Source organism: Lygodium microphyllum, chromosome 1 (genome assembly GCF_053477565.2).
Source record: "Lygodium microphyllum isolate KBCC chromosome 1, Lygodium_microphyllum_v1.1.10, whole genome shotgun sequence".
Taxonomy (NCBI): Eukaryota; Viridiplantae; Streptophyta; class Polypodiopsida; order Schizaeales; family Lygodiaceae; genus Lygodium; species Lygodium microphyllum.
Window position 1 is genome coordinate 62047059 of NC_141135.1, and position 72089 is coordinate 62119147.

A 72089-nucleotide genomic window follows, 5' to 3' on the forward strand; every position below is an offset into this window, starting at 1 on the left:
CATATGAGAATTTCATAAGGTTTATATTCTAAATGAAAGTAGAATCTGTAATCAATCATGTACCTTGAAAATTATAGGCACTTTTATTAGAAAAGCAAGAAAAAACAAAAACAAAGCAAGAGAGAACAATGCACTCATCGCAAAGGCCTGAGGATGGATTCGACGGCTCCTCTTTGCCCTTCGTACACTTCCTCCTCTTCTTCGCAAATGGCAATGGCGGCGGTGAGAAGCTTTCCTTCTCCTTCTTTCTCACTGTCTCTCCCTCTCCCTCTCAAATGCAAGATAGAGTTCGCTCTCTCTTTCATTCGTTCGCGCAAAATAACGCACTCAAGTTTTGGCCGTCGTTTTTTCATTTGAGTACCGTCGCTATTTGCAACTGCGACGCAAATAGCAACGCCACTAATTTGCATCAGAAAGCACCGTCACTATGCCTCCGTATCCTTGTAGTGCCATAGCTACAACTTATTATCAAATCACTACATTAAAGCCGTCACTAGGTTCAACAACATCGCCAGGCAAAGTTGGACAGATTCAATACTTGCATGTGCAAAGTCAGAGCTATGGGTTGATGACTTGGGCAAACTAAGGTGCAATATAGGGCTTGCAAAATACAAGTTGACGCAAAGCAAGGCGAAGCTAGCGAATTGCTTAGGTGCTAGCGAGGTGCTGATGGACTGCCAATTCGACTTATGCAGTATTAGTGATAGTTAATTAGATAGACTTATGTAATATTACTAGTATTTATACTAGTTAATAGTTAATTAGTAGTTGCAATATTAGAGTTCGACTTATCTAGTATTAGTAATAGATAATTAGACATGCTTATGTAGTATTTGCACTAGTTAATGCTTAATTGGTAGTTGTAGTATTAGTAATTAGTCTTATTAGTAATATTAGTATAGTACTTAGTTTGTTAGACTTATTAGTAATATTAATAGTTGTAGTATAATTAGTGAATTAGTTACACTTTTGTAATATTAGTAGTATTTGCAAGGTGAAGCTAGCGAATCGCTTGGATGCTAGCGAGGTGTTGACGGATTGCTAGCGAGGTGTTGACGGATTGCTAGTTCGACTTATGTAATATTAGTAATAGTTAATTAGATAGACATATGTAGTATTAGTAGTATTTGTACTAGTTAATAGTTAATTAGTATTTTTAGTATAAGTAATTAAACTTATTAGTAATATTAGTAGTACTTAATTAGTTAGACTTATTAGTAATTTTAATAGTTCTATTGTAATTAGTAAATTAGATACACTTTTGTAATATCAATAGTATTTGTAATAGTTAGTATGTAATTAATAGTTGTAGTATAAGTAGATAGATATATGCTAGTTAATAGTTAAATAGTAGTGAAACAAAATTTTTTTAAAAAAAAACTTTTGAACGTATGGTGAAAACGAAAGCGTAATAAACTTTTGAATGTACTAAAAAAACAAAAACGTAAAAAATCAACAAATCGGATATTTTGAACGGATGGAAAAATGACACATACTCCCATAATTATTTTAATTACGAAGAGATTTGTGCCAACTCTTCAACATGCTATATAGCATGTTTTCTCATTTCATTTAGTTTTTTAAAAAAAACTTTTTGAAGTACTGTTATTGTTAACGATCTTTTGAACATATGGTGAAAACGAAAGCGTAATGAAATTTTGAATGTATTGAAAAAAATGAAAGCATAAAAGTTCAACAAACCGGATATAATTTTAAATGGATAGCAAATGACACATTCTCCCATAATTCTTTAATTACGAGGAGATTTATGCCATGCTATATAGCATGTTTTCTCATTTCATTTAGTTTTTTTTAAGTTTTTAAAGTATTGTTATTATTTATTGCTTTTAATTTTTCATTAGAATTACTAGCAATAAGGAAAAAATCATCATCCTTGCATGTCAAAAAAATAAACTATCCTTAAAATTTTTTAACAAAGTATAGCATGTTTTTCCATGAACAAGTATACTGCAGTTTATGATAAAAACATATTGTTCTCATCAGCATCAAAGGATGTTATGAAGAAACAAAGTCACAAGGCATCCTCCTTCAGGACTTCTAAAAAAAGGAAAGTTATGGCTTTTAGAAAAACATCACTAAAAGTGTTTGTTGAAGTCACAATGCAACATCATGCTATTAACTCACAAAATAATGATCCATCTACAAAAGAAATACAAGTTACAACAGCTTTGTCAAGCACTATTCTCATCCTTGTATGCCAACAATATGGAGTCAACATGATGATAACTAGATGTTGACCATGTCTTGCGAAGAAAGAGAGAAACAACTACATGGTGTCACTCTTACTAGACTACATAAAATAAATTCTCAATTCAAAGTCGTTACAACTTCAACTATTGAACATCATTGACACATCCATCTCAGTTTGCAAAATAACAAGAGTGATTGCAAACGGAACCTTGGACCGTCAATCTATTCTCAATAACCCTCTAGTCTCTAAGAATGATGTATTGCTTTTGCAGCCATCTACTAGAATTGACTTGACTATATCCAATATTGTGGATGTGTTTGCTTTCAACATGCTACATAATCCACTGATCTAGAAGTACATGGCTATATCAATAGCACATCCACATCTAAGGACAAGGCTTTGCATCCGAAAGGATTATAGAGATCCATTGTGAAAGCTCTCCATTCAAGCCAATGCTTCAAGCAGATCATGAGAATGAAATATGTTATAGTTTGCTCGAAAATGTAGTCGAGCCAAGCCGACGACAGGCATTCCAAAGAGTTGATTAGCATGAGTTCGGATGCATCATATTATGGGATAATATCCATCTCGTTGAAAGAACATTGACATTCAGGACAGATGGCTTGCTTGCAAGAACCTCACCCTGCCTAAATATCACCTTGGAAAATGCAGTGTTTCTGTTCTTATTTCCACTTGGCCATGGCGTCTACGACCAAAAGAAATGTAAACGTTCAAAATCACGATCAATGACTTGAGCTACATATGCATACATATTCTCCTTTCGACATCCTCTATGTATTTAAACAATGCAAAAACTTATCTATGAACATGCTTCTGTTCGAAATACGATGCATGTCTAAACACCATCAATAAAACTGCTATATAGCAAACATGCAAGAACTACATATAAAACTTCATACTCCTTTACTGAACTGCACTTGTCAACCTAGTTTCAAAAAACTTGGGCATGAAAAGACATTACGAAAAATAGTAAATATTTACATCATCCCATAGGGTAAGCAAATTAAAAGATAAGATTGGCTAAAAGACATGCTGTGCACTATCTCATGTTGTTTGGGTATATAATACGATTTTTAAGACTCTTTCAATCCCGAGAGGAGAATCCTATAATTCACCTACTGGGGAACCCATGAATGTCACTCGATAGGCCCCATTTCCAAATTCAGGAGAGCATAGAAAGCGCGATAGAAGGCTCCAACGAGAGAGAGAGAGAGAGAGAGAGATGAGCCTAGCTCTAGTCCAAGACTACTCGTCGTCGGAGGAAGAGCCCCGGAGATTTGTCGACAGTGACTCTGCTTCTGAGATTTCAGGGGATGCAGAGCCTCCCGTGGTCGTTAACCGCGCCATTCAGGAGCCGCGTCATGATGATGGCCCGTTCCCTGACGCCACCGTATCAGCCTTACCTTCGGCCTCATCGATCTTCTCTGAGGTTTCTCCCTTCGTCACATTTTTCATAATTTCTTTTTGAAAGAATAGTAAATTAACGCGCGCGCGCGTGTGTGCGTGTCATAATTGCATTTCTCATGACGATACTATGCAAAATGGCAGTGAGAGAGAGAGAGGGTGTGTGTGTGTGCGAGCACCAAACGGGTGTAGCTCAGTTGGTCGAGTCGAACGAGTGGTGACGAAAAGGGGTCTTGAGTCTAACTCCCGTATTCTGGGTTCATCTCACAAGAGAGATTTGAACCATGTCTGACCTGGGTTAATAAAAGAAGTGACTCACCACTGGGTTCATCCCCTCGGTCATTCAGTACAGGCAAAAAAAAAAGAGAGATTTGAACCCAGGTCTGACTAGAGTTAATAAAATAAGTGACTTACCACTAGGGTTGGAGAGAGAGAGAGAGAGAGAGAGAGAGAGAGAGAGAGAGAGAGAGAGAGAGCTAGCTAGCTTACTACTATTATAGCGAGTTGATTGATAAAGAAAAGGAATGAGATGAGATGATTGCAAAAGGCCATAATGATCTATGAGACCATGAGCTGTAAATCCTTTGGAAAGTGATACACTCTTTGGAAAATAAATGGTTCATAAAAGCCAAATTGCTAAAAGCTAAAAGAAAATTTTTGGTTGAGATCTAAGATGGGGTGGGGGGTTGAGAGAGAGAGAGAGAGAGAGAGAGAGAGAGATTACTACTATAGCTAGTTCATTAGATAAAAAGAGACGAGATGAGATGATTGCAAAAGGCCAAAATGGTCTATGAGACCATGAGTTGTAATCCTTTGGAAAATGATACACTCTTTGGAAAATAAATAGTTGATAAAAGCCAAATTGCTAAAAGCTAAAAACTAAAAGAAAATTTTAGGTGCATGGGTTGACATTTATTTAGCCTTATCTTTTTGTGCAGGTTTTTCACTTTATTGTGCAAATTTCAGCCATCAGCCATCTACCATCTGTTGTCTAGCCATTACCAATTGTAGCCCATCATTATGCAGCCCTAGGCGGCATGTTTTTAGCTGTCGCCCTGCTATTTGGAGGTCTCTATGTGCTGCATCATCATAACACCTGATCAGCTTGCGTTTTCAGCATCTGGTACTAGGCGACAGGCTATTGTCATCTCTCCCACTGGGTGATTGTTGTAGTTCTTGCGTTTTTGTTGTTGAGTGAGCTATCTACATCAGCAAACACCTCTCTTGTTGTTGCTTGACAGTTCTCTGGCTCGGCACTCTCTCATCTACAACTAGTCGCTATTGCACTTGTTATCCATCTCCGGTGGACATCACTCTCCGACACTCCATTGCTCTGCCCTTGGGCGTTCTGTACACTCTTACATTCATTTATAACATCCATTCACTTTAGAGTTTTTTCTCTCTATATTTGTCTATGTTTGAGTTTTGAGTTTTTGTGTTTTGCATTTTGCATGTAGGGTTTGAGTTTTGCGTGTCTTTGTCTAAGTCATTGTGTTTCAGTCTCTTGGTCATACATGCTGTGTTTCCTTAGGTCAAACCCTACTATATCTTCACAGGGTGGGTAGACTTGGGCGGTGTTCTTATGATCAGGTGGCAATTTTAGATTGGTTTGACTTGCATGAAGTGGAGATCGGGTAGCATTAGGTTGGCCATCTTTTTAGCTCTCGGCTATTAATTCAGCCTTCACTCCATTGTAATTTGTCTTTAGTCAGGTCATTATTGCTAGCCCTCCTCATCTTTTTTGTTGACATTCCTTGCCTTTATTTGTCCGTGTCATTGATGCTCCATGCTACATGTAGGGGCTGATAGAGTCCAGCCTTGCACCTTTGGTTTTTGTTAGTATTAATCCTTTGATTCCACTATGTTTTTCTTGTCTCATCTCCTATTCTCACTTCATGTTCTTATTGTTTTATGCCATGCATTCTCACATGATATCATTCACCAAGGTGGGAGTTGAAAGTGATCGAAGTGGAGCATTTTGTTTGTTGCTCTCTAGTGTTGGGCGATATCCTCTCAATGGTGCGATGTTGCTTTTGTAGTCTGAAGGGTCTTCTTTTGTTGTGTTTTGATTAAGCCTAGCCTTGATAGGTTATGTTGTCTGTCCCATTATGCTTCTCTTTTTGTAGATTGTAGCTAGCACTCATCCAAATGTTGCATTGATTAGTTTGCCCATTCCTAGTTTGTGTTTCATATGTTAAAGTCATAATTGAAAGTCGTATAGAAGCCAAATGGACCTTCATACTCGGTTAGCATCATTCCTAGCAAGTTATCCACATTAATAGTTTATTTTTAATATGCTTTTGTAGATATATTTGAAGGGCATTGATGGCGGACCAATATGATTGGCAGGTGTGAATCGAGAGTGCAAGAACCATTGTAGTGATAATTGAGACCGAGAAGACCGATGTATTGATGTTGGTGACCATGGCAATTGTTGCGACTGTCGAGATTGTATTAGAGATTGTATCGCAGATCGACAGGTAGGCCAACTTTTGAGCACCTTTATATCATTCTATCCATTATTTCCTCTTTCATGGTTACAAGTCCATGATTGGCTTCATGGGACCACTTTCTTAGGTGTTGTCCTCCCCTCTCTCATAGTTTTGTTAGTCATGTGTATCTTATGCAGTCATCTTCTACGTGTGAGCCTCAATATGAGTTAGATGAGAACATTAGGATCTCTAACATTGTATTTGTTTGCCATTTTATGCGTTTTAGACACTTTAGATGGAGGGCACATTAGTGTATTTCTTTTTGGGCACTTTTAGCCATTTTTAGGGTTTTGACCTTATTTAGGGGCGCTCCTCAGCTTCTCATCCCCTTGCTACCGTATGGAGCCCACACTGACGTGTAGAGTTGCATATTGGGGCTGATTGTTGCAGCCTTGTATCTCCGGCCATTACAATCGCATTGTTCCTTTTCTCTCTTGTGTTCTCTCTTTGTCACCTTTTCTCTCCGTGTTCACTTTCTTCTTTTTGCTGCATACTCTTACATGGTATTAGAGCCAGGCGTGGGAATTGAAGATTTCGAAGAGGAGCATACTGTCGACGACAAAAACTTGCCAAGCGTCATATCCACACGCTATTGACCTTGCATTTGAAGTCAAATAGGGCAGGGCAGCCTATTTGCAGTCCTTTTAGGATGTGTTTTCTTGGGCAAATTTGCGTTTTGCTCTTTGGCAGCTTCTACTAGGTTGGGCGACACCATTATTGCACCCAAGCAGCATCAAACAAGTTGGGTGGCCACTCTATTGGTTGGGTGGTATCAAAGAGACCTGAGTTTTTTGTAGGCAGCCCTTGATACACTTGTTGCAGCTTGTGTTTTTATAGCAGGTCACCCTCCTTCAACTGGGTGGTTGTAACTAGCCTTTCTCCTTGGATAGGGTGGTAAATAACTTGATTAAGCACTATTTACAACAATTAACAAATTCACCAAAGTGAGATGTACACTTTACCATATAATCTTGGATATTGAACACCTTGTTGGCCTCAAATCTGGTGTCCTTTTCGGTATTTATTTAATTTAATTGCAGAAGAAGTTGATTTGCAATGGGATTCTCCCAATCCCTTTCGGTATTCCAACTTCCCTTATTGTCTAAAATGACCAGCAAGTCTTCAATTTGATTTGCCCCTTGATTCGGGTACCAGTTGGCCTTCACCCGCTTTGATGGAGATGGAAAATGCCCCAAATTCAATGATTTGCTGGTCCTTCCACTTAAATAGGCTAAAAACAACTTCAGCCCTGTTGAATCCAAGTCTTGGAGCTTCTAATTTTTGGCACGCTTCTCGAGGTTGCTGTTAAACCCTAATTTCTTTTTGTAGATTAGGGTTTATAGTTGTGGTCTGAAACATAGCACCTCAAAAGATCTAATATTGTGGAATTTGCTTCCTCAAACTGACCATTTGTCTGCGGATGGAAGGATGGTGAAAATTTCAACGTGTTACCTATATTTCCAAACAACCCCTTTCAAAATAAATTCGCCATCCGGGAGTCTCGATCACTAATGATCGACTTTGGCATACCATGATACTTAAAGATGTGCGGCAAAAATAATCGTGCTATATGATCAACCTTTATTTTCTTTCTCATTGAAATGAAATGGGCTTGTTTACTTAACTTGCAAATGATAGTCTATATCCTATCATTCCTTATAGGTATCTTAAGAAGCTAAAAAATAAAGTCAATTTTAATGCTCTGCGAAGGCCTATTTGGAATAGGGAAGGGCTGCAACAAACTTGACATCTTTTGCCTATCATGCTTTACCTTTTGCCATACAACGCATGTCTTAATAAACTGTTTTACATCATGCCTCAAAGTTGGCAAATAAAAGAAATGCTTCACTGCCTTGATCGTGGCATCAATATCTCTGTGTCCTGCATATGGAGGAGCACGACTTTCAGTGATAATTCTAGGCCTTAACTGCTTTGTGACTCAATTGTCTATGCATCATTAAAAATCCATCTCTTAGCACAAAGTGTTCATGCCATTGGCCATTGCAAAGTTGATCATAAACATTAGCAAAGTCCAAATCAGCAACACATTGCTCTTTCATGGCATCCAACTTAGTGTGATAAACCATGCTGACGGCTGAAATTTGTGGCTTATGTGATAGTGCATTAGCCACAAGATTCTTTTTACTATCATCGATATGTACAATTTGAAAATGAAACATATTGAGAAAAATTGACCATCTCATATGCTTCTTTGACAACTTTGTCTGCGTCAAAAAGTACCTCAAAGTTTGATGGTCTATCTATATTGTAAAATCAGCCCCCAACAAATAACATTTCCATATAGACAGTGCATGAATTACAGGCAAGAGCTCTTTCTCATAGACCTGCAAATTCTTTTTTACACCATGGCGAATTTGGCTCTCATAAGCCACAACTCGGCCGTCCTGCATAAGAATAGCCCCAATGTTGTTACCACATGCATCACATTGAACTATAAATGACTTCCTTAGATCGGGCAATACAAGCACAGGATTTGAAGTCATCTTTTTCTTCAAATTTTCAAATGCTGAAATTTCCACTGCTGTCCATCTAAATGGCACATCCTTCTTCTGCAAGGCATGCATGGAGATGCAATTTCAGCAAACCCGCATACATGCCTCTTGTAGTAAGAACATAAACCTGCATATTCCTTTATCTCCCCGTTTTTTTGATTTTTCAACTTGCTGTCTATTGGGACAGTCCCTTGCAATGTGACCCTCATGTTCACAAATAAAACATTTATTTGCAATGATCAATTCCCTACATTGTGCCAATGTTTTCGAGCCCTTTTGAATCTTCGAGGATTCCGTGAAGTTCCCCCTTGAATAGGCTGCATAAAATTGCTAAATGAAAGTCAAAGCTTTCGGCCTATCTTGTACACCATTGAAGGACTTAAACTTCATTGCTTTTTTCATCCTCATCAAAGTCTTTTGTTGCCCCTTTGGGTGTCATCTCATAAAATCAACCATTCAGCTCTCAAAAACAACAAAAATCAGCCAAAAAACAAGTCATTTCAACACTCAATATATCCCCACACTTAATAAGGAAGCGTCCTCGCGACCCAGGAAAAAGGGAATACAAGTTCATTTAAAAGCTCAACTTTGATCTTCAATATGTCTTCAAAAACAATCCATCCAACCACGACCCCAACTTATAACCTATGTCTGAGATAAAAATACAACGAAAGGAAAACCCTTTATACATTAACACTGCTTATCAAACTAGAAAATCACAACAAACTTGTAAAGGATATAAGAGTTTTCTGCTTCTTCTTCTGCATCTTGGTGGCAAACTGTTTGGGAACAAACTGAAGAGCATACACCGACTGTTGCAAAAAGGGCGCATTTGCTGAATTTACATCAAAACCAATGTCAAACGGAGCATTTTTATGACCAACATTCATTCGTTGAGCTCCATAAGCATTGGAAGGTGCAGATGTAGTATCAAACATGCTACTTTGTGCCCTAGGCATCAAGCCAATGCTACCATACATAGGGTTTTGCATATTTCCAGCCATACCTGAATGCATTGGGCCTTGCACACTATGCATTGGTTGCTGCATACCATAGGGATTTGTGCCATACATTCATATATGTGGTCCTTGTCTAACCATAGCATGAAAAATCTTGCTTCCACTAAAATATCTGGTTGCTCCATCATAGCATGCATGCCCGACTGTCCAAAATCCATTGGATTGGCACTTCCGTGATGGCCTTGCATTTGCATTTCTTGCCCCGTAGGTACCAAATGAAGGGTTTGGCATTATCTTTGGTGCTTTCATTCTTTGGGAGCTTCAAATGAAGGGTTTGGTATTATCTTCAGTGCATCTTGCTGTCCTGAAGGTGTAGAAGATGTCTTCTTCTTCTTGCCTTTGCTGTCATTCTTTGGAGCATTCAAAAATTGGGTAAATTGAGGATCCTTTGGCAATTCGGTAAAGAGATTGGCTACTGCTCTCATTCAATTCTTGAACTGGTCATAAAATTTCTCTTCACTTGCTAGTGATTAGCCTCCTTATGCCCTAAAGATTGTGTATCTTGCCCAACAACAACATTTTCAGCTTGTTGTCCATGGATTGAGTGAGCCTTGTCCGAGGTTAGGCATTGCATTTTTTTCATTCCCATGTGAATGTTCATACTGAGAGGCATCATCACTACTTGAGTCCATCTCACTAAATGAAGACATATTGCTGTAATTTCTGAGCTGAGAGTAAAAATCAACACTAGCACAAAGCTTTGGCTTGCAATCAGGTGCCTTGGGCCCACCAAATCAAGGGATTGAGTGTTAATGCCGGGGATGGAACCATGTAACTAGTCTTTCTCCTCGGATAGGGTGGTAAATAACTTGATTAAGCACTATTTATAGCAATTAACAAATTCATAAAGGTGAGATGTACACTTTACCATATAATCTTGGACATTGGACACCTTGTTGGCCTCAAAACTGGTGCCCTTTTGGGTATTTATTTAACTTAATTGCAGAAGAAGTTGATTTACAATGGGATTCTCCCAATCCCTTTCAGTATTCCAACTCCCCTTACTGTCCAAAATGACCAACAAGTCTTCAGTTTGATTTGCCCCTTGATTCGGGCAACCAATTGGTCTTCATCCGCTTTGATGGAGATGGAAAATGCCCCAAATTCAATGATTTGCTGGTCCCTCCACTTGAATAGGCTAAAAACAACTTTAGCCCTGTTGAATGCAAGTCTTGGAGCTTCCAATTTTTGGCACGCTTCTCGAGGTTGCTGCTAAATCCTAATTTCTTTATGTACATTAGGGTTTATAGTAGAGGAATCTGAAATTTCTTAGCCTTTGGCGATCTCAATGTTGTGATCTTCAAAGCAAGGTTGTAGAAAGGCTGGGATATGAGAGAGAATGCGAGAAGAGAGAAAATTTAGACTTTCTTCGCGAAGAATTGAAGAAAATTTGTCATTTACTGTTATTGCCCTGTCTCAACAGCTTGTAGATGCAAAGAACTGAAGAAAATCAGCCATTTACTGCTACTGCCTTGTCTCAACAGCCTGTAGATGCTGTCACTTGCTGTTGATTGGTCTTCTCTTGCCCTTGGCTGTCTTAGAAGGTCCTCCAATGGTTGCAAATCAGACTAGTAGCATCTTCTCTCTCTCTTTTGTAGGCCGAGTACACAAAAAATGCCTCTCCAATCTCTAAAAGACGTTTTTCAATCTTGCGTGAGCATTTTTGACAAGTGACAGCCTTTTCAAATGGTTTTTTCAGCATTATCCATAATTAAATATTAAATTTCAGTCTTTAAATATTAAAAATTAATCTAATAATTATTTCGAGGCCCTAAAAAATAATGACTGGTCAATAATCAAATTGATTAGGCAACTTCCATTCCCGAGTGTTTGTGTGTTATCTTTGACTATTAGACTGGCGTTAGGGATCATTAAATAACATTTCCTTAGTATCACCGACTAACACTTATGGCTAAATGAATGACCTATGCCAACAATTGGCACTAGATATCGTGAAGTACATGTGTGGCATAACTTGTAGCAACTTTTGCCTTTGATATCCCGTGATTTCCTCGAGTCTTGGGCTCGTAAATTTACTCCAATTCTAGTTATACCTCACATGTGCAACATTTACTTAACCATGTGATTAAATATTAATCCACATATTAAGTGAGGTTTCAAAAATACATGTGCTCGTGACAATGGCACATTTGGAAGCTGGGCGGTACCCATGCTTTGTTGAGCGGCCTGTTCATAGGTAGAGAGAATTGTTACTCTGTTGTGTTACATAGTGGTTGGCCTTTTTTTGACTAGGGTATGTTGGAGCTTAGCTGTAGGAGTGAGCAGTAACTTCATGAGTGAGCAGACAAGTAAGAGTGACAGAGAGAGAGAGAGTGAAAGTATGATTTGATTTTGGGTGTACCAACAATGTGTTGGTACACAAAGAATAAAATGTATTTATACTTAGAGCACGTAAGGGTGCATTCACATGTACAACTAAATAATACATGTGTACTATACAAGGAGGTGAATAAAGGGCCTTTATCCTGACAACCTCCCACCTAAAGGTCCAAAGTGAATCTCTAACCAACTCCCACTAGTCGTATGCAATGCTTATGTTGAGCTTTGCTTAGACTTTTAGTGAGAACATTTGCAGGGTTGTCTTGTGTTTTGATCTTGGTCAATGTGATTAGACCATCTTCCGGAACTTGTCTGATAAAGTGATATCGCACATCTATATGCTTTGTGCGTGAATGATACATGGCATTCTTAGCTAGATACACAACACTCTGGCGATCACATCCCAACATTGCAGTAGCCATAGACATGCCGAGATCCTCTGCAAGTCTGCTCAGCCATATAACTTCCTTAGAAGCTTCAGTAGCTGATATGTATTGAGCTTCAGTAGTACTCAGTGCTACGATGATCTGCAACCTGGAACACCAAGAAACGGCCCCACCAGCAACTGTAAAGACATACCCGCTAGTGGATCTATAAGTGTCTAAGTCACCTGCCATGTCTGCATCACAATAACCCTGTAGACTAAGTGCACCCTGCCCATAGCAAATACACTTTCTTTGTGTATCCTTTAGGTATTGAAGAAAACACTTGACAGCCTCCCAATGTGTTTTGCCAAGATTTGACACAAACCTACTAACAACTCCCATTGCATGAGCAATGTTTGGACGAGTATAGCATACATAAGAGAGTCGCAAGGTGATGCATAAGGGTCTCCCTTCATAGCATTGGCTTCCACGTCATCTTTTGGGCTATTGGCTTTACTAAGTCTAAGATATGGAGGTAAGGGTAGCCCAAAGCCCCTCTTTTCTAGAGCTTTCTTGATAAGTTTCTTCAAGCTCCTTAAGGCTTTCTTATTGAGTCTGATGGCTAACATAGAGAGGCTTGCATAACTCTATGGTATTTTTTACGAAAAGATTTATGAAGAACTCCATAGTCATGTTAGATATGGTCCTCAAGGCTTTAATGCTTTGTAAAGCTCCTTTTTGGAGATGTTTTCTGAAGCCTAATACCTCCTTCTGTTGCTTGTGAAGAGCTTTTGAAGTTGTTGACCAAAAGCTCTTTTTATTGGTTTGGGGAAGGGATCTATGGTTGTTACCATGTTTTAAACCTATTGTAGATTCAAATGCTTTGCAATTTGTATAAGAGTCTTGAAATCACTATAGAATGCCCAAATTCTCATAGCTTATAGACTAAGTGCTTAGCTTCAGCCGTGTTAAATCTGTTCAGTACCTTTTTAATGTACTTTTCTTGAGATACTATCCTTGCAAATCCTCATGCCCAATATATGCTCTACATTCCCCAAATCTTTCATGGAGAAAGTTGATTTCAGCTGATCTTTGAGAGCATCCTAGCTAGTCTTTCTTTTCCTAGCTAGCAACATATCATCCACGTTCAAAACAAGTATGATGGGGCTGCCATCTGTATCATTTTTCATGTACAAACAATGATTTGCATGGCTGCGTGTAAACCCATGAGAGAGCATAAAAGTGCCAAACTTTTTGTACCACTGCAGTGGTGCTTGCTTCAGCCCGTACAAGCTGTTTTTAGTTTACACACCATCTGCTCTTTTCCAGGAACTACAAAGCCCTTGGGTTGTTTCATGTAGATTTCCTCATCAATGTCACCATGCAAGAAAGTTGTTTTATATCCATTTGGTACAACTCTAAGTCCAATACAGTAGTGAGAGCAAAAAGCACACGTAGAGTGGTCATCTTCACAACAGGTGAGAAGACCTCTTGAAAATCAATCCCTTCCTTCTGTGCATACCCTTTGGCAACAGTGTCTGCATCTTTGCTTTGTTGTTTGTCATCCAAGAGGATATCAACCCTCCTGTATTTCATCTCTTGAGTTACCTCAATGGCTGTCATAGTCTCACTAAATTTTGCTTCTCTTAGCAAATTGTTCAGAAGAATAACTTTCTTGTTGTCGTCATCAAAATGGCTAGTTAGTGCAATTAATTGTTGAAAAAGGAGACCTAGATGATTCAGATGTTGTTAGGATACCCCTCTCTGAAGCTACATAAGCCTCGCCTCCATAATGTGCCGGAAGCCGCCCCTGTAATCTCAAGGATCTCTCATGCTCAAGAAGCATCGAGGTCATATGTGTAAAACTGACAGGAGTCGATGATGTCTGCGCCCGCAAAGCATTGGCCACTCCATCAAACTCCGGGGGGAGCTTGTAGAGGACCGTCCCATCGAGATGCACCTCGGGAAGAGCAGATTGCATGTGCCGAAGCTGGTCCTGTACTTGCGTAACACGAAGAAGAAAAGACTGAATAGTATCTTTCGGCTCAAACTTCATTTGCTGGAGCTGGCCATAAAGTGTGACTGCCCGCATAATGGAAGGTGCCTCGTACATCTGTTGTAACTTCTGCCATACTTCAGGAGATGTCCTACAGGAGGTAACCGCCGGTAAGACCGCTTTAGAAATACCTTGAAGCAACGCCGAGTAAGCACGGGCATCGTTCGAGTCCCATGTGAGCACTGCTTCCTCATGGTTGTCCTCATCAAAGTCTTCAGGAAGAGGAAAAGGACGAAGAGGGCGAGGAAGAGCTCCACAGACGATGTACCATAACTGCTTCTGCACAAACCAAGCTTTCATGACAGCACTCCATGTGAGATAATCAGGTCCATGTAACTTATCATCAGTGGAAGTGCACGAAGGAGCCATATGGAGAGGAGAATAAGAGAAGTAGAGAAGAGATGGAATTTAGAGAGGAAACACAGCCAAAACACAAGCACAGACGGCAGAAAATGAGAGTTCACATGCAATATAACCCAAAATCTGATCAATAGAAGACAAAATCTGCTGCAGAAAGTCAAAAAGCCAGTCAAAAATTGCCAAAAACAGCAAAAACGGCCTGAAGTAACAGTCACCCAGCCATGAGAGACGCTGAATCAGCAAAACGCAGACTGTAAACTGGAGAAAAACAGGTAGAAAACTGTCGCCAGCAACTGCAGATGAAAAACGCAGGCAGTAGAGGGTGCGTAGATAGCAGGCGATGGCAAAACTGCAAAAAACGCAGGCTGAAAACAGCCCCAAAACAGGTCGCCTGGCTGCTACAGCAATCGCCTGATCAGCAGGGGTACAAAACAGTCCTGAAATCAGCAAGAAAACACAGCAAAAACACACATCCTGAAAACTGATACCATGTCAGAAGTGGAGCAGCGGTGGAAGCATAAACATGTACTGAAATAAACTGCTGAAATACAAGACAAAAAGAGAAAAGAAAAGAACACGATACAAATGAGAACTCAGATGTATGCACGGGAAATGGAATCCATATATCTGAACACGAGATAGTCGCATACAACAGTGAGTCACTGGCTGCGTGGACACTGGCACTGGCTTTGGCTCCTCTCTCCACAGAGTCTGCAGATGGTGAAGATGATGATGATGACTGAGGAGGAGCACTGAGTATAAATAGGCTGAAAAAGTGGGGAGTAATAATGCTGGTCGGACAGCATTAATGCTGGTCGACTGGTGCATAAAAATGCTCCACTGGCATAAAATGCCACACCAGAAAATACCTAAAGTACCTAATAAAAATGCCCAGCCCAGATCACGCTCAGACTCACACATGAGCTGATAAATACTCTGCTAACAGATGCTTGGGGCGTGCGCAAAGTAACATGTTTGGTAATGCATTTGCACCCCTGAATGCTTATGGGGCTTAGGGAATGAGCGTTGGTCATGCAAATGCTCCATTTGGTGTCAGTCTTCATGTAAATTTAGCAAATGCACCCTTTTTGCAGCAGACTGAAGTGAGAAGCCCAAGTGGAAGCACGAGCAAGCGGAAGTAAGAGAGGTGTGAGCTATGGCGGATGGAGCAAGAGAGAGACTTAAGATGTGGGAACTCCAACAGTCACAATGTGTTACTGGCCTTCTCTTTATTCGAATATCACTGAAAGAAAAAGAATGAAGTGATAGTGATGGGTGCTCGCCGCCTGCAGTGTGCAAGTGTAGGTATTGTCAATGTAGTAATACACGGGTGGCAATGTATAGGTGCCTTTATCCCAACAACCTCCCACTTAAAGGCGAATGTGTCTCAAGCGAAGAGGGAACAAGAAAAATGTGACAAAGTACAATGTGTACATAGAGTACAATAGGATGAGGAATAGAGGTCATCTCATCCAAGGCCCATGAACTTCCTAAGGAAGGCAAAACGGTTTGCTGAGATACTTTTCGTGAGTAGATCTGCAAGATTTTGGTCAGTTGAGATCTTGATAAGGTCAACAAGCTTGTCTTTAACAACCTCTTTGATAAAGTGGTACCGCACCTCAATGTGCTTCGTTTTTGCATGGAAGATTGGATTCTTGGCTAACTAGATAGCATAGAATCTAAATGCAGTGTAGGGAGCACGCTAGTCATACCACGGTCTGCCATCAAACCGCCTAACCAAAGAGCCTCCTTGTAAGCCTTAGTGGCTACAACATACTCGGACTCTGTAGTAGAGAGGGATGTGCATTTCTGTACCCTGGACATCCAAGAAACAACATCCCAAGCAAAGGTAAACACATAGCTAGAGGTGGATTTTCTATTGTTTACATGTCTTGCATTATTAGAGTCAGTGTATCCTACGACTCCTGTATCCTGACTACCATAACGTATGCACATATCTGCTGTACCCTTCAGGTATCTCATGATACCCTTGACTGTACGCCAATGCCACTTATTAGGTGTAGCCATATAGCGTGCCACAACTTCCACTACAAAAGCTATGTCAAGATGAGTGGCTACCATGGCATACATCTAATTACCCATTGCGGATGCATGGGGGATTTTGGCCATCTTGGCCTTTTACTCATCAAACTACAGACAATCGGCTTGGCTCACCTTCACAGAGAAGGATAGCCAATATGCTTAACATCTTATATATGAAACCGCTCAAGGACCTTTTGGATATACTCCTTTTGTGACATGTAAAGGAGCCCTTGAGAGCGGTTACGTGTAATGCGCATCCTAAGAATATGTGAGGCTTGTTCCATGTCTTTCATTTCAAAGCTCTTCTTGAGCTAACTTTTTAGAGCATCCAGCTCATCAAGAGCTCTCCCAGCAATCAACATGTCATCCACATAGAGTGCCAAAATCAAAAGGTCGCCATTACGAGCCTTCTTTGTATATAAACATGGATCCATATCATTGCATATATAGCCTTGTGAATGTCTTCTTTGTGTATAAACACAGATCCATATCATTGCGTATATAGCCTTGTGAATGCATAAAAGCATCAAACTTGTGGTATCATTCCCTAGGTGCTTGCTTAAGGCCATGAAGGCTCTTTCTCAATTTGCACACTAGGTGTTCCCTGCCTTTTTTCTCAAAGCCCTTAGGCTATTGCATATAAATCTTCTCATGTAAGTCCCCATGTAAGAAAGCCGTCTTAACATTCATCTGATTAAGGTCCAGATCTAATTGAGCAACCAATGCTAGTATTGGGTATAGAGTAGTCATCTTTATTACATGAGAAAAGACTTCTTCGAAGTTAACACCATGCTCCTGTTTAAAACCTTTAGCAATCAATTTGGCCTTATAGGCAGGCTTGGGGTGTCCAGGGGTGCTCTTCAACTTGTACATCCACTTGCATGGCAATGTATGCTTTCCACCAAGCAAAGGAACCAACTCACACGTATGATTTTTTTGTAAGGAGTCAAACTCTGATTGCATGGCCCTCTCCCAAGAGTGACTATCACCACGGTGCATGGCCTCATCATAAGTGAGAGACTCACTTGCATCTGTCACCATCACATAATCGACGTAGGGCTCAAGTTGCTCAGCTGGCTTTAGCAGAGCGTCTCAAAGGTGGCTGAGGAGCCTGCGCATTCTGTCTTACATCATGGTCATGGGCCATTGGAGCATCAGCTGTTGTTGCAGGCTGTACAGGAGCAAGAGGCTTCTCCTGAAATATAACCTTATGTATCTTGACTATCCGTTGAGGTTGCTTATGCATCTTTTTCTCATGGAAAACTATATCATGGTTGCAGATGACTTGCCGAGCATGTGGATCCCATAGGCGATAGCCCATCTCACTTCCATCCCCATAATCAAGAAAGATGCACTTTTCAGGCTTAGGATCCAACTTTGTGCGCTTGTCCTTGGTTACATGGCAGAAAGCCTCACAACCAAAGACATACAAATGAGCATACGAGGAAGGCTTTCGAGAGGACACCTCCTTTGCAACTTGAAAGTTAATAGTATTGCAAGGAGATCGATTGATCAAGTGTACGGCAGTAGTCACTGCTCAACCTAAAACTGCTATGGTAAGCTTGCTTGGCTAAGTATACTACAGACCCTTTCCTGTATTGTCGTGTTCATACACTCAGCCATACCATTTTGGGGTGGGTTATAGGGGGCGGTCAATTGACACCTAATACCCCTCTCGTCCCAAGAATGCTCAAAGGCTTTCAAGATATACTCACCCCTTATTATTTGACTGTAGGCATTTCAGCCTATACGCAAATTGGTTCTTAACCAATGCAAACCAATGCTGAAAGGTAGCCAAAACATTAAATTTCAGCTTAATGGGATATGCCCAGACCTTATGTGAGTAACCATCAATGAATGTGGTAAAGTACTTCGTGCCTCCTAACGACCGACAGGGCATAGGTCCACAAACATTAAAATGAACAAGAGTCAAAGGCTCACCCATGTAGAGAGTGCTAGACTTCTTATGCGTACTACGTGTCTGCTTGCTATATAAACAATGATCACATGACTCAAAACACTTATAGTCAAGGTGTGGAAGATACTGCAAACAAGTAAGCATTTTCATTCCCTTTATAAGGACATGTGCCCATGGTGATGATGCCAAAGAGATACATATGGAATTGCAGCCACAGATAAAACACGATCTACGGATCTAGAGACAACCTAGGGATGTAAAGTGTTAGACTTGGCACCACGTGCCAGAACAATGTTCTCACGGTGATCTTCCAAGAAGAATCCCCAAAGGAAACAAAGTAACCCTCATCATCCAGTGTGCCAATAGAGATAAGACTCTTCGTGAGAGCTAGTACATGTCGAACATACTGTTTGAACCAAGATGTTGCCGGATATCACCAATACCAACTATGTGCAATGCCAAGTCATTCCCTAAGCAGACAGATCTAGTCATACTGTGATAGGAGTGGAACCACTCTCTATGAGGGGTCACATGAAAGGAAGCCCCTGAATCCATTAACCAACTGTGAGTAAAACCAAGCAAGGCATCAATCAGCTATGACTCATCCAAAGAAGAAGTTGCAAGTATGTAATCATCATCAGAGTCTTGCTGTTGCACTACATTGATTTCTTCGATCTTAACACTGGACTTAGCAGGGATAATGTTGTGATCATTAGACTTGTGCGCTTTTCCTTTGTCCTTTTCCTTGTGCTTGTCAGTGCGCATTTTATGGCACTACGGCTTGACGTGTCTTGCTTTCTCACAATAATGGCATGTGAAATCGGACTTACGTCCACGAGACTTACCGCGAGATTGTCCATGGACTTGGAACGAGACTTGTGCGAGTCTCTCTACGGGAGCCATTCCCACTCTTGCCATCATGGCAACCTCGAACAGTCAAGGCATAAGAAGTACGAGAATCATCCACATTCTTCCTATTTATCTCCTTTGTTAGGAGTGCACCCTCTACATCACACAATTTCAGCCCATTCTCGGGTATATTTGCACACATAGTAGTAGAGAATGTGTCCCAAGACTCGGGCAATGTGACCAACAAGAACCAAGGTGGAAGATTGTCCTTAAAGTCAATATCGTGTGATGACAGCTAGCCAATGATAGCATGAAACTCGCTCAAATGTTGAGAAACATTGGTATCTTACCTCATGCAAAGGTCCATAAGCTGCTTTAGCCAATACATTTGAGAAGTAGGGCTCTGCTTATCATAGAGATTATCGATTTTCTCCCAAAGATCCTAGGCAGACTCCCATTTGTGACAACATTATAATAAACCTGCTTTGTTGAGGAACAAGGTAATCGTGGACTTGCAAAGCTCATCTAAGTCATCCCATACATCTTGATCTTGACCTTCAGGCTTAATGCTCTTGCATTTGATCGGTCTAATCTGAGATTTCTATACCAAAACCTGTCAAATTTGGGTCTTCCAATAGCCATAATTGCTGCCATCCAGCTTTTCAATGTTGAAGATGGCACTGTCATTTGAATGACCGGCCATACTATAGGAAAAAGAGGCATAATACAGACCAAACAGGCTGCTGTAATACCTGCAAACAGCCCCAAAACCACTGCCAAAACAAGTTGAAAACAAGAGGTATAGACCAAATAATGAGCTGTCCACAAACTATGACCAAAATAGCATCAATGGAGGGGACTGCTCTCATAAATAATACAAAAGTCTGCAATTATAGCTTGTTGAAAATGGGGTATAGCAGTAAGAAATCAATGCCAAACAAGGGCAACCACTGATACAAAACAACCTGTAGCAGGCTAGTAGAAGTTGAAGTAGCTCAAGCTCAATTGCAAATAAAACCCAAAGCTCAATGTAACATCCAAGTATCAAGTAAGCTGTTCCCATTGGAAAAAAAGTCAGATGCTAGATGAGCAAACAAAGCTCAAATCCTCATGTGAGTGGCATCCCAAGTATCCAAGATACATCAAGTATATAGCTGGGAGTATAAGATCCAATAAAAGCTTCAAGCTTGCAAGGTCATAGATCTCTGAAGCATCCAATGAAGTAACTGACAACCAATGTCAAATATCCTAAGCTCAAATCAAAGCTCAAATGCATTCAATAACATAACCAAGCATAGAGCTTCAATGCGATGCACCAATACATCTGATAGAATGCCCGAATAGCATGGAAGGGCATTAGGCATAGACTGTCCCTTTTGAAAGCTTGCTGTCCATTGTATGTACAACAATAAAATGACAGTCAAGTCTGAACAAAAGTGAGCTCAATCGAAGCCCTAAAGCATTCCGGGAGCATGGCCAAGCATGTGGCATCAACCATAGATATCAATGTATCATCCCACATAGCTGGGAATTATCAACAACCAATAGGCATATGCTTTCACTGATAGAATAGCCAGACCTACTTATTACAGCAGTAAAAATGACAGTAAAACTGAGCTAAATATGGGCTCAAATCAGTCCAAAAGCATTCCAATACATTAGCCAAACATTCCCCAAGTGTCCAACATCAAATGAGCATCCTGGGAGCATCACATAAGCCAAGAGTATGACATTTTTCAGACAAATAGCATTTAGCCTTGTTATGAGAGCAGTGATATCTATGAGAAAACTGAGCTAAAAGAGTGCTCAAATCAGTCCAATAGCATTTCAAACCAATGGCATATGATCCCCCAAGTATTCGGATTCGGGTAACAAAACATAGGTATATGGGCATCTCGGGAAGCATATATGAGCTCCAAACATTGAAGATATGGCTGTCCCTGTTTTATGACAGCATGCTGCCCTATTTGCACAATTAATAGTTGAGGCTCAATGACTCAAAACCAATGCTCAATGTTAATAGTCAATGCTGGGAGGAGTGGTAAACAATGACAAAGCCTTTGTCCAATGCCGAGGAGTGGTTGAGTAAGCACAAGTGTTTGAAAATGGCCATAATTGAAAAACGTTTTTATATTTCCAGCCCTAAATATTGAGCAGAATACTCCCTGAAATAAGCTCAATGTAGGCTCAAGAGTGCCTTGAGATAGCCCCAATAGGTCATGAGAAGCCCTAGAGGCTAGAGCAATGAGAGCTTAATATGAACCTCAAGAGGTGGAGCTATGGCTGCCAATAGTGAAACCCTGTTGTAGGTAACTCGAATGAGAGTTGAAGCAATGCCGGATTGAGCTTGAGCTCACGAAGAAGATGGCTTTGATACCAGTTGAAGGGAGAAGCCCAAGTGGAAGCACGAGCAAGTGGAAGTAAGAGAGGTGTGAGCTATGGTAGATGGAGCAAGAGGGCAAGAGAGAGAGACTCAAGATGTGGGAACTCGAACAATCACAATGTGTGACCGACCTTCCCTTTATTCAAATGTCACTAAAAGAATAAAGAATGAAGTGACAATGATGGGTACCCACTGCTTGTAGTGTGTAGGTGCAGTACTGTTAGTGTAGTAATATACGGGCGGCTAGGCATAGACACCTTTACTCCAACACAGACAGTGTATGACAACTTGACACCCAAAGGGACAACAAAAGACTATGATAAGGGTGGAAAAGTAGTGAAGTTTGAGTCCTTTAATGATGCACAAGATAGACTGAAAACATTGACTTCCATTCAGTAGTTCGATGCAGCCTATTCAAGGAAAAGCTTCACTGAGTCCTTGAAGATTTGAAAGGCATCCAGTTTCTTGAAAGGAAATGCATTGCAGTGATGTTCCACTCTTTTGATACAAGGTAGAGCACCTTCAACGTGGATATAATTCAAGCAAATGTTTGTATCAAATTGGTTGACAAGTACCTTTGAGTTGGACATCATGATAGCTTGGAATAAGTTGGATGCTAAGGAATGTAAGAATTTAGAGTAATATAATAAGAAGTTTTGGGATGCATTGTTGCCTATTACTTCTTATCGCCCTGCACCCCTTCATGAGCAAGTGGAAAAATATATTTGAGGATTGCCCAAAGGAATCAAGGATTTTTGCATTAAATCCACTGTGTCTAGCATGTCTCAGCTCATAGAGGTTGCTGCTACAGCCAGTGCTTTGCTGCAGGGAAAGGATTCAGGCTTCTTAGAGAGTGGGGAGAAGCCGAATAGAAAGTTTAAGGTTGAGGAAAGGGGCAAATCTGAAAATCAACGTGAAAAGAGGCCAAACAAGTAAAGATAGGGCCCGAAAACATTGGAACAATGTAGGGAATTGATGGTTGTAAATAAATGTTTTATTTGTGAACAGGAGGGTCACATTGCAAGGGACTGTCTCAATAGGCAGTAAGCTAGAAAATCAAAAAATCAAGGAGATTCTAAAGGAAAGAAGCCCAAAACATTAGTGGGATTGGTACGCAATGTTGTTAGTGATTAGCCTAATGATGATGCTACTAAGTTGTGCAGAGTGTGGGGTAAAATTAGGGATCAGCATGCATTGATTTTCTTTAAAAATGGTGTACAAGCTAACTTCATCTTTGCAGATGGCAGCCCGGTCTAGGCATCAGAGAGGATGAGATGGGATTCATGGGGAAAGTTGGAATGGTATGTAAAGGCCATGTAGAGCCCATCATACCTCTCATTGGAAAGCTTCGGTTGCATATATAGGAATTTGTGGACAGTGAAGAGTTTTTCATTGCTTCGCTTGAGGGTTGTGATGTATTGCTTGGTATGCCATGGTGTCACTATATGCATACAATGGTTGACTTTGTGCAAAAAAGATCACTATTCAGCACAAGGGAAAGGCACTTACACTTGATGAAAAGTTGAAAGGTGAATTTGTCTCTGTTGTATCAATAACTGTCATTTCTAAGGTAATGAAAAATTATATTTCAGCGTACTTGGTTTTTACTAAGGACAAAGACGATAGTGAAAATGTTGGGAACATGTCTAGAAAGGGATCGCATGTCATTTTTGAAAATGTATGCTGATTGCTTCTCTCAGTCACTTCCAAGGCAGCTATTGCTTGAAAGGCTAGAAGCTCACTACATAGATCTTATCCCTGGAAGTAGCCCATCTAATAAGTTACCCTACAGAGTTAAAGTGCAGCCCAGGAGGAGATTATGAGTTAGGTGAATGAGCTGTTAGAAAAAGGGTTGATTGTATCTAGCTCATCTCTTTTTTATTTACTAGTGCTTTTGGTGCAGAAAAAGGACGGTTCATGGCATATGTGTATCGATTATCGTGCTCTGAATAAGATCACGATAAAGAATTGCTTTCCAATTCCTCAGATCGATGATGTTATGGATAGATTGCAAGGGGTAGCCATATTCAGTCATATAGATTTGAAAAGTGGGTATCATCAGATATATATTAGAGCGAAAGATGTGTCTAAGATAGCTTTCAAGTCATCTTTGGGATTGAATGAGTTTCTTGTTATGCTTGTTAGTAAACAAGTCCATTTCATTCGGGTGATAAAGAAAATAAAGGCCGATCATATGGCACGATTGTTTTTGCGGCACATCTTTAAGTATCATGATATGTCACTCGGATGACCAGTTTATTTTGGAAGGAATTGTTTGAGAATATGCGTAATGCGTTGAAAATCTCATATTTCTTCCATGTGCAAACAGATGGTCAGTCAGAGGAAGCAAATTCTAGAGTGTTAGATCTTGTGAGGTGCTATTTTTGAGACCACAAGACATAGTGGGAGTAATATTTGGCAATGGTTGAGTTTGCTTACAACAACATGCTATATAGTTCCATTGGTAAAGCTCCATTTGAGGTAGTTGAGGGTGGCAAGAAAGTACTGCCTATCTTGCAAACTAAGGATAAGATCTTTGAGGCTGACCGTTATGTGGAAAACTTGGATGTAGTCTATGCAAAGATAAAGTATGCACTTCAGACATCAGAGGAAAAGCAAAAGAGGGTAGTTGATCGTCATAGATGTGCTTTTCAGTTTGCAAAGAGAGATTATTTATTGTTGCATTTTGAAAAGGCAAGGCTTGTCAAAAGATGACGTACCAGCGAGACAGTAGGGTTTGTGGGGAGAAACACGGAGTGAACTTGGCAAACATGGATAAGAGAAGAGAAGAGAAAAAACTCTTTGATGAATGGAATGATGAAGTTTCGAATGATGGAGTGAATGTGATACAAGGTAACAAGGGTGTCATAGCACAATGAAGATGATGAAGACAATCATGAACCACGAACCACAATGTCCTTTTGAAGGGGTGTGAGGGTAGTGGAGAGGCTGGAGAGAAGAGGTGACGGATTGAATGAATTAGCCGTGAGGAATGAATGAGAGAGTGGCCTATAAACATGTATAGTCAGTCTAGGATAGCGCTCCTTTTTGGGGCTGCAAACCCTAAAACGCAAACCCTAAACACAAAATGTAGAAACACAAAAACGCAAACTGCGGGTGAAGGGTTTCTCACCACCCCCTCTCAGACCCAAAAAGGGGCACAAGAGAAGAGTGAGGTGGAGATGCAATGCTATATACTGAAGAATGCTCATGCAACAGGTGCCACTTGGATAGTGTCTCTCATGGAGAAATTGTTCACTTGCCCAAGCGCCCTAGTACAAAGATGATGAAAATATGCAATTCAGAGGAGAAATGTCGGACTTTGTGTGGTGCCAAGAATTATAAGGATACGCCCATACTCGATCTTGGGAGTTGGTTCCATGTTGACCAAGTGACCAAGGCAAGAAGAGAAGAGGAGGAAGAAGATGTAGAGGATCCCTAAGATCCAAGATTTCCACCAGAATTGGAACCTGCAGTAAAGAACAGTAGACAGAGTGAGCTACTGACTCTCGAAGGAGCAAACTGACGAGGAGACGGTATCAAACAATCACTGTCTCTCAATGGAGCGGACTGTAGATTTGTAGGTCGTGGAAGCCACTGTACCTGAAAATAAGTAGGAGAATACTACTGCTAGCATTGCGACGATTTCCAGAAGGTCATAGCGCCAATCGATCCTCCATGTGCTCGAAAGGACTTAGTGCGCATCGGATGTGTCTTATTGCCTTGAGCATAGTACTCTGATAGCCAAAGTAGAGTGATTTGCGGCCTAGAAAGGAGAGGTGGCAGAAGGAGTGCCTGGTGGAAGATGCATATACTCCGGGGGGTGGGGAGCAAAGGTCGAAGTCGGCAAGCATCGGTGGTGTGTCCGATGATGCCACAGTAGGAGCACCTAGTAGTCTGGTCATCTGTTGGTAAAGAAGCCATGGATATCAATGTGCCTTGCTAAAGAAGGAAGAGGTCAGCCACCATGAATCACAAACCATAATGTCTGTCTCAAGGTGTGTGAGGGCAATGTGAAGCATGAACCGCAATGTCCGTCTCAAGGGGTGGGAGGGCAGTGGAAGGGCTGGAAGTGAGCTGCCAGTGGGGAGGATGCGACCAGTAGTAAGAGGTTGCAACCAGTAGAAAAACGCAGGTGAGGAGAGAGAGAGACTAGAAACGCGAGCAGGACAGCTTGCAAGAGAGAGAAAGACTAAAAACGTAGGCAGCAGGAGAGAGAAAGACTAAAAACGCAGGAAAAAACAGCAATAGCACTTAATATGCTAAAATCAGCTCCGAACAGTGTGTGATAGGCTGGAAATAGGCGCCAAACTGCTATAGACAGCAATGGCCAGCTTGGACCGCGATGTTCTCCGCGTTTGGGGTTTGGACAGCAGGCTGAAATACCTGAAATTTGCAAAAACGAGATTTTGATGCAGGGAAAGAAGAAGCGAAGTGGATGCCGAACCCGCCACCAGTCTTTGCTTTCACTGGAGTGGAGGATCTTTGCCGCTATTTGAGCAGATCCAGCTCTGATACCATATCAAAAGATGATGTACTAGCGATACAGTAGGGTTTGTGGGGAGGAACACAGAGTAAACTTGGCAAACATGGAGAAGAGAAGAGAAGAGAGAAGAAACTTTGATGAATGCAATGATGAAGTTCTGAATCATGGAGTGAATGTGATACAAGGGAACAAGGGTGTCATAGCACAAGGAATATGATGAAGGCGGTTGCACGAACCACGAACTGCAATGTCCTCCTGAAGGGGTGTGAGGGTAGTGGAGAGGCTGGAGAGAAGAGGTGACGGATTAAATCAATTAGCCGTGAGGAATGAATGAGAGAGTGGCCTATAAATAGGCATAGTCAATCTAGGATGGCGCTCCTTTTTGGGGCTGCAAATCCTAAAACACAAACCCTAAACACAAAATGCAGAAACGCAAAAACGCAAACTGCGGGTGAAGGGTTTCTCAACAAGGCTGAAAAATATGAAAGGGAGAGAAAGTTTGTATCCGAAGTTGAGTATGAGATATTGTGGGCCTTTCCAGGTATTGGAGAAGATCAACGATGTGGTATATCGGCTGAAACTACCTCCACATTTGCAGATACACAATGCCTTTCATGTTAGTTTGTTAAGGACTTTTCATGTGATGTGCTAGAGGATGTCCATTGATATTCAGCTTGAGATTGAGGAGTTGGATGAGATTTTGGTACGTGAGCATATTTTGGCACATAAGGAAAGAAAGGTCAAAGGTAAAGTTTCTAGGAGATCCGGAGTATTGCTTGATGCTCAAGGGAGAGGTAGCACTTCCGCTTCGCCAATTGTGGACAACTCTTGTATGTAGTGGATCTCGGATGTATTTAGTATGTATCCAAGGTATTGTGCTGATTGTATGTTTGCCACCATAAGGTCACTACTTAGTATACTAGTCATTGTGAGATGTATGCAAATGAGCATGAGTTTCACCCGGGCACTGAAACTATACTTTTGCATCAACTTATGATGAGTTTGGCATGAATTTTGTCGCAATTTTGAGACGAAAATTTTGATTAGTCTTAGCTCAATTTTTGATCAGCTTGAGAACCGCTTACAGTCACTTTTGGGATCAGGTTTGCATTAGTTTTTGCATTGATTGCTCGTCAATTTTTGCAATGAGTTTGTGATTAGTTTGGGGTTACCTTTGTAGCAGTTTGTGATTAATTCTCAGATCAGCAAGTGATCAGTTTATGATCAGATTATGCTTAGTTTTCTAGTTTTCAATTGTTTATAGCTGGTTCCATGGACAACAACATGTTCGTAAATACCATTGATAGTTTCAGCCATGGTTGATACTGAATTGATGCTTTTCTATGGTTTAAAAGTTAGAACAGTTGAGAAACATGAGTTATGGATGTATTCAATGGGTTTCTAGCAAAGAGTTTTGGATTGATTTTCAGTTTTATGTTATGTATATGCTGGCTGAAAATTCTCAGTAATGTTTGGGGCATGTAACATTGTTGGACAATATTGCGCAATGTTGTGTCTATGATGCCTTATGGAAATTCCAGTGCAGTATGTTTTTCCTTTGGTACAATGTAGTGGAATTGAGGATGATTGCACGGATTTCAAGGGGGAGGTTTGTCACAAGGATGTGAAAGTTTGAGATGCTTTAATCTTATTGATAAAATTTGATTAAGTTATTAATCAAATGTGCAAGGTTCATTGGGTGTCAAAGGCAAAAGTTGTGATAAGTTATGTTGACTAGGTTTTGTTAGTAAGTTGGTGTTAATTTTGACCTTGGGACAATTAAATTATAAGTGTACGACCACGACCGAGACATAGAGAACTCAAACACAAATGCAAAAATGCAAAACTCACTTACATGCACTATATCTACTTCTCTAGGAGGTAGGTACATCTTTTTCTCCATTGGTTACATGGACTGTTTAACTAACTAAGCCTATACCCATTGCAAAATGACTCCGTGCCATTACTCCAAAATAGCTTTCATAGTTAGATGTAGCATGGATATCAAGGTGTTAGGGCTGAAATGATGTGGGTTACTATACAATTTTGAGGGCTTGTATACTCTGGTAATGCTAGGAATTTCTTAGATATTTGTACAACGGGATGAATCCTTCACATGGCAAAATAAAGGAAAATGTAGATTTCAACTTAGTGGACATGATATTGTTGAATATTGTATGTAGTTACTTGTAAAGTTTTTCCTTCGAATGATGGTAGAGGAATTAGTGAAAGATAAATATATATGAGCTAGCATTTATATTGTACTTTTTTAAGGCTTCAAATGATGGATGATGAACTTGACTTGTGAAACACAAAGAGATTTGAGCTAACATAGCTCTGTTGTGCTAAATGTAAAAAAGGATATAATATACAACGCCTTCAAACTTTCTATCTAATAAAATTGGCCAAAACATGTATAATTTTGAACAATTTAATGTACCAATTTTCTAGTTATAGTTTTTTGTATTGGCATGAAGTCAGTCTCACTGTCTCACCACAATAACCAAATAACATCTCTTACCCTAGTGAAACGTGACACCTTGAAATAAACAAAATGTTTTATTTCATGAAAGGGGGTTGCAAAATGGACAAAAAAGAAAGGATTAAAAAAACATGCTAGCTTTTTCACTTTTACAGCCTGCATTTTTTCCACACTCTCCTCATGCGCACCATCAACACCTCCACTTCCTCCTCCTCCATCTCCACCTTATCTCCTCCTTCATGCTCTCCTTCTCCTCCACCTTTTCCACACACATCCTTTAGGCTTCATCTCCTCCCCTACCTTGAGCCTCCACCTCCTCTAGTGCAAATACCTCCCCATAAGGATTCCCCACAAGGATTTTGCTCATGAACATCAAATTTTATTTTTACTTTGCTTTATGTATTATATAGATGTTATAGCTTGCATGCTATAATTTGTGAATTGTGAATGGTAATTTCTAAATGAGTATGTGAAATCAATGTGTCTGTTTTAGGCTTTAGGCTTTTGACTCTTGGATCTAGGTGGAATGACCATTCTCATTTTATGGATGTATTTTCTTCATAGTCACGTGGAATGGGGATGGCCACGAATTGCAATTCCATGTTACTATGTGATCACATGCAACAGGCATGAAATGGGAAATGGGAACGGGGGACCCAAAAATGGCCATTCCATGTGACTATGATTTTCTTCCAATGATATTATTAATATATACTATAATTATTACAATCGATAATTTGAAAAACCTTGAAAAGCCAAGGTAGTCAGCAAAATGAATTGTGAATGAAACTCGAAACAAGACAAAACGTTTCTGGTGACACTGATTTTTACTAGGGATACTCTTCTATAACATTATATAGGAGCTGGGTACAAACGTTGGTAGAGGATGGAACTGGGTTTGCTGCCATAATTTTCCAATATAGCTTGTTATTTAAACAAACTTGCATTGGGCTATAACTTGCATTTTGCCAATGACACTAGCTTCAATGGGAAAGACAAGCATGATTGGCCTTGAAAATGTGAGATTTGATCCCAGATCATTGAAGAAAGGTTGTGAATGGTGTTCTGACCCAAAGATTTTGCAGAATGCTTAAGAGGATATGCAGAAGAACAGTTTGCTCTACCAAGTCAGTTGCTGAATATGAAGTAATTTTGATAGTATACTTCTGACTAGTTGCAATCTGTCTCTCTTGCTACTTTTAAAATATAGTTAAGAAAGAAAATCTTGTTAGCATGCAAAACTGGTGATGTTTATCATCAGGTCAATCATTTGTGTTCACGAAGACTGCTTTAGAGTAGTTGCGTAAGCTATTCTCCTAAATGTGCTTGGTTTCCAGGTTACTGGGCCTCCAGCATATCTGAAGGACAGTGTTATTGATCTCACTCCCAGTCGCTCTCTGAGTCGTCCTCGTCCACACAAACAATTTGGAAAAAACAGACGGCAGCAAGATGTGCAAAATAAAAAAGAACCACCTGCAGGTAAAACTGCTCCTATTTTATGCAAAGGCATCTAGTAGGCTTCATGACTTTCACCTAGCAAGGATGTGTGCATGGAATTCATATGGGCTTATATGCTTGCTGCCTTGTTTAATAGATTTCAGGCCTTATATTTTGTGTATGACTTATAATTCAGATTGGATTTTAGCCCATCATTTTAATTTGCTTTGCTCTATGTAGTATTAGATGTGTCTGTTGTAATTTTTGCCATTGTTTAAACTGAATTGTAGGACTTAAAACACTGTATGGGGTCTGAAGTGTTAGATATCATTTTGAGCTGTATATGCGTGTGCCGTTGCCCCCTTCTTAGTAACTCGTACTTTGGCATCTCAGTGTGGAGACCCAAGACATGAGAGCTGTTTGTCCTTGGTGTGGATGGAAGGCTTCCAGTGTTGCTTCTTTTAATGTGGGGATGGCTATTGAAACCAGCCTTCCTTCTTGGAATGGGTGGTGATGACCTGATTTAAGAGTTAATTACAACAATAAATAAATGCACATAAAATGAAATACACACTTTACCATAACATTCGTGGAGAGTAGACTCCCTGTTGGCCCCAAAACTAGCGCCCCTTGCGGTTTTTCTTTAGCTTTCATTCAATTGGAAGGAGTACAACTTGAGATTCTTCAATCTCCTCCTGCTAACCAATTACTCTTGCTGTCATAAATGACCATCAAGCCTTTTGGGTCATTTGCCCCTTGAATCACCCAGGACTTCTTTTCCAATTTGACCCTTGGCTGGCCAAATGCTGCCCCAAATCAATTTGGGATGGGTTGGCTCTTGAAATCCCTTGATAATTTTCAATTATCAGCTACTGATTTCAGTCCCTTGAGCCTTCAATCTTTGGCATGGATCTCAAGGTGGTTGCTAAACCCTAATTTTTGCTGTAAATTAGGGTTTACTGCAGAAATTACAGATCAGCCCACCAAAAATGGCTGAGATTTCCTTCGAATGGCTGAGAATTGCTGAGAATGACTGAGCATAGGCTGAAGGAGATGAGAGAATGCTATAGAGAGAGAAAATTCTGAGATTTGTTGCGAAGAACTGATCAAAATCAGCTGTTGCCTTGTTATACTAGCCCCAAACGGATGCACCAATAATAGGAGCATCAGAGACTGTGATCTTCAGGAGAAAGTGCATCAGCAGCAATTGCCAGCTTCCAAGGTCAAGAATATGCAATCTCCATCACCAAAATGGTCTCCAATGGCTGGGAATTGGCCCCAAAAGTTGGCAGCAACAGTCCAATACCTCTTTCAAACAGTTCCAAAATGAAAAAATGAGATTCCCCTCTCCCTTTAGCCCTATTTAGCCTTTCCCCCACTTGCATGGGAAAGTTTTGCCAAGTGGCAGCTTTCTTAATCTATTTTCAGTAATTTTCAGCCATTTAATTAATTTTGAGAATTAATTAATTCTGAAAATTAATTCAGTCCTTAATCCATGCCCAAAAAATTGACCTTGCCCATCCAAAAATTAATTGGCTAGGCCATTTGCAACCCAAAGTGGTCCCATGTATTAATTGACCCTTGGACAAGCATTAATCCATTAATTAATGCCTAGTCCCTAGTATCACCACTGACACTTAATGGCCAATTAATGGTCCTAGGGGCAAACTGACACCAAAATTCACCGAGAATCTAACAAGTGTAACTTGTTATAACTTTTGCCTTTGACACCCATATTTTTACAGGGTCCTTTGGCCTTCAAATGTGAAAAAGTAGCTTGCACCTCACATGTGCATCTTTTAATTGCACATTTGATTAATCCTTTAATCAAATGTCAATTAAACATAAGCAAAGCATCAGATTTTCACGTCCTCGTGACAGCTATTGTATCTTGTCACGTTGCACATTGGTGATTTAGTTCTGTTGCTCTCATTTTTGTTTGTGTTCATATCTTTGCTATGGTCTTGTGTTTTGCTGCCGCATTGTATCCATCCAACATGATATTAGATGTTATAGTTTATTTGTTTCTTCCAGCGTTGAGTTTTGTGATTGTTTCTTGTTCCAATGTGTATTTTACTGTTTGATGGCTTTCTACAGTTTCTTGTTTGTGTTTTTAACATATTTGCTAGTGTTTACTGCTTGCTTGGTCTTTGTGACTTTGCACTTTTATGTGGTGCTCCTGGATCAACCTTCCAGTTGCTTGCATTTCTACTGGCAATTGCTATGCGGCTATTGCATATAAGTTTCTTACATTCGTGCGTGTTAAACTGCTTATGCCAGCATTGTCTCACAAGTACATGTCTTCCTATATGCAGTAGCTACATGGCTGTTTCCATGTGGCTATTGTATATAAGTTTCTACAATACACGTCTTGTATTTCATCTCCTCTTGCTTAGGGTGATGCATATCCTACTCGAGGACTAGTCTGGTATGCGCCAGCAGCACCCAAGGAGAAAAATATGTAAAGACATTGGGACTTATGCTTGAGGAAGTACACCCCCATGTACGAGAATTATCATCCACAATAAAAAAAAAGTATAGTGCGCCGTTGAAGGCAACGGTGGATGTTGGTCCACGAGTCTATTGTTGAGGGGATGAGATATGATGCTATTTTCAGAGTTGACAAGCTTTACGGACATCTTGCGATAGCTTCAAAGGGGAAAGGCCATCGACCATTTGTGAATGTGACAACTCATAAAGAGAGTTGTAGCCAAGATGTTTTAAGTGAAAATGGCAAAGACATGCAGTGCTTGTAGGCTCATTTGTAGTGGCTAGAGCTTGGAAGTAGTGGAACTTAGAGCCCTTAGCTGTTGGCTCAGAAAGAAATTGTGTCATGTGGTACATGCTACTAGGTTGTGCCTCACCAGGTGCGACCACTAAATCAGTTTGAGAATCAAGGACTTCGATCGTGGTCATTGTGAAGAAGATTGCTAGACCCAACCGGCAAAGTTGTTGAACAGATAACAAGTTTACCCCTGTTGGGGAACATAGTATATATCATCCAATGTAGTGCAATGCGGTCCTTGGTCAGTGGTAAAACTGATGTGACCGTGAGCATGAATTGTGATTGAGGAGTTATTCCCAACTCGGATGTGCATGTTTGTAGGGACTCAGGAAATGAAAATGTTTGCAATGGGAGTCATATGATGGGTAGCTCCATTGTCCACAATTCAAGGAGTAGCTAAAGTACTCGACAATGATGATTAGGCCTCTGCAATCACCTCATCAAGAGTCAATTTATAGATGTGGGCAAGACTTGCATCTTGAAATGTCTCTACGGAGACGATATGGGCCTCTATAAACTAGTTAGACAAGCCCTTTGGCGCAGGGAACGTTGTTGATTGTAATGGCTGACCGGTGGCAACGTGGGTTTGGCCTTGCCATTGTCCATGTTGAGGGTTGCCACCACCTTGCCTCCCTTGTTGGGGGTTGCTCGACTGAGGGGCGGGGGTGTAAGTCTTAGCTTTTGTTGCTATGCCTCTTGCTTTTGATTGACACTTGTTGTCAAAGTGGCTAGTCTCTTTGACAATGTTGATAATACCGATTTTTCTTCGGTACATTTTGCTACCATGGTTTTAGAGATGACTAGGAGTTTCCTTGGGTCTTAGTAGTTTGATTTTGATTTGGATTAGAAATTTTGATTTTGTTTACCCTTTCCTTGTTGCCCCTTCTGAGAAGCAGTAATAAGAGCCTTCTCTGTAGAGGTTGAACTATGAAACTGATCAAACAACTGAGCATAATGCAATAGCGAATATTCAAATTCATAGAAAGTGAGCACGGTGGGTTGTCAGATCACTACTGTATAAAATGGAAGTATTTTGGCAGTAGCTTGTTTAGAAACAATGTGACTTGATGGTTAGAGGAAATAGGAGTCCCCGTGGTGGAGAACTTGGTAAGAAGGTGCTGATACTTAGCCAACTTGAGTTTCAAGTCATCCCGATCAGCGATTTTAAAGTTTTGGAGCTCATGAACTAGATTGATGTGACAAGTTCTATCTCGAGTTGCATAGTGCTTAGTCAAGTGTGCTCGATGCTTGGATGCTAAGTTAAAATGTTGAAGTTGTGAAATACATGTAATAGACCTTGCATCAACTTAACAATAGTGGAGGCATTTCTAGCCTTTCATAAGCGGGAAACCTTGTATGGAACAAGTGTGGGATCAGATTGGGGTTCCAATCCCTGCACAAGATTCCATAGAATATGGGAGTCAAGAATATGTCTCATCAGGTTTGACCAAGTAGTGAAGTTTGACCCGTTAAAATAAGTCTTATAGTTAAAGGCATGCTTGGTTGACGAGGAGGAAGAATCATGAGGTATTGGATAAGTGGAATAGAAAGGAGGTGGTGGAGGGGGGGGTAAGTAAGAGGGGAAGGTGGGTAGGCAGAAATAGGTTAATAGTGTCTAATGGAAGTTGATTGATGTGGAGACACTGGAATATGAATGTTTCCATAAAGTGCCGGTGATGGTAGAGGCACTAGGACACGTGAACCCTCTCCAAGAGATGGCTGGGGTAAAGTAAAATGACTAGAAGGCCCACTAGGTAAAGCCATGGAGGCAAATTGTGGCACCAAGTGATTCACACTCAGATGGTGGTTGGGTGGCATTTCCAAGCCATGAAAAAACTGAAAGTGTGGGGATGGAAGGATGAACCTCCATCATGGAGACACCACCAATTTGGGGGAAAAAGACTGGAGGTTCTAAGAGGCGTGCTATGGGTGAAGGACCCCTTGGTGTGATGTGAGAAGACATGTATGGTGCACTTAATAGGAGGTTGAAAGGAAGGTGCAGCAGAACTAATGGATGGGATGTAAAGAAATGCCCTAGCACAAAAACATATACAGAAACCGTACGACAAAGCACAGTCTGATAAAAGAACACAGTTAGGGTTAGGGTAACTTAGAGACAATGAACCCAGTGAATGAATGAAGTGATATGACTATTGAATATACGATGCTCATGCAGCAAACACACTATGCAATGAATGAATACTGTACCTTGAACTCTTGTATCTCAAGGATCAGGGCAAGGATATTGAGTTGGAGAGTGTGTTTTACTTTGAATGAATCCCGAATCGCAGCAAGGCAGCTTTCGGATGTTGAACACCAGCAAACGCAGCAATGAGAAGCTGAATCTGATGCAGACAATAGTGAGGAGAAAGAAATACTAAAAACGCAAGCAGTAGGTGAGAGACAGACTAAAAACGCAAGCAAGACAGCTTACAGGAGAGAGAAAGACTAAAACGGGAGGTAGGACAGTCTACAAGAGAGAGAACGACTAGAAATGCAGGCAGGATAGCCTACAGGAGAGAGAAAACTGCCAGTCGATCCCTGTGGCAGCTGGGCTACAGCTTGCAGGAAGCAAATGGAGGGTTGTGATGATGTGGCAGGTTGTACGGCAGCAATCTGCAGATGAACAGCAGTCGCGTGGTTGGAATCAGCTCCAAACTGTGCGACAAGGGCTGGAAATTAGGTGCCAATTGATGGAGACAGCAATGGACAGCTTCGGCTAAGATGTCCTCTGCGAATAGGGTGTGGGTAGTAAGCTGAAACACCTGAAATCTGCAAAAATGAGATTAAGGATTGAATGGAGGGCAGCATACGTATTTATAGAAAGTTTGGGCCTCCCAAGTGGGTTTGTGCTTATGGGACACAAACTCTCTAGGATCACGTTTCTTTTAAATAAACAAGGTTTCTTTATTAATTAAGCATGTTTGGGGCTGTTTAAGTAAAGCTAATGCATTTTTAGCTCAACACCTCCTCTCAGGTCTCACAACAGTGCGACGAGAATAGAGGCTAGCCAAGCCCTTTCTTGGTTTATCTTTTACCCTAAGGTGTCCCATCCCAAAGCAACCAGAGCATCGGACAAAATGTGCGCGTCGGCTGCCCAGTTGCCTACTAAGACTACAGAGGTAATGGTTATCTTGCCAAGGGAGCCCAAGTGATTAGCCCAGAGAAGATAGGGCATTGGACAAAGGGTGCACATCGGCTGCCCAATGGTCTACCAAGCCCTACAAAGGCGGATGGAATCAACTATGGATTTTTCTTTTTGGTTTTTGTTTTGGAGGGCTTTTTAGGTTTGATAGATTAAGCATTAAGTGAGGGTTTCAAATTAGTTTTTGTCCTATTGAGTATCCATGCCCCAAATGGGAGAGTGATATGGGATGGTCAGATCCAAGACCTTCACAAGACAAGCATACTATATAACCCCACTGGAAGTGGGCTAACCGATTAGGAGAGGGGAAATACTAAAACTTTCTCCTCCAGTCATTTAATTGATTTTCATAATTAAATAATCTTGAAAATTAATTTCAATCCTTCAAACCTTGCCCAAAATTAAATGCACCCATCCATAATTAAATTGGCTAGGCCATTTGCAATTTGGAGTGGTCCACAATCTATGTTGAGACTTAGACTGGTATTAATTAAATAGTTAGTGCTAGTTCCTAGTGTCACCGCTGCACTTATTGGCCAAACAACTGTAATAGGGTCAAAATTTGCACCAACGGAGCCCCAAAGCCTAGCTAGCATAACTTATCATGATTTTTTTATTTGACAGCCATTGCATTACACGTTAAACAACCTTGCACATTTGATTAATAACTTAATCAAATGTTATTGGCAAGATTAAAGCATCTCAAATTTTCAGCGTTGTGACATAGCCTGAAAGATGGCTTCGAGAAACACAGAGAAAAAAAATGATGAAAACCTCTGAGCACGAGCGATTTTTCTCCTCCCAACCACGCCTAGATAAGTGCTGGCACCTCTCCCCCGTATTCCTCTGCCAGCCATCCACTTTTCTTGAGTCCTACTATTCTTGGACTCTCTTATTCTCTAGGCTCCCCTTAATCCCGTTCGGGCGCCCAAGAGCCCAGACAGTCATTCTCGTACATGTTCCCTTAGATTTACCTTAATATCACATTAAATGTCACTTTAATGTCACATTCCATATTTATGACCTTAACGTGACATTAAATGTCACTTTTAATGTCACATTAATGTCACATTTCCTTCCCCTTAAGAATCGGTTTCGTCCTCGAAAACGATACTTGGAAGGTCTAACTGTAAATCGGAAAACCTTTTCTTTAAAGTACTTACTCGCTCCCATGTTGAGTTTTCTTGTGAACAATCTTTCCACTTAACCAAATATTCTTGGTAAATAGTATTCCTCGTTCGTCTATTACGAACATTTAATATTCTTTCTGGTTCATGTGGATTAGATTGGTCATTGAATAGCTCCTCAATATCATCATTTAAGATTAGATTATCTAAATCACCTAGTTTCTTCCTTAATTTACTTACATGAAAAACTGGATGTATTTTACTACCAGCAGGTAGTTGGAGCTTGTAAGCCAATTCTCCCATCTTTTTAAGTATTATGAAAGGACCACAATACCTTGGTGAAAGCTTTGGACATTGTCTCTTTTTCATAGTTTTAGTTTGTTTAGGCACCTTAAGATAGACCAATTCTCCTTCCTCAAAGGAGATGTCTCTTCGGTGAGGATCTGCATATGCTCTAGCTCGATTTTGAGCTTTTTTAATATTTTCTTGAGCAAATTTTAACATACTATTCATATCCTCCAAAAGGTCTTTAGCTGCCTGAACCTTTTCCTTATGCAGTCCTACTGCAAAAGGAGCTCTGGGCTGAAACCCATACATTAACATAAATGGACTATATCCAGTGGAAGAGTGCTTGGCACTGTTATATGCAAACTCTGCTATCGGTAAATACTCTTTCCAATTAGTTTGCCTTTACTTACATATGCCCTAAGCATATCTTCAAGAATTTGGTCAACCCTTTTAGTTTGCCCATCTGTTTGCAGATGATCCGCCGTACTCATGCTAAGTTTAGTATTCAATTTCCTAAATACCGCACGCCAAAAATGGCTATCAAATTTTCTATCTCGATCAGAAACTATATTTGCCGGAAGGCCATACAATCGGTATATGTTCTCTACGAACAATCTAGCCAATTCTGGTGTTTTAACATCAGTTGAAGTTGGAATGAACCTAGCCATTTTGGTTAACCTATCTACAATCACCCACACAGAGTCGTGCCCCCTCTGTGTTTTAGGTAAAGCAGCAATAAAGTCCATGGAGATACTCTCCCATTTTCCCGAAGGAATTTCTAGTGGATGGAGAAGTCCTCCCATTTTTAATCTTTCAGCTTTATTAACCTGGCATTCATTACATTTGACCACATAGTCAAGGACGTCCTTATTCATTCCAGGCCAATAGAACTGCCTTTTAATAAGACTATAAGTCTTATTAACTCCTGGATGTCCCACGCTAGGGATATCATGACACTCAAAGAGTATCTGGCGCCTTATTTCTGTATCTTTCGGGACACATACCCTACCCTTGTAGAGTAAATAACCATTATCAATGGTAAAATTCTTCCACTTGAATCCAATTTGAGCAATCCCTGATGCTCCATTTCCTTGTTGAACATCCTCAGATATTCCTTCCTCAGTAGAAGCACTTTCATTTGGATCCCCATTTTTTATTGCTTCCCATATGTTGGAATATGCCAGATCAACCTGGCATTTCCCTTTTAAAGATTTAAGCAAGTTGGAAGTGAACTGAGTAAAACTCAATTCATTAATGATGGGCATTCTGCTGAGTGCATCAGCTACTATATTATACTTTCCTTTTCTATATCTTATCTCATAGTCGAACTCTTGGAGGAGTTCGGCCCATTTGGCCTTACGCGCGTGTAAATCCAGTTGATCATTAAGCCACTTAATGCTTTCATGATCTGATAAAATCAAAAGTTTGGCACCATACAAATAGTGCCTCCATTTTTTCATTGCATGTACTATTGCATATAGCTCCCTCTCATAAACAGAATAATTCTGTTTTGCACAGTCTAATTTCTTGCTTTCAAAAGCAACTGGTCGACCTTCTTGTAATAAGACCGCGCCTATTGCCTTATCACTGGCATCAGCTTCAACCACAAATGGTTTATTGGGATCCACTATTAATAATACTGGAGCTGTAGCAATAGCTACCTTAAGTTTTTGAAAACTTTCATTTTGGTCAGTTCCCCAATTAAAACTTTTCCCTTTCCCTTTAAGTTGGTCTGTCATTGGAACAACTATTTTGGCATAATCTCGAATGAATCTACGATAAAATCCAGATAAACCTAGGAAGATCTGCAACTCTTCCAGGTTCCTTGGAGGTGGCCATTCAATAATTGCCCTTACTTTTTTTGGATCCATGTTGATTCCCTCTTTCGAGATAATATGCCCCAAATATTTGACCTCTTGTGCAAAGAATTCACACTTAGTTTTCTTTGCATAAAGGGAATGCGTTCTTAACAGTTGGAATACTGATTGTAAGTGTTCCAAATGTTCTTCTCTTGATTTACTAAAGATCAAGATATCATCCAAGAAGACTACTACAAAATGTCCTAGATAGGGCCGTAAAACACTATTTATCAGTTTCATAAAGGTAGCTGGTGCATTAGTGAGGCCAAAAGGCATCACTAAAAAATCATAATGTCCGTATCTAGTACGAAATGCTGTCTTGGAAACATCTTGTGCTTTAATTCTTACTTAGTGATAACCTGATCTTAAATCTATCTTTGTGAAGAATTTTGCCCCTTGTAATTGATCAAAAAGATCTTCCATTCTGGGCATAGGAAATTTATTCTTCACCGTTATTTTATTAAGTGCTCTATAGTCAACACAAAGGCGGATAGAACCGTCTTTTTTCTTTACCAATAAAATTGGTGAAGCCCAAGGTGAATTACTGGGTTGAATAAACCCTTTATCCAGGTAATCCTTAATTTGTCTTTCAACTTCTTGATGCTGTGTTTCACTTAACCTATATGGTGGTTTAGAAATAGGGTGTGTATCCTTATTTATGTCAATTGGGTGATTTATATCACCCCTATCTGGTGGAAGGCCACTTGGTAAATCAGAAGGAAACACATCTTTAAAATCATCTAACAAACTACTTAATTCATTATTAACATTCAACTCATAAACATAAGAAAATTGTTTCTTTATATTACAGAAAGTAAAAGTGTTCTGTACAGGAAGAGACCATAACATATATACCTCACAAACTTCCTTCTTTATCAGCTTCTGAACTTCAGTAGAACACAACAAAGGATTATCAGATACTTCATGTTCACCTTGAATGACAAAAGTCTTATCATCCCTTTCAAATTCCAGTGTATTATGATGGTAACTACGTTTTAAGGATGGTTCCAATCCTCATAGCCACTCCCTCCCTAGAGCAATATCAGCTCTTTCCATGTTCATTATTTGGAAATCGAGTTTGTCTTTATATTCTTGAATTTCAATTTCCAAATTGGATACCATTGTATTCCATATTTTATTGTCTTGGCCTTGCATCATACGAACAACATATTGATGCCCACTCTTTTGTTGGGGAAGTTTCAATTTTTTGACAAGTGCATAATTTATAAAATTATGTGTGGCAGAGTCATCAATCATGACTCTAACCCTCTTTCCAGCTATCAATCCATGTACTTTAAGTAAATCATGTGGCCCAAAAGTAGGCTGCCACATAGAAGTTGACATACAACACTTATGTTGTACATCCATGTGCAAGACCTCTAAAGATTTATACTTTTCATGGCCCTTTAATTCTAAGGTCTGCACTACATGGATTTGTTTTTCTTTTCCCTTGCCCTTGTCCTTATCCTTTCCTTTGTCTTCCCCCTTTTTCTTTTGAGGGCAATTCCAAGCAGCATGGTTAGGGGATAGGCAATTGAAACACAACTTTTCTTTTTTGGCCTTATCAAAGTCATTAGGACTTAACTTTGGCCTCATATATGGTTTTTTTTCAAAAGGTTGTTTTTTACCCTTAAAGAATGGCATTTTCCTTTTAAATTTGCCCACAAATTTTGAGGTTTCCAATTCCTTAGACTTGGGCTCTGTATCAGTGAGACTAGTGAGTGTACCTGGACGCATACTATCTTCATGAATTAATGCAAATTTAATTGCCTCTTCCAGCGTCTTAGATAAACTCCGTTTTACTTCCTTTTTACAGGCTTTATCTAGTCCCCTAATGAATCCTCTTGTTTTTTGGAATTCATCTATTCCTTCCAATTTGAGGATTATCTCACGATGTTCCTCCAGATATGTCAGCAGGGGTCGTCCCTTTTGTCTGACATAATCCCAATCTTCCCAATTTCTTTCCATTTCATTTTCAGGAAGGAATTTTTTCAAAAAGACAGATTCAAATTGAGCCCAGGTTTCAGGTATTTTATTCGCCTCCTTTAAAGTTCGCCACCACTTATATACTTTGGGCCCCAAAGTTAAACTAGCCTCCAGTGCTTGGAGATGTGGTGGGGTATTTTTTAATTTATGTAAATCTTCCTATTTTTGGAGGAAATTAAAGATTGTGTCTTTATTCCTATCTTTTTCCTCCCCGTAAAATTGAGGTGGTTTCATATCCTTTAGAACTGGATTATCCTTCAATTTATGGTAAGGTTGGGGTTCCTTAGGATCTCACATAGTCACATCTAAATCTTTCGATGAAGATGGGACATCCGAGGTTTCTATCTTATTTTTATCTCTTTTCAACAATAAAGTTAATTGAGATTTTATTTCAGTGAGTGTTTGGGTTAAAAATTCCATTTGAACCCCCTGAGCTTGTACACGAGCAGTAAGATCATCAAATTGTTGTCGTGTAGCAAAAACTTCTTCCCATTGTTCTTCTTGTATTTCTGGTTCATGGGGATCTACCATAGGTTGGTCCCCAGAACTAGAACTTTCCATTACCCTTTCTTTCCCTTTTTCTGCCATTAATACACTGAAATTGGAAAGCAAAGATAAGAAATTTGCATAGGTAAAGTACTTCCCTGATTGTAACGGCAGGCAATGGTTGTTGGTTTGAAAAGAAACCCGAAGAGTAAGGAACAAATTTTATCATCCCGGACTAGAGCAGTAAAGCAATCATGCTGGAAATTCAATTTCCTAACTTCAGTTGTGTATGACATTTTTCCGTCCGTTCCATGACGTTTTTCTGTCCGTCTCAGAGCAGTCGCCTCACGCACAGCAATCGTGACAACAGTCGTGTCACGTTTCACGTTTTGCCTCCGTTGATCACAATCGGATCACGTTTTGCCTCACGATCACACGCCTGGTCGTTTCGCTTCAATCTTTCTTCTGCCCGTAACGTGTCACATTTACGTGACGTGGCACGTTTCACTTTTTCTTTCCTTCACGGCCCGTCACGCTTTTACGGCGTCTCTTTTCGGCTAGTATTCATCTATGACGGGTGACGCGCGACCTTGCGAATGATTGACGACTTGGCAGATGACTGATCTGGCTCTGATACCAATGAAAGATGGCTTCAGGAAAGACAGAGAAAAAAAACGATGAAAACCTCTGAGCACGAGTGATTCTTTTCCTCCCAACCACGCCTAGATAAGTGCTGGCACCTCTCCCCCGTATTTCTCTGCCAGCCGTCCACTTTTCTTGAGTCCTACTATTCTTGGACTCTTTTACTCTCTAGGCTCCCCTTAACCCCGTTCGGGCGCCCAAGAGCCCGGACGGTCATTCTCGTGCATGTTCCCCTAGATTTACCTTAATGTCACATTAAATGTCACTTTAATGTCACATTCCATATTTATGACCTTAACGTGACATTAAATGTCACTTTTAATGTCACATTAATGTCACATAGCCCGTTTCTCTTCTCGATAAAACTAGAGTAGCCACTTGCCATACATAAGGTAACTTGGTTGTGTAGGCCCTTGTAGCTATTGCATGCAATGAAGAACATGTTTCTTTACATGATGCTTTACAAAATGAACTTGGATGGTAGCTATGCAATTAGAGTTAAACTTTATTGACAAAAATGGTACATAGGAGCTATGTGACTTGCTTGCTGATAAGCGTGCTATGGGCATTGAGTGGGTTTACAAATTAAAATGCAAATCTGATGGTAGCATTGATCGTTGCAAGGCACGCCTTGTTGCCAAAGGGTAGGTTGAATAGATGGGATTGACTATGATGAGACGTTTGCACCCACTTTAGGAATGACTACCATTCATAGTATCATTGCTTTGGTTGCTCATTATCATTAGCATGAGCATTATTTAGATGTGAAGATTGCTTTTTTGTTTTTGGTTGGACCTCATGAGACACATATTTTAGCTTTGAAAGTTGAAATGGAGCATGCTTTTTGATGTGACAAACCTTTGGCCACTTGCACTACTATCTTGGCATACAGTTTACTATAGCCGAGGACATTATTTTGGAGCAATATAAGTACATTGGGCAACTTCTTGAGCATTTTTAGATGTAAGACTGCCGTTGAGATAGGCCACAGGGTTAGACTTGAGGATGCAGGAGAACCTTTTGATGCTTCTCTTTGTTAGCAGACAGTTGGTTGTTTATTGTGTTTGTGTAATACACAGCTGGATATTTAGTTTGGGGTCTCTTAGTTGGCACGCTTTATGGACAACTCTAGTACTACACATTGGCAAGTAGTTAAATCTATCTTTCGTTATCTCAAAGGCACTCACACATTGGGGCTTTATTATCCTAAAGGGCACTATTCCTTGCTTGCATGCGTGGAGATAGTGATTGGGTTGGTTGTTCTGACACAAGGGTGTCCCCACTAGTGGTAATTGTTACATGCTTGGTGCTTCATGCATTTCTTGGCTAAGCAAGTAGTCTACAATGGCCATATCTAGTTATGAAATTGAATACAGGGCAACATTTATAGCTACATTGGATTGTGTATGGCTTAAACGCCTTTTGGCTGATCTTAGTGTGGGACAACAATCACCCAGTCCTATCTACACTGACAGTTAGAGTGCCATGGTAGTTGCAAGGAATCCAAATTTTCATGCTTGCACTCAGCACATTGAGGTGCATTATCATCATGTCAAAGAGAGACTCCATGCAGGGTAGATTGACTTGGTTTACGTCCCTACACAGGACAACTTGGCAGATGTGTTTACAAAGCTCTCTCTGGAGAGAAGTTTGAAGCCTTTCGCAAGGTTCTTGGCTTGATACTGTTTGGGGATTGATCTACTTATTCCTTTTATATGTTCACATCATTCACTCGAGGGGGTTTTGTTACACTTTTGTGTTCCTCCTATGTTCTAGTGTGAACGCTCCCTTATCTCATGTACACTTTTTACCTTCTAGGTGAAGGGTTTTTTCCATAGTTACCTGGAACGGGGAACGGGAACGGGAGCGGGACCCCCTGGAACGGGGGGAACGTCCAAGGTGGGGGAACGGGAACGGGGGGGAACGGCACATATCTTAAGTGCCCCAAATATGCCCTGCATGATCAAGTTGCCCCAAAGAATGTCCCTCTAATTGCCCCAATACCCCTCAATGCTCCAAATTGACCCAAATGTCCCAAAATTGACTCGATTACCCCCACAGCTCCAAATTGCTCATGAATTGCCCCAATTATTCTAGTTTCCCTTGAAATTAGACAATATAAATGGATAATTACCTTGGAATTGAGAATAGGCTGAAATTTGATTGTGATTTGCCAGAGTTCATAATGCATCAAATTTGAGCTTTGCATGGACTCCCAATTGGCTTGTGGGTTGTCTTGACACTTTGAATATTCGCGAGAGAGAGAGAGAGAGAGAGAGAGAGAGAGAGAGAGAGAGAGAGAGAGATTAGTGTGTGCACATTAGGCAATGGAGATAGGTGAACATGTAGTAGTAGGAGTGTGATATAAGCAAAAAGAAAAAACGTGGAAAAGAGTAAATTTTTGGTCAACAGGCTTGGAATGGCCGTTCCAAACAGGGAACGGCAGGGAACGGCCCAGGGAACGGCAGGGAACGGTAGGGAACGGCCCAGGGAACGGCAGGGAACGTTCCCTGGCCGTTTCACCTCCTCCAAGGACCTGGAACGCGTAAAACCGTTCCTATAGGCTGGAACGGCCGTTCCCTGTTTCTATGGTTTTTTCCCTGTGTGAACCCTCATCAGTGTGGGTGTGGTACTTAGTACCTTAGGGATTGTACTTTCATTTATTCTCACATAGTGGATGTGACTTTCGAGCGCTCTCTTTTCTCTTGCTGTTCACTTGTTCAATTTGAGTGTGTTATATATTCAATTCTATATACATAGGCTATCTTCTATAAAAACTTGTATGTAGAGTGTCTAAAAATTAGAGTGGCATGCAAGCTCTTTGTGGCCCCACTTATCATAGCAACTAAGAAATGTGTTTCTTTGAATTTAAAACTTACGAAACGTTTCTTTAAGTATGAAATGTTTTTGAGAGTAAAAAACATGGAGTTTTTTTTAATGTTAAACATGATGATGATGATGATGATGTGTAATGACTTGTGAGGGCTCAAGATTTTGGACGAGAGATTGATTTTTTTGTGATTTTGTTTAGTTATTGGACTTTGTCAATCTAGTATCTATTCTTGTTTTGAGAGTTGAATATTATACGACTTTAGTCTCATTTACGAGTTATTTATGATATATTATGATTCATTCTCAATTTTGACATTTTGTCAATTTGTTTTGAAATGATAATCATGATGTTACAACTTGACTCAGTCCATATTGTAGATAGACTATTTACATGTTAATTTCAATTTTCTTCGTATGATATGTATGAATCATAATGTTTGAGTTTTAAACCATAAGGTATTATTCTCAATTGACTCTATTATCACTCAAGCTCAATTGGCTATTCTTTGTTTAAGAGAGAGTTTGATGGAGGTTTAGAATCTCTTTCCCTAGTCAAAACTATTAAAAATCCCTATATTAAAAAACCCGCGTTTCTTATTTTATCCCCTCTTGAAAGAAACAAAACACGTTTCTGATGTTTCGTTTCTAAACATTTTTGATATTTTTGGCTACTATGCCACTTATCATTGTAAAACTCAAATATGCATTATTTGTTGCTAAACCAAAAGGCTTGCCTGAGAGGGTAAAGTCAATGATATTTGGTAACACAAAGAGTGACCCCATCAAATAGGCTACCGTACTTGATCCCTCCTTCGGGTTGCAACATGTGACCATCCTGTGTGCACTCCCCAATGCAATGAAATGCTTGCCATACTGTGTTCTCTTTCTAGTGTCACATGATGATCTTTGCGTGTTGGTATCCTCTAGGATAATCTCTCGATACATAGCATCATGTGTATCATATTGCAATCAATTACTGAGAGAGAGAGAGAGAGAGAGAGAGAGAGAGAGAGAGAGCTGCCCTCTACTGTTCACAGCAATATTTACTACAGAATCCAGGCTGCACTATATTTCTCTGAGAGAGAGAGAGAGAGAGAGTCTTGAAACCTGAGTGTGCTCCTATCAACAGTCGGAGGTCTCAGGTCACAAATTCCAAGGTTGTTTGTAGACTGTCACGGACTGACTGAAGAACTGTAGCTTGTCATGATTCACAAATTGTAAGGTTAGAGGTAGAGGGCACAATTGCAGGAGAAAAAACATCACTTTCAGCTTCTTTCAGGAGGGAAAAAGACACTTTCATGATAGGGCACACTTTTTGGGGCCGAAATGTCACTTTCCAGCCACTAACCTTTGATTTGCTGGATAAGAAACACTAAACACGTTTCCATGCAACTATTCTCAAGTGGTTGATAGGCTTGTAGTCTTGCATTTGAAATATGCTCAAGGAGGTGTCCAATGTACTTTGACCATCTCAAATCAATGCTCCTCTCAATTGCGGTAAACTATATGCCAAGATAGTTTTGCAAATGGCCTAGATCCTAACATCAAATCAATGCTACAATTCACCCTTCAAGGCTGCAATATGCATCTTATGGGGCCCAACCAATAGCATATCATCCACATGTGGAATGAGAATCAACAAATCATCCCCTTTCCTACGGATACAAAGTTTGCTCTTAGCGTATGAGTTATTGAAACCAAGAGTGTTCAAATGTGTCAAAGTCACCATTGTAGAAGCGGATGTATAGGTTGAGTGAAAGAGATGAATGCGCGCGCGCGCGCACACACACACACACACACACACACACACAGAGTTATATTAACGTCTATGAAAGGCCAAGTTGGCCTATGAGACCAAAATGTTACATACAAAATTTCTGGGAAACTTTCGAGGTCCCAGTAAAGCTACCATCTAATGCTATGATAAAATAATTGAGTAGGTACAAAATGGTATATAGGCTAGGTACAATTCATATGTGTTCCAAGTATGGTGTGGAACTGCTCATGGAGCTTGGTCATCCTAAAATGTTCCGCATGGGTCTATCTAACATCAAGAGGCTGAATCGGCAGGGCAGGGCCCTCCGGTGGCGGCATAGTATCCCTTGTTTCCTTGACATGCGCCTCCTGTGGGGGCGGGGGCCAGTTGGGCATGGGCACCGGGCTTTGCTTCTTGCTGTGGCTATGGCTAGGGTGGTCCCCCGAGATTGGGAGGTTAGAGGGGCTGGTGGAGGCTTAGGGGTGGGGATGGTAGTTGGCTAATGTGTGTGTGTGCATACAAGATAATGATTAGACCACATTGATTGGAGGCATGAGAGTGCATAGTGGAAAGGAAAGGGAAAGTTAACATGGATGTGAAAGAGAGGGAACAAACGGATTCCTGATTTCAATGGTTGAAAGATACAAGGCTACGATAGTTGTCCTGAACAAGACCGAGCGTCAATTTGGGTGCTAGATGGTAACAAGGGGATCAAAGAGAATAAAGAGGGCTGGCTGAATGATCACAATGATGCGTTGAATGAATGAGAGGGTAGGCCACCTATACATAGGCAAACTGGGGCGAAAAGGGATAATCAAGTGGTGAGACCCATATAAATGGGTGCCTAGGACAACCTACAGCCGTATCACAGATATTGTCCCCCTCCGAAAGGGATGGGAGGTATGAGGGAACCACTAGAGGTGATGGTGGGGGATGGCATGGAACCTATGAGATGGGGGGGGGGTGCACAATCAGAAATGGGTGTGGTAATGGAAAACTGTCTTAGAGGGCCCTTCACAAGGGAAGGAGATTGGAGTATGTATAGCCCCCTCTCTTGCCAACCTGTTGCAAGAGTAGCTCTTGTAGAGGGTTTTTCAACAAAGATGGCCTACTCCATTAAGACAACTTGGGTCTTGAGACTAGTAAGGCCATAGTTTGAGAGAAGATGAAGCCCAAGTCTAAAACATGTAGGGTCTTTGAGAATCGAAATAGATCTCGACAGACGATCAAACAATAGAGGCAAGATGCCAACATCACTAATAGGCATCGAAGAAAAGTCACCTACAAAGATTATACCTTGTGATGGACAGAGATCCCACAACAGGTCTCATCGAGGAGTCATATGACTTTACGCACTACTGTTGATGAGTCAAGGCTGCTCAAAAGACGAGATTGCTGAAGAGGATGGCTCCATTTGATGAACACTAATCTGGTGGTAATCGCTGGTGTTGAAGTAGAGGTAGATGGAGACTTCAATGTAGATCCACCTTTCATTCTTGGATGAAGATAACAGTATTTCTTCCAACACTTCTCCTTGATGTGCGAGGTCTTCCACAGTGAGGACACTTGGGATATCCTTTGTGTGACTCCTCAAAATCTATATGAGATCCAGCACTTCTCAATGTGTGAGATCTTCCCACAATGAGGACACTTGGTTCATTGTGCTGCTTCTCAAAATTTGTATTAGACTTTGATTTTACCCTTTTTCCCTTTCTTCTACTTGGCTTGTCGTTTACTCATAGGTGATGCCACAAAAGCATGGCTATGTGTATTGGCTTTGTTAGAATCTCTCGCCTTGTGACACGCATTTAGCTCAAGCACCAATGTGACTAGCTCCTCCCAAGTCATAGTCTTTTGTGTATGAGAGGTGAGAAGACTAATGTGGAACACATCATAGGTTGGTGAATAGAAGATGTGAGAGAAGTGTCACAAGTAGATCCACCAAAGAATGTCCTTACCAAGGATGCGATCCCTTGTTGTAGGGGAGTTTGTGACATAAAGATATCATATCTTCAAGTTTTCAACTTGAGAGAGGGCAAATGCCCAAATGTCTAGATTTGATAGAGAGTTGCCAATCTCTTCCAAACCTCACGGAAGTGTGGATGTGTCTCCTATGTACGAGTATGGAATCTGCTCAACTCAAAAAGAGAAGAGAGTGGGCTTTGGCATTCAGGCGATCCCGCAAAGTTGCTGAGTCTGAGGTCGCACCAACACAGGGATCCACAATAGGTTGGGGTATAGGAACCACAACAAAATCCCAAAGGTTGTAGGTGTAGGCACTTGCACATGAGGTGCTAACACTACCAATCAGGAATTGGTAGCCTGGAAAAATGTGAAGGGAGAGAATGATAGTCTGGTGGTTAGTTTCACAATCCTGATGCAACTATCCCACAAAGCATGCATGTTTTGCCACATATGTCCTTCAAGAAAAAAGTACCTACAAGAAAACAAGAAAAGATGGTGCAATTGGGATGTAGATGAGGTGAATGAGGTGTCCTTAACTTATTCAGCATCCATTGGCCTACTAGTCAACAAAAGATTGATGTACAGCAATGGAGATGGGGAGTATCCAATGCCAGAATGGCTCCCTTCTCTACCATGCCTGCTTTTGCCAAGTCACATGCCTCCAATTGTGCCTCCTTGCCACTCTATGCAATCCTACCTACCCATTAGTGCTACCGCCCTATGCACCTAATTTGCCATTGCACTGCTCCTTTTTGTTGAGAATCAGAGTTTGCAGTAGTAGAATGTGTGCACAAGAGGGAGAAGAGAGCTCAAAGTACAAGAATGAAATCTTGCTTACTAAGTTGCTTAGAGTACAACTTGGGTACACTCTCTCACACATGATAGTGACCAATAGGCTGTTTATATAGCCCTTTGCCAGCTAGGGTTAGGGTTTCCCCTGCCCCTAGGGCTATTCACACTCATCTCCCCTTATACTCCCTTGCTTACAGTGGGTTTCTATGCCCGTCTTCTAACACCCCCCCTCAATGCCAGGGTGGCATTGGATTACAAGACATGTAAAAGATTCCCCCCCTTTTTGGGATGCCTTTATAAATCAGGCTTACAAGGTTGTTTTAGGTAGATGATTTAAATAGTCAAAACAGTCGATCTTCAGATGAATTGGAGACATAGTTGGCCACGAATTCTTTGGGTATTTCAGGAGTGTTGGGGCATTTACTAGTGATATGCCCTGTCTTCTTGCATTTGTTACATTTCATCTTCTCGGGATACTTCTTCCAGCAGTTGTTTACAAGATGTCTTTTTTTCTTACAGAAAGAACATTTAGTGAGAACTGTATGAATCAATACTTGTTCACGGGAATTTGAAGTTGCCTGACTGTTGCTGCTTTCTTTGTGGTTCCTCTTTTCTTCATCCAAACAGGATTGAATGGTACTTGCCAAAGTAGGATCTGGAATGTTGGTGAGAGTGGTTATAAGAGTAAGAAACACCTGTTTTACAGCTTTTAGGAGAATAGCAATAGCATCTTCTTCAAGTATTGGAGCTTGTACAGAAGCAAGTTGTGCCATAAGTCCCTTCATATGAGAAATGAATTTTCCCAAATCTTCTCCTGAACGATATTCCAAGCTAAAGAATTCAATTTTAAGGAAGATTTTAGTATTTTTGCTAGTGGTTCCATAGAGATTCTCAAGCTCATCCCATTTTTCTTTAGCAGTGTTTAGTTGATCAACATGATGAATCAGGGATTCATCTAAGTGTAGCATTATGATTGCCTAAGCACGTTGGTCATCCTCTATATCAATCATATTTGCAGAGTTTACAGCTCTACTGCCTTAATAAGAGGCCAATACTCTCTCTCCATTATTTTGTATTTTATAAGTACCTGCCATGGGTGGAAATCCTTACCATCAAACTTTCGAATTTGAGGACGGACATCAGCATATGTTGTGGTCATTGGGAAGGTCTTACCACTTGTTAGGACAAGGGCAGTGTCTAGTCCCTTACAAACTTTTCACTGAATGCGGAAGCAAATTAGACAAAGTGAAGTTAAAGTTGCAATGAAGAGAAAGGTTGAAAATCATGTAAGTGTAATATTTCAAAGTATGACTTAGGTGGTGCAAGCTTCTTCCGTGGTTTAATAGTTTTTTTAGGTTTTAATGAAATAGACCTAGACTGGACTTTAGGCTCCTGCTTGTGGTACGGCTTATGGATGAAGCTTGTGTTGGACACGGTTTGTCTATGATCTCAATGCTTGTTGCTGATGATTCCGAGGAGAGTATGATGACACTCATGCTATTGATTTCACTGACCAATGTACTTGAGACAAAGTCACTCACGGTATGCAATACACTTCTTGTGCATGATGGTCTATGTGTTAATTTTACACATAACCTTACAACAATATATGAAGAGGAATAAAAAACTCACTGGGTTTTAATGAATGCCCAGCAAGCAATTAACTTGATGACTTATGATTAGTGTTAAAAGAACACTATTGTCAAGCTTAGTGAAGTGCTTGAATGGAACCCGGTTGGATGTCGGCTTCCCGATGCTTGGTGATGTCCATTCAGCATGCCCAGGAGCTTTAGACTCTGGAATAGGGTTCAGAGACTCTGCTTCAGTGATTAGAATCACTGTTAATGAAGCTCAGAGTGTAAAAATGACAAAATGTCAAGCTTGGAGCTTGTTGGCTATGGCTGCCCAAAAAAACACAGTTAGGGTTTGGCTTGTAGCAGCCAACAGAGGATGAATTTCTCAGAGCCCTCTTAGCTGAGGATAGCCCACTTGGGGGGCTATCAAAGCCCTATGGTGGTGGCTGAGATTGCGCCTTTTACAGCCCGCGTTTCAGCACGAGGTAGTCGCCTGTCCAGAACTGCGCCGTTTTTGAAATCCAGGCAATGCTGCTCACGACGTCGACCAATCTCGGGGTTTATCACTCCAGGCTGATTCGCCCTGAGATAGGGAAATACCCAAGTTGTACTCTAAGCAACTTAGTAAGCAAGATTTCATTCTTGTACTTTGAGCTCTCTTCTCCCTCTTGTGCACACATTCTATTGTTGCAAACTCTGATTCTCAACATGGTATCAGAGCCATCTCTGATCTCCTCAGCTTCCCTCAGCATCAGTTATCACTAAGTGCACATGAACTGTCATTTTCTTCATCCTATCCTTCTTTTCTCCATAGCTGCCTGCAACCTACCTCCATTGGAGGACTTGGGGAGGACAAAGGAGGCCATATCAGCTCCTGTTTTCTTCTAGGAACTTCTTCCCTATCTCAGGGCGAATCAGCCTGGAGTGATAAACCCCGGGATTGGTCAACGTCGTGAGCAGCATTGCGTGGATTTCAACAACGGCGCAGTTCTGGACAGGCGACTACCTCGTGCTGAAACGCGGGTTGTAGAAGGCGCAATCTCAGCCACCACCATAGGGCTTTGATAGCCCCGCAAGTGGGCTATCCTCAGCTAAGAGGGCTCTGAGAAATCTCTGTTGGCTGCTACAAGCCAAATCCTAACTGTGTTTTTTTGGGCAGTCATAGCCAACAAGCTCCAAGCTTGACATTTTGTCATTTTTATACTCTGAGCTTCATTAACAGTGATTCTAATCACTGAAGCAGAGTCTTTGAACCCTATTCCAGAGTCTAAGGCTCCTGGGTATGCTCAATGGACATCACCAAGCATCAGGAAGCCGACTTTCAACCGGGCTCCATTCAAGCACTTCACTAAGCTTGACAATAGTGTTCTTTTAACACTAATCATAAGTCATCAGGTTAATTGCTTGCTGGGCATTCATTAAAACCCAGTGAGTTTTTTATTCCTCTTCATATATTGTCGTAAGGTTATGTGTAAAATTAACACATAGACCATCATGCACAAGAAGTGTATTGCATACCATGAGTGACTTTGTCTCAAGTACATTGGTCAGTGAAATCAATAGCATGAGTGTAATCGTACTCTCCTCGGAATCATCAGCAACAAGCATTGAGATCATAGACAAACCATGTCCAACACAAGCTTCATCCACTAAGCCGTACCACAAGGAGGAGCCTGAAGTCCAGTCTAGGTTTACTTCATTAAAACCTAAAAAGACTATTAAACCACGGAAGAAGCTTGCATATAAGAAAGAACCACCAAAGTCATACTTTGAAATATTACACTTATATGATTTTCAGCCTTTCTCTTCATTGCAACTTTGACTTCACTTTGTCTAATTTGCTTCCGCATTCAGTGAAAAGTTTGTAAGGGACTAGACACTGCCCTTGTCCTAACAAGTGGTAAGACCTTCCCAATGACCACAACATATGCTGATGTCCGTCCTCAAATTCGAAAGTTTGATGGTAAGGATTTCCACCCATGGCAGGTACTTATAAAATACAAAATGATGGAGAGAGAGTATTGGCCTCTTATTTAAGGCAGTAGAGCTGTAAACTCTGCAAATATGATTGATATAGAGGATGACCAACGTGCTCAAGCAATCATAATGCTACACTTAGATGAATCCTTGATTCATCATGTTGATCAACTAAACACTGCTAAAGAAAAATGGGATGAGCTTGAGAATCTCTATGGAGCCACTAGCAAAAATACTAAAATCTTCCTTAAAATTGAATTCTTTAGCTTGGAATATCGTTCAGGAGAAGATTTGGGAAAATTCATTTCTCATATGAAGGGACTTATGGCACAGCTTGCTTCTGTACAAGCTCCAATACTTGAAGAAGATGCTATTGCTATTCTCCTAAAAGCTGTAAAACAGGTGTTTCTTACTCTTATAACCACTCTCACCAACATTCCAGATTCTACTTTGGCAAGTACCATTCAATCCTGTTTGGATGAAGAAAAGAGGAACCACAAAGAAAGCAGCAACAGTCAGGCAACTTCAAATTCCCGTGAACAAGTATTGATTCATACAGTTCTCACTAAATGTTCTTTCTGTAAGAAAAAAAGACATCTTGTAAACAACTGCTGGAAGAAGTATCCCGAGAAGATGAAATGTAACAAATGCAAGAAGACAAGGCATATCACTAGTAAATGCCCCAACACTCTTGAAATACCCAAAGAATTCGTGGCCAACTATGTCTCCAATTCATCTGAAGATCGACTGTTTTGACTATTTAAATCATCTACCTAAAACAACCTTGTAAGCTTGATTTATAAAGGTATCCCAAAAAGGGGGGGAATCTTTTACATGTCTTGTAATCCAATGCCACCCTGGCATTGAGGGGGGGTGTTAGAAGACGGGCATAGAAACCCACTGTAAGCAAGGGAGTATAAGGGGAGATGAGTGTGAATAGCCCTAGGGGCAGGGAAAACCCTAACCCTAGCTGGCAAAGGGCTATATAAACAGCCTATGGGTCACTATCATGTGTGAGAGAGTGTACCCAAGTTGTACTCTAAGCAACTTAGTAAGCAAGATTTCATTCTTGTACTTTGAGCTCTCTTCTCCCTCTTGTGCACACATTCTACTGTTGCAAACTCTGATTCTCAACATACTATTGCCGCCTTACTTTCCTAACAAATTTCGACATCAGCACTGACAGCAAATTAAACTTGGGGACTTGCATGCTACACAACGTACTTTGCATCCATCCTCAGAAAATTTGGGGCCTTTTCCAGAAATTGAAGAAATTCCTCATCGTAGTTCCATTTCTTGCTAGGTTCAGCCCAAACTTTGGGCCTTTTGCTGTAGACCACAAATTTCCAGCCAATTTTACCATAATGTTTGGGCTTTCTGCTGGAAACCTCAAATTCCATCAGAAGTCCCCAGATTTTCAATTCTGAGCCTGAATTTCTCAAGATTTCTTCACCAAAATTTGGGGCTTTTGTGAATTTTGTTAAAAATCTAGTGCTTAGTTTGAGGCAAACCTAGTACTGAGGGAGAGGAGTTGCTGAGCAGAGAGGAAGAGGAGGACGAGCTTGAAGCTCAGTGGCAGTGGTGGTGGCAATGGCTCATGAGCTAGATGGTGGTAGTATCGGTGGTTCTGATACCACTGTTGGAGCTGGATTCACGCATATGTGCACATCCCCACACACACACACACTCTCCCTCTCTCACAGCGAATAATGAACGCGCACGCGCGCGCACACACCTTTTAAGAAAGACCAAAATCGGCCTATGAGACAAAACCATGTACAATAGTGATCATCACTATACATGAAAGCGTGACACACTAAAAGGTAAGTAGTGATATATTGTGCAAGTAAGCTAAAGTGGTGTATAAGGCAGGTGGCTGCTCTATGGATGGATATCCACATCATGCTGGTTGTCCCCTTGGTGTTCCTCTTCTTCTATTCTTGTAGCCTCATGCTTTTTGTAGCCTTTTGGCTCCATCTATTGTTTTCTACCTGTCTTTGAGTCTGCTTGGTTGGCTAGAAGGCCCTTTGTAAATATTTTAACTCATTAATTTAAACTTCTTCATGTGTTTATTTTTGTTGGGTTGGGGGGGGGGGGGGGGACTGGTTTAAAGGGAAATTTTTGGGATTATCTCAACACGAGTTTCACACCATTATTGTAATGGAATATTGGCATATCCTTGTGTATTATGGTGGTTTCTTTTTTGATAACTGATATGTTCTGTCCCATCAAATTGGATGAATTTACTGATCCAGTGACAGTTATCTGCACCTAAGGACACTTGTTTTTCTTTGGATGCAGGTGCAGTCGTTCAAGCCAAGCCACAACTAGTGGCAGTGCATGAACGTGTGCGCAGTGATAATGCCATAGATGAAATTCCCAAGCTACCAATGGCTGGAATGCCACCAACTGAAGATGCTGCAAAACTTTTGGGGTAAGATGAAGTCTTAAAATCCGCAGTTGTGTGTGCTCTGCTTGTGGGTGTAGCTAACTTGTGAAATTGCAGGGTATGTCCTCAGTGCAGTGTTCCAAAAACATATTCGGCTGCTAAAGAAGGCATGGTGTGTCCAGTTTGCAAGGATCGACCCCTTGCAGATGATGGTGCTAAAAAAAGAGGGTCTAAAATCAAAGATAAAGAGAAGAGCAAACGCATGAAGGGGCAATCTACTCATGCCACTTGGAAGAGTGAAACAGAAATGCAGCTTAGACAACAGTTTGATTGATGATAAAAGACATTTTAAAATTGTGTGGTTTGGTCACTCAGCAAGCTTTACTCTTCTTATGGCAATGAACCTTTTGAGGCAAAATGCGTGAATTGCAATCTACTGAAGGCCTTGAGAAGATTTAAACAGATCTGCAGCCAGGGAACAAAATTGGGGCACTGCCTCTGGGACAAGTGCTGATGTTGCCTGTTGTATCATAACAGTTATACTGCTGTCAAGATTAAGATGTATTGAAAATCAATATTCCAATTTCTAAACACTGGTATGGGAAGGTATTCTAGTAAAAGAGACCTATTGAGTGTGTGGAAATAGGAATGCATTTAAACTTTTTAAGGAAATGAACTGATTGCCCTAATGTATTCATGTAACGATTGGTGTAGGTTGTGATAACATCACCTGAAAACGGATGGTTGATTATGGTGTCAACACTCAGAGTGTGGTTTTTGGTGGATGGCTCTTTTTCTTCTGGCCCACATGCAATCTCCACAGCTTAGAATATGGGTGTAAATCCTAATTATTATCATATGAATGGCTAAGACAGTTCTTAGCTCTAGTTGAAAGGAAGATATTGTGTACTTGCAAGAGTGACAAACAAACATGAGAGAGTGAATTTGGAGCCTCCCTGCATCTAGCTGCCGCTGCCGACCAACCTGTTATCACTCCCCCTCACCTTCTCAGCCTGCTGCCACTGCACTCCTGGCCACTGCCCATGTTTCTTCACCTCTGCTTGTGCTGACTCCTGGCTATGCCAACTCCTGCCTGCTTAATTTGCTCATGCTGGCCGCCTCAGCCCAGCTCATTGCCGCCGTCTAGCTCATTGTCACCACCAAGCTCATTATCCTCTCAGCACTGCCTGGCCCAGCTTTACTAACACTGCTCCTCCCTTTGCATTTCCCCCCTTTTTCCCTGTTGGTCAGCAGCGTGCTCAATATGTCCCAAGAGAAATGTCTGCAATGGCAACCTCTAGTGTGATGCTGGTGCAACCCACAAGTGCATTCCAACCATACTGAGGAACAACCCTAAGTAGTTCATGCCATGAAGGAGTTGGAGAAGGGGAGGAGGCTGGGTCTTTGGATAGGTTGTGGGTCACTCCTTTTCTTGGCACACCTGCAAGATTGGCTTCATCCTACCTTGTTCATCAGAGTCGAGTGCATAGAAGTGACCCTTATGGGACAAGATATCTACATGGTTTGTCTCACTTGAGTGGAGGTAGTATGAAAGGCTAGCAACAACTCTTTTGTGGTGTCCACAAACCAGGGTTATCTGCTTGGAATGTGCTTTACATGTGATTCCCTATGCTCAGTGGTGGTGAGCCCTCACATGTGCAATGCGACGACGGTGTAGTTGTGATATGTGCTTGCATCTTGTATCTTTCTATTTCATGAATATAAGTGTTTCTTATTGATCTATATTTTGTGTTCCTTTTTGTTGTGCCATTTTTGTGTCTTTTGATAGGTTTTCACTTAAAGTTCCATGAAGGTCCATAACACTTGGTATCAAAGCAACTTTATCACAGAGCAAACTAGCTCAATAAGAGAGTAGACTCATGGTTGTAGAAAAGATCACGATGAAACATGAAGCTAACTCGTATGAAACAACGAAGTTGTGAAGGAGTCCTGATGTGATAGGGGTGCACGATATACTGTCTAAGATGACAACCACCTAGAAAGAGCTCAAGCTATGGAAGCACACCTCATTCAAAGATGAACTTGAGCTATGTCACTGGCTCGAAGTTGCATATAAGAAGAAAGAGCTATTGCTCAAACAGATCAAGAAAATATGGAAGACAATCAAGGAGTTGAAGAAGTCTCACAAGGAAGTGAACTGTATAGAAATTTGAAGAAAAAGGCCAAAGATCTAGATAGAGACTTGGATGAGGTCAATCATGAACTGATCATGGTGTGTGAAAGAGCCAGAATGTGGGAAGTCAAGATGGCCCAAGACCTCGATGTAGAGTTGCTAGGAGATATAACCATAAGGTGGCACTGGGAGAATGCTATTGGATTTGAAGAAGCATGGGAGTGTGTTTGGTTGTACATAAAGCAAATGAAACTTGATAAAATCCAAGAGTTGAAGAGTGAAGTGAAACTCATCAATCAATAGCAAAACATGGAAGAGAAGCCAAAGGAGAGCCAAGAGGAAAGATGTAACATGTGAATATGAGTTTAAGTTAGAAGAAGACGAAGAAGACTACCAACAACTAGGGCATCTTGGAGAGTACCCTAAAGACTACCTTGAAGATTGCCCCATCGACTACTACCTAGAAGGTGGAGAATGCTACTACATTGAAGAGTTTCCCATCAACTATTGCCCTGAAGATGAATACCTGTACAATGACTACTACTTGGAAAGAGAAGATTGCTACCCTAAGGAAGATCCAGAAAAATGCCAACTCCAAGGAGTCAATGAAGCTCAAGAAGAAGTAGAAGAGAGAGAATGTTATGTGAAAGGAGAATTATGGAAGATAGATGTTAGATCAAAGGTAAAAACCATTTTGAAGTAGCTAGGATATAAGAAAGGAGATGAAGATAGGTGGATATGTGAGAAGGATGAGCCCTCACACCCAAAGGTTGAAACCACTTAAAGAACAACCAACATTAGAAGAAGTGAAGATAGAGAAGGAATGGGAGGTACTCAATTATATGAATCAAGAAATACCTTTGCCCATTGAGATTGAGGGAAAGGCTAGTGTGGCACCCTCCTTTGAGGCACATGATGCCTTTGATGATGAAGTAGATGAATTCGAGTTAAAAGATAAGAATGGTAGGTTGAATGTACTTGGGAAGGGAATCCTCCATGTGGATCCAACACTTCATTGTGCATGGGCAAGACCCCAAAGTTAGATGAAGAGAGATGATGAGGAAGACAAGGAAAAGCCAAAGGAAGAGTTAGAAGGAGAAGAGTTAATCGAAGAAGAAGAGAAGGGAGAGGAGATGCTCAACTTGAATCAATAAACACCTTGAGCTCTTGGCAATCAAAACCCCAAGAACCAACCAAACCAACCAAGTTTAACTATGAGAAGCTAGGAGAGGAGTTCAAACATAGGATCATGAGAATATGGGAAGAGATAGAAGAAGTTGCTAGGAAAGAAGAATAGAGAGACTTGCCATAGCAAGATAGAAGAAAGGATGAGGAAGAGCTAGCAACGAAGATGAGTGAGGAAGAAAAGATAGACCAAGATGAGAAGAATGAGAACAAGAAGGTAGAATAAGGCAAGAAGAAGAAAATTAGGAAGAAGGAAGAGAAGTTAGAAAGAGGTGAAGGTGCCAACTTAGATGAGATAGTGCAGAGAGCTTGAAAGCCAAAAGAAGAAGATGAGAAGTAAGAAGAAGTTGTGAGCTATGTGAGTCAAGATAGAGCTAGATATGAAGGTCAAAGAAGCAACAATGAAGAAAGAGCTAGACTTGGACAAGAATGTGAAGGAAGAAGAGGAGATAAAGATAGCATTAGGCAAAGAAGGCCAAGAAGCAATAGAAAAGATAGAGAATGAAGAGAAAAAGAAGATGACAGTGAGACCAAATGCCAAGAAATGGAGGCAGGCTACTAGAGCTAAGATGAGAGATGAGAATGAGAATGCCTTCAAAACGCCCCAAGCTAAGCTTGTTGCTAAGGATGAAGCACACCTTGCTTTCGAGCTAAAGCTACACCCCATCCTAACAAAATCAGATCAAAGTAGAAACCAAATGTACTCCAACAATGGAGTCATTGGCTACACCTTTGAGCTCAAAGAGATAAACCCTTACGAGCTTGGATAGAATGAGTTAGAGGCTTTTTCCTTGAAGAAGGGAGAGTATGACTGAGTGCTCACAATATGGTCTAACCGAGATAACATAGTGCCATGGAAGGGAACCTCGCTAGTTGAGCCTTGGATAACCCTCAACTCACTCTTAAGGTGAACATATTTGGACTATCGAACCCATTGGGACCATACTCAATGTTGGTAAAGATTGAGATGGTGGTCTTTTAGGTTGCAAGTAGTGCAAGGTAACGTCATTCCGATCCTATGGATTCATGACACCCTAAGCGCTTCAAACATGGGTGTCACCTTGGATACCAACTTGATCCCTCTACATCTGATGCTGCCAAGAATCTAGTCTAAGTGTGACGACTGAGTTCATTCCCCCCAAAGAACTTCAACTCGAAATGAATTTGAAAAGATCCAAAGGAAAGGTGCTATGTAATGGGATCACACCTTCCATGCAAAGTAGCAAGTTGCACCAACTCACTTGTCCAAACTCAAGGCAACAAAGAAAGATCTAGTGAAGAGGCTAGGGTAGACCACCTAAGTACTTGACTTGGTGATGAGGGAAAAGCATATTGGCAAACAACCCAAGAGACCCAAGTCCTCGAGTCCCATGATGAATGTGGAAACAAAGGGATGAATTGCACAAGGAGTAGCACAATGGACTGGCTCCCTTAAGGCATGGCATAACATGCTGATAAAGACGAGCCACCGCACGCTGACCCCAACAATGCCATTGCTTGGGATTGCACTTACAAAGCTTAACATGCAAAGCCATAAGAGTCAAGCCAAATAAAGTTAGGACTTTGAAGCCTCCACTCCTAAAATGTAATTGAGTCACGGGTGGTTTGGAATGAAAGTCAAAAAAAGAAAAGAGTATAAGATGAGCATACATTGAGTAGCTTAATAGGAAAAGCTCTATAAAGACCCCCAAGTTGTAGAGTAGTTGACACTGACCAACTTGATAGAAAAGGCTATATTAAGGTTGTGCAAACGAGTTGAGTCTTAGACCAGTAGACATTGGCCAACTTGATAGTATAAGCAATGTTAAGGCCCCGTAATGAGCTAAAGGCAACATGCCTCAGATTGCTGAGAACAACAATTCATTGTGTAGGGGTGAGTGTGAAAACCGCAAAGGGATTTGTAGGTATACCATAGCATTGCCTATAAATGCACCTATATACAAAGTAGTAGTCACTTAAGCTCTGCTTGGGATGTACTCTATATGTGACTTCCTATGTTTAATGGTGAATCCTCACATGTGTGGTGTCACGAGGGTGTAGTCTTCAGATGTACCTACATGTTGTATCTTTCTATTTCATGAATGCAAGGATTCCTTATTGATTTATATTTTGTGTCCCTATCCACTATGCCTTTTGACAAGTTTCCACTTGAAGTCCCATGAAGGTCCATAATAACACCCTAATAACCCCCCCATAATAACACCCTAACAACCCCCCCCCCCCCCCCCCCCCCCCCCCCCCCCCGACCGACAACTGAGTGGGAGACTTTGTGTCCTCAAGCATTTTTCTCATCACATCGAGCTCTTGCAAGAGGAGTTTTATTGTTATGGCCCTTAGCGTGTACATGAGTGTTGTGGGCCATGGGAAGTTTTGGCTTCCATTATAGGTGGGAATGTTCTTGGTTTGCAAACCTTGGAAAAACAAAGACACATTTACTGGCTCCTTTGGATGGGCCAAACTACTTATTACAAATTGCACAATTTTGATGCATGGTTTGAGGTGTAGGTAGTGGTAATTTGCAATCATGTGGCAAAGGTGCAGGTAGTGGTCATTTGCAATCATGTGGCAAAGCATGTTTTACACCTTGGAGGTGTGGGATTGGAGTTTCTCTCAAACTAGTGGCCTAGATGCATGATGGAAATTGTTCTAAGGTTTATTGTACAAAGTTTTCTCACTTAGCAATCTCTTATGCACCACACAATGATGGTGTTTCCCTTAAAATATGATTGAGTGGTTGCTTGCCCATGCCACTTGATGCTATATGATTTAGGCCCATTTTGATAGCTTGGTTGATAGAGACACACTTCATGGTTTTGGGGGGCAAACATAGCTTCCCTACTATGCCTACACACTAGTATGGGTAAGAAATTGATGAGTTGGTATGAGCTTATCTGTATCACTTTCATGTTCAACCATGCCAAACAAGAGCTATGTCAAATCCTATAGTTTCTTATGAGCATACATTAAGCAACTTGGAATTTGAATATTCTTCACTATAGTGGGCACAAGGTCCTTTGAATTTGAGTGTTTATTAGGAATTGCAGCTAGTCCTTGTTGGATTACATTGACATCTTGTTAGTTCAAGAGAAAAATATCTCCTCCTAGACCAACAAAATTAGAAGGTGTTTCGAGAGGCTCCTTTACTATTTAGAATAAGTTATTGGTGCCATTGGGTGGAGTGAAGTTTGCACAATGATTAACATGAGTCTACTATCCTATGTGTGGCATCATGGGACCATTGTTGCAAGGTGTGCCTTGTGGGTCAAGCTACATATTTGGGATTCTTTCATTGGAAACCTTAACATTTGTGCCCCGAGGTTAGGTTGCCTTTTGGACAGAGGTGGTGATTGGCTTGTATGATGTGGACTCTTGGATTTTTGGAGGTGACTTCAAAAATTTGGAGACCCTAGAGGATAAATAGGGCAAAGGTATGATTTTTTGGGGCATTGCACTTGATGAGCAAGAGGCAGGGGAGATATTCCCTTTTGCAACCAGTGCCTAGATATTTGGAGAGATGTGACCTTTTTTCTTGCATGATGGATGATTGGACTTCTCTTAGGGTTACATGCATTTGGGAGGAGTCCTCTAATGGTGGTTGAATAGGTTCTATCTTGATGACATGTTGCTCTCAAGTGGGGTAGAATGGGAAACTAGAAGGGACCACACTATTAGATCATACCCTTTGTTCTTTTTTCTTTGGATGCACCTTCCTGCACCCACATTCTTGTCACATTTTAGGCTTGACTTATTAGTGTGAGGAGGTGCATAGAAAAATCAAGCACCTTTGGGCAAGATATTGTGTGGATGGTGGAGGGATTGTAGAGGAGTTGGCCTAGGCCTGAGGAGAGTCCAGCATGTCTTGCTAGGAGAAGGCTCTCCATGTGAGGTGAAATTGTTGAGAGGAGAGGCTCTGTGATGGGTCTTGACATCCATTCAAAGTTTTCTACAAGATGGCACCCTCTAACCTTAGAATTAGAAGCATGGGCCACCTTAACAAGCCTAAATGATAGGATAATATAGTCTTTATGCACCTTAGCTACCTTTTGGGCACAAAAGGTAGCACTATGTGCCAAGAGGTCTTTCAAATGCATTGATCTAGCACTTGGAGGACCAAATCTGCAACATATGTAATTAGTATGGAAGAGTTAGGTCATGCCCTAGGGAAATGATGGGGCTAGCTAGTATTTTCTATAAAAAACGTTTTTAGCATGAGATGGACTTTGCTTGTGCACTTCATAATAAGGAGCAAGTTTGGGATTGTATCCCAAGTCTCTTGATGGAGGAGATGGGGAATTCACTCCTTACACCCTTTAGAAAGTAGGAGCTATTTTGTGCCATGCACTCACAAAATTGGGAGAAATACCTAGGAAGTGGCTCTCTAGGGGTCCTTTTCACATTTTGAAAGGAGATGAATACTCTCCCCTTATGTGTTCCTTTTAGGAGATGGATGCTAAGTCACTTGATTGTTGATCTCTTTGTCTCCTCCCCAAAGGAAAAAACCAATTGATGAAGGGAGGTGAGCCGTGAGGTGGAAGCACAGAGTGGAAGTAAGAGCTATGGAGAGAGAGAGAGAGAGAGAGAGAGAGAGAGAGAGAGAGAGAGAGAGAGAGAGAGAGAGAGAGAGAGAGAGAGAGAGAGAGAGAGAGATTCAAAGATGGGAGAGAGAGAGACAGGGAATACTCCATATCCATGAGCCTTCAGGCTCTCATTGTGTTTTCTTCATTATTCAAGAACTAACTGAGAAGTACACAATACAGTGTAAAAGTAAACTAGACTAGGTGTAGACCTAACTGACTAACTCTAGTCAGGTCACTGACTAACACAGACTCGACTTATTCAATGTAGTCACATGGAGACAGCTGTACACACACACTAGCTGTCACAGATGTCGGTCACTCATAAAGACGGATTGAAGTGAGCTTGACTTCTAAGTCATTCAGCAACTTTTGTAACCACATAGCTTCACATGCCACTAAGGCCGCACCACGATACTTTGCTTCCGTACTGGATAGTGCAACTGTAGGCTATTTCTTACTTTGCCAACTGATCATGCTACTACCCAATCCAAATGCATAGCCGCTGGTTGACCTCCTGTCATAAGTACAACCAGCCCAGTTAGCATTAGTATACCCCATCAAGTTAAGGGGTTTCCCATATGCATAAAACAACCCATGATCTGTGGTACTCTTTACATATCTCAGAATTCTCCTGACTGCATCCAAGTGTGGTTTGCGAGGCTTCTACATGAACTGATTGATCAGCCCCACAGCATAACTCAAGTCAGGTTTAGTGATCATGAGATAGATAAAGCTGCCTACCATCTATCTATACATGGTAACATTCTCAATCTCTATCCCAACATCAATCTGCAGCTTGACATTCTGCTCTAAAGGCGTATCCATAGGCTTGCAATTAGCCTTACCATATTTCTGTAACATGTCTCGAGCATACTGCTTTTGTAGCAACCATATGCCTTGAGGTGTAGAGACAACCTCAATCCCCAAAAAATATTTCAGCTCTCCTAGGTCCTTGACCTTAAACTCAGCCTGTAAACATGTCTTTACTTCAGCAATCCCACTTTCATCATCTCCTGTAATGATCAAGTCATCAACATAGACAACTAGGAATACATAGCAACGATCTGTCTTCTTCACAAACAAACTATGATCAACATCACCCAATCGGAAACCATGTTGCTGCAAATAACTACTGATGCAAGCATTCTATGCTCTGGGTGCCTGTTTCAGCCCATATAATGCATTTTTCAGCTGGCATACATATGCTGGGAATTCTGGATGCACATTGCCTTCAGGCTGTTCCCTATAAACTTCTTCTTGTAACTCTCCATTTAGAAAGGCATTTTTTACGTCCATCTGCCATAGTTTCCAGCCTCTAGTTGCTGCCAAAGCAATCACAGTTCTAACTGTAGCCATCTTTGCTGCAGGTATTAACCCCAACACGAAGAAAACAAAAGGAAATAAAAAAGATGCAGGGCAAAGGTGGAAAAAAGATAGCTCGGCTGAAGAAGGAAGAGGAGAAAATACCAAAAGCGCAAGGGCAACCTTAAAAATCCAAGGCACCTGCAAAAGGGGAAAGGTGCATTTTAAAATACAAAGGCGTACCCTGAAACCTTGTAAAAGAGTGCAAGGCAGTGGAAAATCCAGAAAGCTAAAATAAAGGACAAAGACAAGGGCCAAGGCAAGAGAAATGGAAGGCAAAGGCACACCAGGAAAAGCGCAAGACAAAACTTGTGTAAAAGAGTGCAAGAGCACCGCGGTTTAACTCAAGGAGTCTAGTATCCTAGCTGCTATAACAAAGACACATATCTGGATGACATCCTAATTTTGCCAGCCAAGTGTTGCCATATAATGAGCCACAACTCCTATTGCAAATTCTATGTCAAGTCTAGTGGCTATCAAGGCATACATAAAGCTACCTATTGTGGAAGCATATGGAATCTTAGCCATCTTGGCCCTCTCATCATTTGATTGGGGACAATCTTCTTGATTAACCTTCACATGACAAGGTAAATGGGTGCCAATGGGCTTATCACCATCATGCATATGGAACCACTTAAGTATCTTGTGAATGTAATTTTTTTGCGAGATAAGTAGAGGTCTATTAGAGTGGTTGCATAGGATACACATACCAAGTATATGGAAGGCATGCCCCATGTCCTTTATCTCAAAACTCCTCTTGAGCTAAGTCTTCAAAGCATTTGAGTACTCCTAGCAAACAATCAGCTTATTTTATCAACATAGAGTAACAAAATAATAAGGCTACCATCATTGGCCTTCTTATGTAGATACACGAATCCATAGCACTATGCCATGTAAGATTTTTGAATGCATAAAGGCATCAAACTTATGATACCATTTGCTAGATGCTTTCTTAAGTCCATAGAAACTATTTCTCAATTTTCACACGGTGTTCCCTTAAGTCATTAGGCTATTGCATATAAATTCCCTCATGTAGATCCTCATGTAGAAAAGTTGTCTTAACATCCATCTAACATAAGTCTAGATCTAACTGTGCAATTGAGGCCAAAACCAAGTAAAGGATAGTCATTTCGACCATAGGAGAGAAGATAATATCCAAGTCAAATCCCTTTTCTTGTTTAAAACCCTTTGCAACCAAACAAGAATTATATGCTATCTTAGGGTGATTGAGGATGCTCTTCAGCTTGGCAATACATGTTTTTCACTAAGAAAGGAAACCAAATCCCAAGTATGATTTTTCTAGAGTGAGTTAAACTCAGATTTCATACCCCTCTCCCAAGATGAATTGTCACCTCTATGCATACCTCCTCATAAGTAAGGGACTCATCAAAATTTGTCACCATGATATAATGCATAGAGGACTCATAATAATCTAGAGGATGCGAGGTTCTAGTAAAGCATCGCAAGACTAGTTGTGGAGATGGTACATCGTGTCCTCCCTATCCATGATTAACATGATCCTGCACAATAGGCAGATCCAAAGCCATTGGAGCATCAATAGTAACTGTAAGTTGTCTAAAAGGGATTAGTTATACAACAATAGGAGTTTCCTCTTGAAAGATCACATTGCATATCTTAATCAATTTCTTAGGTCTTATGCATATTATCCTCATGAATTAGAACATCATGGCCTATAGATAACTTTATAAGCATGTGGATCCCAAAGATGATAGCCCCCATCTCGGTTGCATCATCATATCCAATAAAGATGTATTTGATTGACTTTGGATCCAACTTGTTGCACTTATCTTTGGGAATATGGAAAAATGCCTCACATTCAAAGACTCTCAAGTATGCATATGAAAGAGGTTTACTAGACCATGCCTCCTCTACAACTCTACCACCAAGAGCAATGTATATAAATCTATTAATCAAATAAATTGCAATAGTAATTGCATCAACCCAAAATATATGAGACAAGATTGCATGGCTGAGCATGCTATGAATCCTCTCTTGAATGGTTCTATTCATGTGCTCTACAATACCATTCTAGGGTGGGTATAGGGAGTGGTCAAGTGGCACTTAAGGCCTTGATCATCACAAAACAACTCAAAGGTATGTGATACATACCCACCCCCATTATGTGATCTTAGGTATTTCAACCTATACCTAAACTAGTTCTCAAACAAAGCAGCAAAGCTGAAAGATAGCTAACATCTCTGATTTTTTACTTTATGGGATAGGCCCATTATTTATGTAAGATTAATTAATAAATGTGAAAAAATACTTAGCACCACCCAAATACTAATAGGGCAAGGACCATTAACATAAGAATGAACAAAGGCCAAGGGCTCCGCAATGTACATAGAGTGAGACTTCTTATGAGTATTACTAGATTGCTTGCCATGTAACATATGATTATAAGAGTCAAAACAAGAGTAGTCCAAGGGTGGGAGATACTATAAATGAGGAAAATTTTCATTCTGTTATGTGACATGTTCCCAAGGTGACAATGCCATAGAGATACATGAGAAAGTTTAGTGATGGATAATACATGATTATTAGATCTAGAAATAAGAAAATGGTAAAGACTACCAAATTTGATACCTCTATAAAAAGTAAGGTTTCCATGAGTGATATTCTAAGAAAAATCACCAAAAGAAACATGATAACTAGCATCATCCAATTGTTCAAAAGAGATAAGGCTTTTTGTCAAAGCTGAAACATGATGTATGTCATGTAAAACAAAAGGAGTACTAGTAGAAAACTATAATGAAATATCACCGACACCAATAATGTCACATACATGGTCATACTAAAACAAAAATGGTATGGTAGCTAGAAAACTAACTATGATGTGGGGTCACATGAAAGGAAGCCTCAGAATCAAATAACCAACATTGAGAGAATGAAGATTGACCATCAATCAACTATGTGACACCAAGTAAAGAAGCATCTAATATGTAATCATCTGATATGTATTCCAATACATTAATCTCTTCAATGTTAATAGTGGATTTAGTGTGGTGCTAATCTAGCCAATGATTTAATGTTGTCATGTACTTTTCCTTTCCCTTTATTATTACACCTATCCTATGTTGAGAATAGCAAATGATGCTTTGTCATAGAGGCCAAATGTATGCCCTGAAGAGGCTAGGAGATATGACAAATATGTATGCTCTAGAAGCTCTAGGAAGAGATGTCCAAAATCCCGTATGCACAGTGAGTACAATGGTACTATCCAAAAAGCTCTAAAGGCATGTACTTGTGACACTCATTTCAATGGTAATGGTACTTTCAGTTTGAGTCACTCAAGATTGTGTTTATGAGTCCAAGCTAATCTATCTTGGAACCTAATTCACTTGAGTTACAATCTCTTCTCTTTATAATATATCATGTGTTTGATTTGTATCCACCATAGCCCATCTAGTTCTAGGTCCATGATTCTCAACATGGTATCAGAGCCATGGTTGAGCTAGGTAGCTAGTGGTGTGATTTCTTCATGAATGGATCATAGGTCTTGTTACTTCTCAAGTTTCCCTTTGCTCTCTTTATCATATTCTTGCGCACTTGCCCTTAATAGGTACTCATATGTTTTTAAAAGAAGAAATCATGGTGCAAGAAGAGAAAGTACGAACTTGGAAGACAGCCAGCCATGACCAAGCTGTCAAGTAACAAGACAATGCATAAGATCCAAGTTAGGGGTAGGAACTTCAAGTTCATGGCTCCTCGTCTTGATACTGGCAACTACTCTTGGGGTTCTGAGGTTATAACTCGCAAGACTCGTATTTTGGATATGGTATACAATGCCTCCAACAATGAGTTGTCTAAAGACACTAGTGAAGTCTGCTATTGTTCAGGTGGATGCTCTTCCATTTCGTCAATGGTATAATCAACACTATGGTGTATACATTGGAAGGAAAAAGAAGGCTTCTAGTGCCAATAAGAAGGGGGTTGCACCCACCCCGCTTATTACCATCCCTCACACTCATGCTAGGCACATTGGACAAATGCAGTAGAAGGCATTGCCAAATAGGGTAGGAAATAGAGAGCATTATGTAAGAGGAGAAGAGACGGAAGCAGCTGAGAGCAGAGCCGACTTTTCTTTCATGGCACCCTCCTCTCAAGCATAAGAAGATTAGGAGGAGGAAAAAGAAGAAGATTAACCTGCAGCAGCAGTGAACAGCTACGTTTCATGGAGGGGGAGGAGAATTTCTTTTGCAAACACTACAATGTGGACTTCTCACTATAACACTTTGTAACATTCTTGTTGTAGGATCCCCCCTAATAAAATGAAAAAAAAAAGAGGATAAATCCCTCCCACTCACGCCGCCAAACTGGCAGACGACGAGGACGGGGAGGAGCTGTTGTGATGTCAACGGGGGAGGGTGCTGCATGGTGGAGAAGAGGCGAGGGGTGCCGCATGCTCAAGAGGAGGTGGAAGGGTGCCACATGCCATGGAGAAGGCAGGGGGGCTATTGTGTGCCGATTGAGGAGGGGAGGGCCCCCATACCTTACTCAAGTTCCCCCCTCTATATAAGGACCATGGGCGTTGAATGGAAGGGAGAGGGGGGATCGTTGCTGGCCATGGTTCTGGTTCTTGTCTGCGAGCTGCTTGTAGAGAGAGAGAGAGAGAGAGAGAGAGAGAGAGAGAGAGAGAGAGAGAGAGAGAGAGAGAGAGAGAGAGAGAGAGAGAGAGAGAGAGAGAGAGAGAGAGAGAGAGAGAGAGAGAGAGAGAGAGAGAGAGAGAGAGAGAAGTGAGGGAGAGAGTAAGAGAAAGAGAAAAAGAGAGAGGGAAACAGAGCGTAGGAGAAAAAAAGGGAGAGTAAGAGAAAAGAGAAAGAAAGAGAGAGAGAGAGAGAGGGAATTTCTCTTTCTTTGAAGACTTTCGAGCTTGCCATCTTTATCTTTTCCCCCTCTTTGAGAAGATTCTCACAGACAAATTCCCTCTGTGAGGAGTCGTCTCTCTCGTAACCTAGGCATGTAGCAAGAAGGAAAAACCAAAATTATACAATGCCTCCCAAGCGAAGTAAAGTCCAATTGAACGCGAATCCCGCTTCAACCGATGGAGCTACAGGTCAAGGAAGCGTGTCACTTGGTAATAGGTGCGTCCCATAAATCCTACCCTAATGGGAGGCCTTAAGAACATAGACCGACTTCATTGGGAAGGGAGAAGTATTTGGAGAAGGTCCATGATAACTAACCACCATTTAGGTTGCATCATTCTATCATGTTGGAAACTGTGTTTATTTGCACTTTGGCATGTTTTGAACAAATAAATTGCATGAAAGGTTTTGAATTCATGCACGCTAAAAATATCAAGGTCCTTATTGATTGTGCCCATAATGCTTTAGATTATGCACTAACATTGGCATGCTTGAAGGTACTGAAAAATGGGTTGTCAGGATGCTTATGCATATTCATCATTAAGCAAAAATCGTACTTTTTCCATTGTAAAATTGGTTAAACTGAAAAGTAGGAATCAAGTCCATGAGAGTCGTGAATGCTACCATAATTGGGTTAAGTATGTTTAGGTCATTGTAACAATAGGCCGGGTTTTGGGCTCTTATACTCCTTTAGAGAGATGCAGCTCGCACATGCATTAGGCCGATGACTTCGTATTCCTCGTACAAAAGAAAAACACAAGCCTTTGTTTATAATTTGCATAAGTGCATTGAAAAGAAATTCCCAAGAGTAGAACTCCATATTGCATCATCGTCCTAGGAAATACTTGCATTTAGATTACGTTGTATTACGGATGGTTTCAACGGTACTACTAGCGAGCCATCTTAAAGATAGTTGTAAGACATTCATATGAAGCATTTACCTTAATTTCTCAGTTAGTTCAATGGGATAAATCCTATATGGGGCTTAACTCGACTTATTTAGGATTAAAGGTAATTGAGCCAATCTATTGTTACTTCATAAGTGGACCATGAGACAAGTAAAACACTCACTGGTCTCTATTCCAAATCTGGCCTCGATAAAGCTAAAATAACCTTGAAGATATCACCTTCAACCATGATGCAATCTATCGTTAATACAAGAGGTTCGAGTGCCGTTTCTTTCAATGACAAGAATCCTAGATTAAAGACTAGCAAGCTAGGATAGCTTCCATCCCGAGAACTATCAAATATAGATCCAATTGCATAATTGCTCACTCCTATCACACAGGAGTGAGGTTAGGAAGAAAGTATTCCCTAACCCTCGGAGGATATTGAAATTTTTGCCAATGCAAGAAGATCAAACGATAAGTGTCAAGTTAGGGACCCCCACCTTAGTAGATGTCTCGAGCACTCACCTGCACCTTTGTTTGTGCTTGTAAATTTAGGAACACTGCTTCTATAATTTAAAAAAAATATTGTGTAACACCAAACTCATAAATGAGTATAATGAATCAGGTTGAACTTTTGGAGAGTGCGCCAAACCACCCCTAGCTAGCCACCAACCCTAGCCAAGGGGATTCTAAATAGCCGTGATGGGAACATGGACCGAACCCCCACGAGAGGTCTCTCCGCGGGTTGGTTTGAACATAGGAGGAAGCTTGGATGCCAGGGGGGCTTTGGCTGTAAATTCCCTGCCTTCGGGTTCTATTCAAATGATCAGTGTGACTCAAGATAGATTCTCGAGGGGCCCTTGTTACTAGTGTAAGGAGGAAACTTGGTGGAAATAAAGTGCATCCTTACCGATTGTGGATATTGTCCCTTTTGAACAAGATTTGTATCTCTGATAAATTGCTAATATTAAGTTTACTTCGAGGGAACCTGTTTGAATTTGTTTTTGTGTCAATGCCATAAGATTACGTGAACAAACCCTGTCCTTAAAAAGGCTAATTAAGGAAGTTATTT

At 40.8% G+C, this 72089-nt stretch overlaps 1 protein-coding gene across 1 annotated transcript; it reads left to right on the top strand.

Annotated features, from left to right (window-relative positions):
- The first annotated feature begins 3362 nt into the window (after window positions 1-3362).
- On the top strand, window positions 3363-56657 carry LOC148041184 (plant/protein). Its single transcript, XM_087677479.1, has 4 exons — window positions 3363-3662; window positions 30281-30422; window positions 55896-56028; window positions 56101-56657. The coding sequence occupies exons 1-4, from the start codon at window positions 3456-3458 to the stop codon at window positions 56315-56317; spliced, it is 699 nt and encodes a 232-aa protein (XP_087533605.1). The 5' UTR covers window positions 3363-3455; the 3' UTR covers window positions 56318-56657.
- Window positions 56658-72089: the final 15432 nt, after the last annotated feature.

Coding starts and splice junctions, on each gene's coding strand:
- LOC148041184 (XM_087677479.1), top strand. CDS start 3,456: ATGAGCCTAGCTCTAGTCCAAGACTACTCGTCGTCGGAGGAAGAGCCC. Junction 30,423..55,895: donor TAAAAAAGAACCACCTGCAG/GTAAAACTGCTC, acceptor CTTTGGATGCAG/GTGCAGTCGTTCAAGCCAAG. Junction 56,029..56,100: donor GATGCTGCAAAACTTTTGGG/GTAAGATGAAGT, acceptor GTGAAATTGCAG/GGTATGTCCTCAGTGCAGTG.